Below are 72,089 nucleotides of genomic sequence, written 5' to 3' on the forward strand. Positions count from 1 at the left end.
GGCACTTAACATCTGAGTGGTGCGTACACACACAGCAGCTAGAGAAAATAATTAACTTTAATCAAAATGATCTTCATGTCCAGCAGATCTTCACAGTGCACCTTATCTGGCTACCTTAAGAGGTGCTTCACAATGCATGGCAGGTTAAATTGACCTGAATCATTTCTTTTAACAAGTATCATTGTAATATAATGTCAGATCCTTTCACTGAGAAATACTGTGAAATCTTATAAGTTTTCTCTACACTGCAAATGTTCAACATGAAAAAGTGAGCAAAAATCCAAAGAAAACGAAGCAAGATGTCTCTCCAAGAAACTGAAAAAATGCTTAGTTATTATGTGGCATATAGTGACATTACCTTATTTACAGATAATGATATTCATCCTGATTATATATGGGCTTCAGACATCATAATATTCCATGCTTAGCTGAAATATCAACCAGAAGTATTACTTTCTGTCAATGTCCTTTTTTTGTAACTGGTAACACACAGCAATAAAAAGTTTATTTAGACTAAAGGATCTGGAACATATTTACTAAAATTAGTATGAATATTGCACTTTGATGGCCCAGTAAATCTGAACGGTCCAGTGCCCACACCACTGCAAAGCTAAACTAACATAACAAAAACAGGATCTCTGTCATAAGACAGGATGAGGCAGATGTAGCATAAAACATATGGGACAGCAGGTCCTGCCATAAATTACAGGATAAGAAGACAATCGTGCAGACTCCCTACATGCTGATGAACTGCAACCTGATGATATGTAAATAGTTTAGTTATAATTTGTCAGTGTCACTAATCTGCAGTTGTCCTTACCACTGTTAGTGGAAGAACTAGATTTTTTGTTGTTGCAAGTGTTGTTACCCTTACTGAGTATTTCTATTTCCTCCTGGTTCTGTAACCATGGCATTAGCATAATTCTCAACCGGAATTAATTCCTCTGTATTTACCAGTTCTGTGGGCAAAATAATAAGGTGCCACAAATTCCAGGATGGTCCCTTCAATTCCCAATTGTTTTATTTATTTTTTTAATTTTTATTTACAAGTTTAAATAATGGCTGATGTCATTACGCTGCTGTCAGACTAGGTTGGGGTCAGACTCTGTCAGACTGTAATTTGGATTGCATTTATTATAGCAGTAGCAGCGAGCGGACTCCAGACTGGAGCTGTGTGCACAATTTTATTTAAGTTCTGCAGAAGAGTCCACCCAGCACCACCCATGTCCACACTAGCTATCAGTATGAGAAAATTTACTTTCTCCAGTTCCAGTGGCTCAACCTCCAGGTAAATAAAAAAAAAAAAACAATTGTATCGGAAACGATTCTGCTCTGCACTGTGAAGTCTGTTATCAGTAGTTATCTGCTATGCTACTAGATAGACTTCATTTATCTGAGGCAGTTATCAAATGGGTAATAATCCACTAGCAGTGTTGATCAGATCTTATTGCAGCATGATTATTTATTTTCTGCCAAATGCATGATGCATCACTTTAGTAACTTTTTATTTTTTCACATCAAAAATGGTATGTAACATAACGTATATGAGAATTTGAGTAAACAAGCATGCAGCAAGATTCTGTACTAGAAACAAGTGATTTTGTTTTATAGCAGCACATTCTGCTGTAGCATAGACCTTGTTTAAAGCTACCTATGTTATGCCAGTTTCTTACAGCTACATACCTATCATGTATATACTTTACCTCATAGTCTTTTAATCCAAAACCCACATATAATAAGACTCAAACCAAAAACCGATGCAAAGCCTCACTGCTGAACAAAAAACCAGGACATTGAAGTAATTTGATAAGCATTTTTGTTCCTCTTATTTAACTCAATGGAACTTCATCAGATAATCACACCATACGTACAGTCTTCTTTTATAATGGTTATAATTAGCAACAACCAGTGAATGTCCACCAATGACACAGTTCCACAAATATAAAAAGCAGTACAAAACAAGTAAAATAAAATACACATAAAATTCCTTCCAAACAGTTAATAAACCAGTCATGGAACACATATACACTAAACCCCCATTGTATAACCCCAGAATACTTAAAAGTAATTGGTTATATTTAAATATAAAACTACATTGTTTAATAGTTTAATGTATACCTGTGATTACGAAATAGTTGCCCAATAGTTCACTCTATAATGCAGTAGTATGAAATAACACTTGTAATATGATGTAATACTAATATTTTAGCTAACCATTCTAGATTATGTCCACTTTTAAGGACAACAAACTACTAATAGATACCCTGTCATTTATTCCCGGGAAGTGTCCAGCATTAAGAAATATTTGCCAATATGTTTCTTTATGATTCAGGGTCTATATTATATAGTCGAAGTTTCAAAACTTCGATCCTCACATGAGTGAACTCATATGAGCGAAGTTCGAAACACTGACTATATAACAAAATGAAAAAAAATTTACCTTACCATTCTGAGCAGGGGAGCAAGCCCCCCTGCTCCCCCCACACCCCCCCTACTTAAATATACCAACTCCAAGAACGCACTTCAGTGCAGAAAGGAAAAATTTCCCATTCTCTGCATGAAAAGCCATTGGCTTTCACCTTCGACCTTTCTATGTTTGATCATATGATGTCGACCATCTATAATTCGAACATCGGAACGATCGTTCATCTAATATAGACCCTGTTTCTTTATATTCAAGGAATGGTTAGTTAAAATATTAGTATTACATAATATTACAAGTGGAATGTAACTTTATACCTCTATATCAGTGGCACAAATGACCTTCTGTAATCTGTAATCAGTATAACTGGAACATGCATATGTGCAATATATGCACACAGTGAGGACTGGTGTTCACAATCTGTACTACAGTGTGCCTCTGTTATAAACTGGGCAGTCTTAAATGTGAGGAAGAAACTTGTTAGACGAGTTTGCAGTGATGAAAATAAACGTAACAGAATATAGTAAAATAAGTGTATCAATGCTTTGTATGTCACATATAAAGTTACTAATGTCTTCCCTTTTTTTTCTCTCCCCAACCCTTTTCTCTCTCTTTTGTGTGTTTATTATTTTAATGCTTTTATTATTTTTCCTGGGGGTTTTGTGTTTATTTTATTATGTTTTGTTTTTCTCACAGCATAGTAGGCTAGGACTGTTCCACAGGATCCATCTGCGTCCATTCCACCGTCCTACTTTTGTCACAAAAAGAGGGAAAAGTCTTAAGGATTTTTTAGAAACCAAAAAATGTAATACTCCTATTACTTCTAATGGGATGTCAAGATGTGAAGACTGCAGTTATTGTAAGTTTTTGGTACTGGGGAACAAAATAGTAGTAAAGGCTCGGGACTTTACTATTAATATCAAGATGAATTACAATTCCAAGTCTAAATTCATTGTGTATCTAGTATTATGTAATTCTTGCAATGGATTTTACATAGGCAGAACTATTCGTAGCTTCCATCGCAGAATTTATGAGCACCTGAGGGCAGTTGAAAAATTGGATGTAACTAATGCCCTAGCAAGACACGTTGTTAACTGTCATAACAGAGTTAAAGTGGGTTTTAGTTTTACTGTTATTGATCAAGTTTTAAATGCAGACAAGAGATGGGATGCAGAAGTGGATTTAAACTCGAAAGAATATGCTTGGCAAGTGAGGCTAAACACAGGTGCAGATCCAGGTATGAATGATATGGAAAACTTTAAAGCAGTGTTATGTAAGAAAGGGTTAAAACACTGCTAATGTTTTGGGTCATGTGACTTGAGCAACCTATAAATGTGAATTTTGTATGTGTGGCAACCAGGTCTGAAGAAGTTCTTTGTGAATGAAAGTGCTTATTTATTTTAATAACGTAGGGGGTATATCACTTGCACAGGATGTTGTGTGTTGATCATTACAGACAGGAGTCACAAACTAATGATATAACCCACAGTTTCTCAATTCCCAAGCCTTACAACAGCATTCAGTACAAAGTAGTGATAATTGCATGCTCTCAACTATTTATATATACAATCACAATATATGTCACAGGTAAAATGAACATTTCTACAACAGAAATGCAAATATAGTAAGCAATAACCTAGCTATGCACCCTCAGCATCAGACACTGATTTTATATCCCTGAATCACAAAGATAGAATACAGGGATCTGGCACAGTTATCATCACTTGCAGAGGGTGGTATGGGTGGGGCAGGAAGAATTGGCTGACACAAAAGGTTGGTGAGTGTGTATGTGAGTAAGAAGGCACACATTTGGGCCAAAATAAAAAAAAGAGAAGTCAGAGAAAGTGAATACCTTTTTGTCTGTTTGTGTCTGTGTCTGTGTCTGTGCGTGTGTCTGTGTATGTGTGAGTGTCCTCCATGCGAAATTGGTGCGTGAGTGTGTGCATGGACACAGCCAAGCAGAGTGCTAGCTCTACATCTTGTTCTGTTGGACAGGTGTAAGCTGTGCATGGTAGAGGTTGCAGTTCATCACTGTCATCCCCAACTCTGAGACTTGGCTCTGCCAGGAGTTGCACTGGAAGGTTGCCATCCAGAACCATGCTCAGATGCACTGCTGCTATGTGGTGCTGTCTGTTGGATGAGCTCCCTTCCTGGGACTGCCCAGGGCCATGTCCCCATGGCCTGCCAGACACTATGGGAACATGATCTAGAACTGCCGTTTTGGTTGACAGCAGGTGATGCTGCTGTCCTATGCCCACAGGGACGATGTTCCCCTCCCTGCTGAGGTCCCCCCACAGACACTGCTCATTCCAACATGTCATGTATGCAGTCCATGGCATCAGCAACATGGTATAGGCATTCATGCATGTCAAGCTGTGCCACATCCATCCACTTGAACATTTGTCTGGACAAATGATGGGAATGCACCTGTACCTCCTTGATGGCCCTAAACATTTGCCCATTGGCACAGGAAGTGACACGTGCACCAGGTGGTGGAAGTACAGCAGGCCTTCTCTAAGCACCACTATCACTCCCCCTGTGTAGCACCTTACCCACACTTTGGCTACAGTCAGACTCAACAGGCACTGAAGCCACAGTAGCCACACTCCCCTGATCAATGTCCTCACCCTGAACCTGCCTAAAATCCGTGGGCTCAGTGGATTGGGTAGGCGTAGACCTGCTGGCTGTATCAATGGTCAATGTAGGAGATGGCTTTATGACAATCTCTGTGTCATAGGTTGGTACTAGGCTATCAGCCCTAGGGCCTATACAAGCCTAGCCATAACAGATCCCTGGCTATTTCTTCCCACACTATTTACTTCCCTGGACCCCTGTCTAGCAGGGTGACTGATGTGATCCCCAGGGTGAATTTCCTTTCTTCCATCCAATCGTCAAGGTTTCTTTTGAAGAGGGCCAAAGAGGCGCTCTGCTTGACATGTATGGGCAGTCTATTTCAGAGTCTGGGGAGTCTCTGGGACAGGAACCTATCCCTCCAGCATGTTTTGTTTATTGTAATGACAAGGTTTAGATCCCTGGAGCATGTGGCTCTGAGGGATTGGGATTTCTTTAAGTGTAGCATGTCCAACAGCTCTGGGTTTGACATGGCCTTGTATGTTAAGCAGAGATCGCCTCTGAGTAGACGATATGTGACAGAGTATAGCTAGAGTTTTTTAAGGCGGTCAGCGTAGGGCATTTGCTTTAGGCCTGTGATTCTTTTAGTGAGGTATTTCTGTGACCTTTCCAGTTGTTGCAGATGTCTTGAGAGGTACATACTAAATGGGTCATTGTATTCTATAATGGATCTAATGAGGGATGAGTACAGTGGGGCAATGGCCTCCTTTTTTCTGGATGAAAAGCTTTTAGTGATGAGGAGTGCCACATAGAAGGATTTCCTGACTGTTGTGGCAATGTGGTTATTGAAGGTGAGACCACTGTCCACCTGTGTCCCTAAGTCTCTTATCACACTTTCGGTGTTTAGTGTACTGCCACCTATGTGGTAATTCACAGGTACATGTTTTTTCCCAAAGGGGATAACAATACATTTCTTGGCAGTGAGCTTGAGCCCATGGCTCTGGCATCAAGCATCTGTTTCTGTAAGGCCCTTTTGTAGAGCATCCACATCATTTGGGGATTCAATAATGGCTCCCAGTTTGCAGTCATCTGTGAACTTTGTTACCTGGAGTCCCTTAGTGTTGGCCTGTACTTTAGAGAAGTAGATGCCAAACAAGAGCAGTCCCAGGACTGAACCCTGAGGTACTCCACTTGTCACTTGTCTGGAGATGGATTTGGAGTCAGCTACTTTTACAGTGTGGGTTCTATCAGTAAGCCAGTTGGCAACCCATCAAGTGATGTAGGGATAAATGCCCAGTTTAGTAAGTCTATCTATGATTGCAGAGTGGGGGGGGGGTGTCAAAGGCCTTGGCGAGGTCCAGATAGGCTGTCTGGGCTGCCTTACTCTTGTCCATGGCTCTGGAGACTGATTCAAAGAAGTCAATCAGGTTCAGGAGACAAGATCGGCCCTTCATGAACCCAAACTAGGTGGGGTCCAGTGTTTGAAGGTTACCAATGTCTTTGTTTATAAGTTCCATGATAATACGTTCCATGGCCTTGCAGATCAGGCTCATCAGACTGATGGGGCAGTGGTTCCCGGGATCCAAGGTGGATCCCCCTTGTGGAGTGGGATAACTGTAGCTGTGCGCCACTCAGTGGGTATGAAACCTGAGGTGAGGCTATGATTAAATATGACACTTAGGTGAGGTGCCAGTTTATTTTGTAGTTCATGTAGTACACAGCCCAGGATGTCATCTGGTCCCATGGATGCTGTATTCTTAGCTTTGGAGAGTACGTTTTTTACCTGTGTGGCCATTATTACCGGAATTTGGAAATCTTCCAGTATTGAGATGAGCCATTTAGGGGGTGAGAGGGGGGTGAAGTTGGCACTGAATTGATCTGCCAGAATATTGGCAATATCCTTGGATATCAGTATATTTAATGCCATTCTGTTGTAGCTCAGAGCAGATCTGAGCATTGCCATTTAGATTCTTGACATAGTTATAGAATGCCTTGTGGTTGTCTTTGGAATCTCTGGCAATTTTATTTTCATAACTAGCTTTGGAGGATTTTATGAGAGATCTCATCTTACTGAGGCGGGTAAGGGAGTTTTTTACATCCTGCGATTTTCCTCTTTTCTGCAACAGTTTCTTCCTTTTATTGTAAAGTTTGTTTATGGCAGGGGACCACCAGATTGGCTCCTTTTTTTGGAGGAGAGCATCTTGGTTCTATTTGGGATGACACGATTCATGCATGAGTGCTCGTACACTACCTTAGTGTAGGATTCAGCGGTTGAACTTTCAGTTCCCATCTTCATGGGTGTCATGAAGTTTGTCATTTCTGACTTGAGTAGCATGAAGTGGGCTTTGGAGAAGTTTTTTATGGAGGTTTCCTTACTGGGGGTGGGGGTGGGATGTGAATGTTAAGGGTGATTAGCTTATGGTCAGACCTGACCAATAAGATCATAGGTGTGGAGCATCAATTTCCCATGTTGGTAATGACCAGGTCTAAGATCTTGAACCCCCTGGTGGGACTATGGATTAGTTGATCCAGGGCATTGGAATTTATGAATTCCAAGAACCACTGGACAAAGGTGTTGATACACAAGTAGTTTTCCCAGTTAATGGCAGGGTAGTTGCAATCACCCAATATTAGGGTGTTTTGTTGTATCTTAATATTTTCCAGTATGTTTAGAAAGGTGTAGTAAGAATCTTGGGGCATGTTGTCTTACCTAGTGTTAGTTACACCTGGAGAATTTCAGACGCATTGTGTTGGGCAAATAGCCTGGTGGTGTGAATATCCTTGGTGAATATGGACACTCCTCCACCTTTAGTGTTTCAGTCCTGGTTTGGTGGCCGAAAAGTGTGGTAAGAATTGTACCCTGGTATTGCAGGGTTGCTCTCTGGAGCCTTGAACCAGGTCTCAGTTACTGCACAGATATCGATGTTCTCCATTTTTAGGAGTGCTTCAAGAAAGTGCATTTTGAGGTTTAGACTTCTAGCATTGAGTAGCATTACCTCCAGAATTTATATGCTTGTACCTGTTATGGTGGTGGTTTTGTCCTTTGAACTTTGCCTAAAAAAGGCACTATAGGGGTGGCAAGAGCCTTAGCCAGTAACCTGAATCCCAGGGGCAACAGGTGCAGACCATCTCTGACAAAGCATCATGGTCTGTCGATCATGTCGTCCCAGGCAAACAGATATTGGATCCCTATTGAATGACACCAGAAGCTTAGCCAATTGTTGAAGTCAATCATTTTGTCCTTATATTGTGGTATCATTCTGGGCAAAGGCAGGATGCTACTCAGGGCTAGGGTCATACCTGCCTGGACCACGTGATCCAAGCGCTCTTCCATATCTCTTTTCATGTAGTCCAGGGAGGTACATCTCAAGTCATTCACTCCAACAAGGACAATGACAGAGTCATATTTGTACTTGTTGTGGAGTGACTTGAGTGCATGCGTTATGTGGCGGATCCTGGCACCCGATAGGCAGCTGCCTGTAATTTTATCCTTGTTCAGCCAACCCTGACTGTGCCTCACTTTGGCCACCATCATCATCAAAATCAGATGACATACTGACATCGTGTGGCACAGTGCCCACAGTTCCACTGTCAGAAACAACTCTGAAAAAAATACAGAAACACAAGAATATCTTAATATTGGAAATACTACACTGCAATATATATTAACAAAGTAACAATGCTGCCAGTATTACTGAAAGCTGAGCAATATGGAAAACATGACTTAAATACAAATTACACTTTACAATATTGCTTTATAGTGATCAGCACTACTGAAGAGATAGTAATTCACTTACCAGCTGCAGATGGCAAGCGTGGCTGTAGGTCAGATGGACCTAGAAGAAGTGAAGCAACAGGTAAGACCATCAACACCACAATCAGCAGTAACACAGGATCTACTACATTGTCCCCTAAATAGCAGAAATCAACAAGCAGTTACCCAAGAAATTGGTTTACTATCACAAGCTAAGCTTATACCTGGAGCAATCTTCTTACCACCAAAACAAACACCAGTTGTGCCACAAATAACTACTTAATTTAAATGCCTTGACCTGTACATTACTATTCAACTGTTCAGATAACTAGGCTTACCTGGAAGATCCTCCTGTGATGTGGCTGATGGAGGCAGGTCCTGCTGCATTGATGATGGACCTGGAAGAAGTTAAGAAAGAGGTAAAGCCAATAAAACCACATTCACCACTAACAGAGGTAGTAATGCCTTTGCACATTTAAAGTTGCAAACAACACAGATGTACACAATAACATGGCTGACAACTACAGGCTAAGCTTATAACAGTAGCAATCTGCAATCCTCACAAACAGCTACATGTGACACGCACTTAACTTATTAATTTTTCTTCTAGCAATATACAACACTATTCCACAGTACACATAGCAAGCCCTACCTGTAAGCACCTCCTGGGATGTTGACACACCGGCACCCACATCAAGGATATGCTGCATATCAGTGTCTTGGGAGCTGTGGCTGCTCCTGAGGTCAGGAAAGACCTGCTCACTGGGGGTCAGTGGTTGCTGCATAGCAGGCCTCAACCTGTACCCATGATGTCATGGCCTACTGCAGCAGCTCTTCATCTGGCAACTGTTACCATGTCAGTGTCACTCTGGCAAACCTGGTCATAAGTTCTTCAGTGGCTGCCCACGACATTTACATTGGCAACCACTTCTTGCCATAATATCATCTGACGGGCACTATCCCACCTGCCACTTTGGAGTAGGAAACACACTATAGATGCGTAGGATGTCTATTATGTCCTGGTTGTCCTGGTTTTGGTAAATGGTGAGTGTCAGGGATTCACACCTCTGGGTGCCATAGCTGAACTTGGCCTGGAAGAAGACAACTGTAGAATGTACATAAGTATCACATAACTACAACATAACTTTATATAGATGCAGCATAGAAGGTTGACATTCAGTATTACTCAATGGAGAAACATACAGCAGTCAACATATGGGAACCAGTAACAGGCAGGATGCAAAACAAGGCAACTGACTATTCTATTAAAGCATATTTTTCTTAGTGCCATAACACTTCCTCACCTTAACTATCATCCCCACAAAGGTACAGGCAATTGCCACTGCCATGTAACATTACATCTTAGAACTGATACAAGTGCTGTCAATGTGCTTGTCCATGAAACATGTTTAGATATATCCCACACAGCAATCTAATCCATGTATTTATCTGTCTTGACAATCATTATTAACTGTACAATGGCTTGACAAACTGGGCCCTGCTATTATTAGACTTGTAAGTCATACATAAAGATAACATTGGAGAACACTGCTTCACAGAATTTTGAAATGCAGTCCAGCAAATGCTATATGTAGGTGACAAATATTAAACATACCTTATGAGAATGATGACTCCTCTGTAGAGAAAGCTTGGAAATACTGATGTTCACAGCGTTTGAAACATATAGAACTAACAAGAACTTGGCTACCTACAGGGTTGCCTTTTCATAGCCTGTAAGATTAGTAATAAATTGCAGCTGTGATTGACTACTGTTTTGGAGGGGAAAATCACAACTGCACTGCAGTCTGCCTTACATCCACTAGGTGTATTCTTCAGTCAACACAGTTGTTACATGTAACCTGGTAAAGGTTAAGTCAACAGCAGATTACTTTCAGAAGGATAAGGACACCATTTTAGTTTGTGTATGCCGTAGCATCCTTTTCAGCCTTTCAAAGACATGTCTCTGTAGTTCCCATTATGTGATGTTTTGTATGTCTGAGTGCAGCAGTGTGCAAACAGGAGAACTGCAACTTACCTGTTGTTCCACTTCACATCGTAGGCCCTGTCACTTATAGCAGCTGACATGGAGGACCAGAAATTGATTTTATGTCTGTGTGAGGTTTAATACAGTAATATGTTGGAACTATGTTAGGTATATAGGTATGTATGACACATTTTACACATGGCTAATTGTGTGTTAACCATGTACTATAATCCTATAAGTATTCTACTATCTGGACTGCCATTGTCCCCACATTTTGATAACAGACATACATAATGGCCTACATATAAATTGACCTAGCTATTGGTACTGGAGTTGTGATTTCAAACTGAAATATTAATCATATATGTCCACTTTACATTCTAAAAGCCATGAATAGGTATGTTGCTTGACTATGGTCTCCCTGCACATTCATGGCCTGTTGTAAAACATGACACCCAATAGCAGGTGTCAGAGTGTAACAATCCACATTTGTATGTCCCCATATCGACTGTGAGCACTGCTATGTCTTACAGCACTGTAGTAAAACATGAACAAAACATCAATATAAGTGTAAAACTAGTATTTGCATCAACCTCACCAGACACATGCAATACTTCTAAATAACACAGTCCTTTCGCATCCATATAACTTAGAGATTTGAAACCATACCATGAGGTAACCTAGATCAGTGTAATATGTGTGATACAGGATGAGGTCAAGGATGGATGGATGGTTGGTCTCCAGCAGATTATCTGAACATGCACTTGTGTGATTAATAAATACGCTAAAGTATCATATAGCTGATGACATCAGCAGACTGTATACAGGGCCAAATATGTATCCCACATGCAGTTAAATGCTCTATGTATTGTTACAAAATAGCTCTCTTACACACACAGTTGACTGCAATGGGAATAGAGCTCCTACCTGTCTCAGTGCAGAGACTACAGAACACAGCAAAGTATTTAATAGCTCATGCTCACACATAGCTGACTGTAGTTGGATTAGAACTCCTACCTATCTGAGTGCATGGACTACAGAACACAGTACTTAACATAAGTGCCATAGCAGAAGTTGGGTTTCAACAGGACTGCAGGTGAAGTTATAGTAGGTGACATCATCAGGCCATGTGGAGGACTGTAAGTGTTCTGCTATCTGGATTTGGAGGTCTGCATGAAGTGGATGTGTCAGCTTATGCAAGTATCAATGTTGCGGGAAACCATGGCCTTGTTGAAGTAACTCTAGGATACCAAGTGTACTCTGCTGACTAAACACACACAGAGTTGACTGCAGTGGGAATAGAACCCCTGCCTCTCTAAGTGCATGGACTACAGAACACAGTACTTAATGGGTGAGGCATGGCATGACTTTCATTTCTACAGGACTGCAGGTGAATTTACAGTAGGTGACATCATCATGTCATGTGGGAGACAATAGGTTTGGAGGTCTGCATGAAGTGGATGTGTCAGCTTGTGCAAGTATCAAAATAGTGGTACTCCATGGCATTGGTGAAATAATTATAGGATACCAGGAGCACTACGCTTAGACACACACACACACACATGCACACACATGCGCACACACATGCACACACATGTGCACGCACACACACACACACACACACACACACACACACACACACACAGTTGACCGCAGTGAGAATAGAAGTCCTATCTATGTAAATGCACTGATGGAAGTGCCATGGCACAAGTATGGTTTATATCAGAATGCAGGTGTACTTATAGTAGCTGACATCAGCAGCACATGTAGTGAACAACAGTTTGCAGGTCCTGCCTAGGCACATGGCCTCATAGCATTATATGAGGCTATTAACTTAACAGCAGTATTCTGTTAGTAACCCTATTAGTGTACCAACAGGAGTACCCTTATTGACCATAATTGGATGTTTAATGTTAGCAGAGCATAGTTGTGAGCACAAACAAGTGGACCTGTCCATGTGGGAGCACACTACAGTAAATATTACAGTTGGTAGAGTGACTGATACATGTTTGGAAAAAGGAATTAGTCCCCACTGTTGTACTGATTTGTGTTTGGGGAAGATAGGAGGTGGGAAACATATTGATGTAAATATATGAGACATGCTTACATCTGGACCTTATTGTGCAATGTTTCCAATGTAGTATCCAGTATAGATCAACAATAAAGCATCATATATGCAACCCCATAGTGCAGCATGCAGCAGGTCTGACCGATGGTGAGTAAAGTGTACACACATGAGAATTACGCCTCTTTGCAGATAGGTAAGCAGTGTGCAAATGCGAGACACAGTCCACACGCCTACCAGCTGAGTCTGTACTTGAGGCCTGCTTTTTTTGCAGTGATGAAGGGCAATAATTGAATATATCTGTTTTCTGTTTTTGGCAGTTTGCTTCCTAGGTGGTCTTGTTTGTCGAGTTTTAGCAATCTGGCGCTCCACACAAAACAGATGAGCAGAGCCAAACATGACACCTTTTGTTTTCTGCTAAAGTAAGGCAATGGCCTTCTTCTTATCAGAAAACAATATGTGTCATGTTTGACTATGCTCAGAAAATTTACCCCAGGGCTGACATGTACTAATAATGGACATGGACATCTCCTACATTCCTTATCCCATAAGTAAAGGAAAATGAAACAGAGAAAAAAAGTTGTTGTTGTGTCTTTTGGCTTTTCCCGGTTTGGGGTCGCCACAGCAGAACTCCGGTCCGCTAATGTGATAACCACAGTAGCAAATGAAATTACACATTACAAATGTCTACATAGTATAGGATTTGAACCTACACACCAATGGCTCTTCAGAACACAGGATGGATGCCTTACTTCTCATTGCCACAGGAACAGCTATGCAGCACAGTAGTACAAGCATTACTCACACAATGAAGTGCAACACGATGTACACTGCTAACACAGATGAGTTACTGGCATCGGTCAAACAATGGAACCCCACTGTTTTGTGTAGGGGGGAGGTAAACCTCAGTTACTGTTATGTGTCAAAGAAACTTAGCCTGTCATTAGTTTGGTGATCACAGCTGATGCCCTGGCATGGCACAGTGACATACATGTTATTCTCTCCATGTTACATGTTACTCTCCTTCTTCTGCATCCTGCCTGTAGTTTAATGCTGGGACTGTTTTTGAAGTTAGAGACTGCAATGTGTATCATTGCTTTACATCTGTTGTGTATATTGCTTTACCATTGCTAATATATGGTGCTACACTGGGGCATGCAGTGTTCCTCATTACCTTTGAGAGGCCTCACTGTGCAAATATGTAATGGATGAGGCATACTACTTAGCAATGGGAGCATGTAAGTGAACACATTTGCTCTGCTGTGACATATTGCAGTTATTTCTGTGGGCATTCAGCAATATTTACCTGATTACAGGTAAAGGTAAACAAATCAATAATATGCCATAATATCATTAAACAATCAGCCCAGGTTCAAGAGCATACCTCTCAACCTCTTAGAGCATGAAATGTGGAAAAACAATAAATAAAAGTGGGACAAAAGCACTAAAATAAGGACATTTGTTAAATATTGCTCTTACAAACTAAGAACGTTGATAGAGTAATAAGTGTTTCATTATCATGAAATGTCTGAAGTATACGAAGTCTGAAACTCATGTGTCTGTCATCATTTTCTGACTTCAGTCTGTAATGATTTGCCAGTAAACTTCCATAACACCACACATCTTTTTGAAAAATGGACCATAAATATAAGGGTAGAGTCTGGACATTGTGTGACACTCTGTCCAGTTGAGAGGAATGTTCGTGAGGTACCTTGCAACTTCAGCAGTTGACAACAGTTTTAGTTCAGGGCTGACTCTGTGTGATGCAGGCAGTACACAGGCAATCCATGTGGAGGTAAAGGTTGTGTCAGTTGTCTGACATAAATCTGACTACAAATGTATGTGAGTAGGCGAAAGAGTTTAGGCCCCTGGGTGTCCAGTGACTGTGCTATGTGTTGTCTTTTGGACAAATAAAAGCCATAGTAGGCAAGGCCAGCTCTTTTGCATACAAGTAAAGAAATTGCTTTGCTGTCACATGTTATGATACATTCTGGATAAATACAGCTATATTTACTTGATTACTGTACCAAGTTAAGAAAGTCACATATATGGTATATTATTATTATTACAGAATACAGTGTAGAGTCAGCATTTACCTTGCAATTGCAGCAGTTGACACAGTTTTAGCTCAGGACTGACTGTGTCTGATGCAACACAACCATTACTTAGGGAGGCAAAGGCTGTGTAATTTGTCCGGCATCAGTTTTAATCTATGTATGTGAATCAGAGAATGGGATTAGCCACCTAGGTGGCCAGTGAATGTGCTATACGTTGTCTTTTATCCAAAGCAAGGACATTCTATGCACCCCTAGTTCTGCCTCTGTTCACAGCAGGTGGTGGCTCCCACTCCATGTCCTCCTCTGACTGTGGCTGTGGTGACCTAGGCATTGGTGGTGGTGGGGGTGTCCCTTCCCTTTGCTGATCCTGCTGCAGCTGTTTTCATAGGATCAGATTGTGTAGCATAGAACACACTGTGAAGAGTTTTTGTACATGTATGTGGAGTATAATGCAAGGCTCCACCGGATGTATCTAGGAACCTGAAATGTGACTTCAGCAGCCCAAACACATGCTCTATGATGTTTCTTGTTTCAGTGTGTGCCTCATTATAGTATTCTTCTGTGGGTGGGTGTGGACTTCTGATGGGTGTCATCAGCAACAGCTCCAGTGCATAGCCAGCATCCCCCAGTAAATATCCCTGTGGGATGTCCCCCTAGCAAACATCTGGTACAGCTGTGATATGTGCCAGATATGGGAGTCATGATAATTGCCAGGGCTGCCAGCACACACATTCAAGATAATTCTCTGGTCATTGCACATGACTTGGCAGTTGATGGAGGGGAACTCCTTGCAGTTATAGTAGATTCTACCCCACTCACCAGGTCATGCCTTGATGTGTACATGAGCGCAGTTTATAGTGAACTACCCTGTAGAAGTGGACTATATCACGGGCCCTCTCCTCAGACCTAAGAGGAAAACATATGTGATCACTGGCATGCATGAGCATGGCATCCAGGAATTTGTGTAGGATCCTGGATGCTGAAGTCTGTGACATCCCCATCATGTCCTCAGTTGGTCTTTGAAAGGTACCTGTAGCTAATATCCTAAGGGCTACTCACTTTCCACTGGGATGGGTTCCCCTTGGTTGGCTCTGCCTCTGACCTGAGAGCGGCAGAGCTCACAGAGTTCTCTAATGTGTCCCTGTCCACCCTGTAGTGCTCTACAATCTCAACATAATGTAGCATGTGAAACATCAGCCTGGGCCTGAACACTCTTCTCCTCCTCAGCCTAGGCCTATTGTCATCAGCACCAGCAGCCTCAGCTTCAGCTTCTAGCACATACATATGGATTAAAGCTGTAGGAGCTCCTAGTAGTGTCTTAGCTTAAAAGTTCCTTGACTCTACCATAATGCTATTGCAGTAGGCAGGAAAAACATAGTTGGTTCTACCTGCCTGTTTTATAACCTGTGGAATAGCACTGTGCTGAAACTCACCTACTTCTGCTGTAATTAGTGCCTATGAGACATACCCACTACTTAGTTGCAAGTATTAAGTGTAGTTTCAGTCATTGCTGCCCTACAAATGTTTGTGAGTAGGCGAAAGAGTTTAGGCCCCTAGTTGTCCAGTGACTGTGCTATGTGTTGTCTTTTGGACAAATAAAAGCCATAGTAGGCACGGACAGCTCTTTTGCATACAAGTAAAGTAATTGCTTTGCTGTCACATGTTATGATACATTCTGGATAAATACAGCTATATTTACTTGATTATTGTACCAAGTTAAGAAAGTCACATATATGGTATATTATTATTACAGAATACAGTGTAGAGTCAGCACTTACCTTGCAATTGCAGCAGTTGACACAGTTTTAGCTCAGGACTGACTCTGTCTGATGCAACACAACCATTACTTAGGGAGGCAAAGGCTGTGTAATTTGTCTGGCATCAGTTTTAATCTATGTATGTGAATCAGAGAATGGGATTAGCCACCTAGGTGGCCAGTGAATGTGCTATACGTTGTCTTTTATCCAAAGCAAGGGCATTCTGTGCACCCCTAGTTCTGCCTCTGTTCACAGCAGGTGGTGGCTCCCACTCCATGTCCTCCTCTGACTGTGGCTGTGGTGACCTAGGCATTGGTGGTGGGGGGGGGTGTCCCTTCCCTTTGCTGATCCTGCTGCAGCTGTTTTCATAGGATCAGATTGTGTAGCATAGAACACACTGTGAAGAGTTTTTGTACATGTATGTGGAATATAATGCAAGGCTCCACCGGATGTATCTAGGCACCTGAAATGTGACTTCAGCAGTCCAAACACATGCTCTATGATGTTTCTTGTTTGAGTGTCTGCCTCATTATAGCATTCTTCTGTGGGTGGGTGTGAACTTCTGATGGGTGTCATCAGCCACAGCTCCAGTGCATAGCCAGAATCCCCCAGTAAATATCCCTGTGGGATGTCCCCCTAGCAAACATCTGGTACAGCTGTGATATGTGCCAGATATGGGAGTCATGATAATTGCCGGGGCTGCCAGCACACACATTCAAGATAATTCCCTGGTCATTGCACATGACTTGGCAGTTGATGGAGGGGAACTCCTTGCAGTTATAGTAGATTCTACCCCACTCACCAGGTGGTGCCTTGATGTGTACATGAGCGCAGTTTATAGTGAACTACCCTGTAGAAGTGGACTATATCACTGGCCCTCTCCTCAGACCTAAGAGGAAAACATATGTGTTCACTGGCATGCATGAGCATGGCATCCAGGAATTTGTGTAGGATCCTGGATGCTGAAGTCTGTGACATCCCCATCATGTCCTCAGTTGGTCTTTGAAAGGTACCTGTAGCTAATATCCTAAGGGCTACACACTTTCCACTGGGATGGGTTCCCCTTGGTTGGCTCTGCCTCTGACCTGAGAGCGGCAGAGCTCACAGAGTTCTCTAATGTGTCCCTGTCCACCCTGTAGTGCTCTACAATCTCAACATAATGTAGCATGTGAAACATCAGCCTGGGCCTGAGCACTCTTCTCCTCCTCAGCCTAGGCCTATTGTCATCAGCACCAGCAGCCTCAGCTTCAGCTTCTAGCACATACATATGGATTAAAGCTGTAGGAGCTCCTAGTAGTGTCTTAGCTTAAAAGTTCCTTGACTCTACCATAATGCTATTGCAGTAGGCAGGAAAAACATAGTTGGTTCTACCTGCCTGTTTTATAACCTGTGGAATAGCACTGTGCTGAAACTCACCTACTTCTGCTGTAATTAGTGCCTATGAGACATACCCACTACTTAGTTGCAAGTATTAAGTGTAGTTTCAGTCATTGCTGCCCTACAAATGTTTGTGAGTAGGCGAAAGAGTTTAGGCCCCTAGTTGTCCAGTGACTGTGCTATGTGTTGGCTTTTGGACAAATAAAAGCCATAGTAGGCACGGACAGCTCTTTTGCATACAAGTAAAGTAATTGCTTTGCTGTCACATGTTATGATACATTCTGGATAAATACAGCTATATTTACTTGATTATTGTACCAAGTTAAGAAAGTCACATATACGGTATATTATTATTACAGAATACAGTGTAGAGTCAGCACTTACCTTGCAATTGCAGCAGTTGACACAGTTTTAGCTCAGGACTGACTCTGTCTGATGCAACACAACCATTACTTAGGGAGGCAAAGGCTGTGTAATTTGTCTGGCATCAGTTTTAATCTATGTATGTGAATCAGAGAATGGGATTAGCCACCTAGGTGGCCAGTGAATGTGCTATACGTTGTCTTTTATCCAAAGCAAGGGCATTCTGTGCACCCCTAGTTCTGCCTCTGTTCACAGCAGGTGGTGGCTCCCACTCCATGTCCTCCTCTGACTGTGGCTGTGGTGACCTAGGCATTGGTGGTGGGGGGGTGTCCCTTCCCTTTGCTGATCCTGCTGCAGCTGGTTTCATAGGATCAGATTGTGTAGCACAGAACACACTGTGAAGAGTTTTTGTACATGTATGTGGAATATAATGCAAGGCTCCACCGGATGTATCTAGGCACCTGAAATGTGACTTCAGCAGTCCAAACACATGCTCTATGATGTTTCTTGTTTGAGTGTCTGCCTCATTATAGCATTCTTCTGTGGGTGGGTGTGGACTTCTGATGGGTGTCATCAGCCACAGCTCCAGTGCATAGCCAGCATCCCCCAGTAAATATCCCTGTGGGATGTCCCCCTAGCAAACATCTGGTACAGCTGTGATATGTGCCAGATATGGGAGTCATGATAATTGCCGGGGCTGCCAGCACACACATTCAAGATAATTCCCTGGTCATTGCACATGACTTGGCAGTTGATGGAGGGGAACTCCTTGCAGTTATAGTAGATTCTACCCCACTCACCAGGTGGTGCCTTGATGTGTACATGAGTGCAGTTTATAGTGAACTACCCTGTAGAAGTGGACTATATCACTGGCCCTCTCCTCAGACCTAAGAGGAAAACATATGTGTTCACTGGCATGCATGAGCATGGCATCCAGGAATTTGTGTAGGATCCTGGATGCTGAAGTCTGTGACATCCCCATCATGTCCTCAGTTGGTCTTTGAAAGGTACCTGTAGCTAATATCCTAAGGGCTACACACTTTCCACTGGGATGGGTTGTATTCAAACACTGCACCATTTGTATTCCAATCCAAGCATGTACAAGTGGGGCTATAGATCTAGTAAACTAGTTAGTTACACAGACAGCTGTTATGTATTCATGTGAAGCCACTACCCACCTCTACGTACCACTACTAGCCCCTGCACGCACCAATGGCCAAAAAAATAGGAAATAAGAAGGTTGCAGTGCCTATACTCAAACCCTACACCATCTGTACTCCAGCACAAGCATGTACACATGGGGCTATAGAACTAGTTACATATCAGTTAGACAGACAGCTGCAATGTATTCGTGTCACACCACTACATGCCACTACAAGTCACTACATGCCCCCCCCCCAACACACTCCTCAGTTTCTTGCAATTGAGCTAAGCATCACAGTGTGAAAACATTGTAGGAGTCCATCTACATGAGGTGGTCTGCCCTACATGGTTACAGTTTTTAGTGATTCAGTAAATCAAAGGTATGTGGACCTCATTTTTATAATAACCATGTAGACATGCCCTCTTATACACGGTTAGTAATTGTGTAGGCAGGGGAACTGCATGGGAGAGGTTTGCATAACACAAGGGGACAACCATTTTTCTTTACATTTTAGTGTATTCCACAACCTACATACTCAATATGCCTACATTACAGTATTAGTTTCATGCCATTTTATATTTAGGATGTATATATTATTTACGGGTATTGCAGTATGGGGGGAGTGAAGTTTCCATTTATTTAATAATTATTGTTAACACTGTTATTCACCCTTTTTTAGATCAAGGCTGTCTAAGTATATATTAATGTGTGTATTTTTACTTTTTAAGGTCTGTCGTGTGCTGATGTGATCAGTTTCATTTAGTCTGGTTTCCGTGTAGACTCCTTTCCGTGGCTGTATTCCAAACATTTTCGAATACATGGCCAGGAGCTGCACTGAATCCACATGGTTGCTTTACTGTTTATTGAATCATTGAGGACAGCTTTACAGGGGTGATTTGCATGCCACAGAAGCTACACAGACTCTAGCAGTGTGAGTATAATTGCGCTCCACTTCACAGAGTTTACTGAATCGCGCATTGCTAGTTCCACAATTACCTTTCTCAAAAATAACCACACTTTTCAAATAATTATCCAAAACAGCATGTTTGTCCTCAAAAATAAAATAATATTGTGGACAAGCCCCACACTTCACTGTTCATTTATTGTTTGGTAGGTAACGAATAGTCTGCCCTAACTTCAAAACTTTCTTTCAAGTTTAACATATTTTCTGTAACTTTTGAGACACACAATAGAAATTTTCACTCACATCTGCATATGGTATGCCATTTCTACCCCTCTATCTACAAATCTTTGTTCTATCCCTAATAAATCCAAGATGGCCTGATTAGTTTTTAATACGCTATAGTTCTTTTTTTACTATATCTTTTATTTGTGGGGTATACTCTATTACTAGGGCTCTCTCATAAGTTTTATCTTCTCAGTTGTCTTTATAATTTCCTTTCTCTGTCTCTCTCCCAGTAATGGTTTGGTTTATATCTCTTTCCATATTTATCCAATACATAATTTTTCAAATCATTACTAATCTTGTTGGATAGCCTCTTGTAATGAACATTTCAGACACTTTATCCATTTCCTTGCATAAATCATCCTGGTGGGATGGTTAGGAGGGTTATAATTTTGATTTTGGAATATTTATACATAAAATTTAAAATAGAGCAACTATGGGGGAATTTAATAAAGCCTACATGATATTTTCTACAGTGTAGGCATTGTGCCATACTGCTTACACGAACGTAAGCAGGTTTGCGATCCAGTAAGTACTGCTGGGCAGCGCGCATGCACACGCCAACAAGGGAAGTTTCATGTCATGTAAATAACCTCATAAGCAGATGAATCTCATGCAAATGAGGCAGGTAGAGCAATTCAACAAACAGAAAGGCAGCCCTGCAGATGCTGTCTCAGTGTCCGTAGTGTATATGGAAAAATTCCGTGTACAGGAATGTAGACAGACCAAAGGGGCTGTAAAAATGTAGATAGAGGGGTAGAAATGGCATACCATATGCAGATATGAGTGAAAATTTCTATTGTGTGTCTCAAAAGTTACAGAAAATATGTTAAAATATTTTATTTAATAATCTGGGCATGTTTGCACAGCAAAGTGGAAATAACAAAATTAATATTATGAGACAGAAATGTATTACAGGACACTGCATAGAGTATCTATAATGGTGTACTGGTGCTGTTGCTAATGTGGTAGGGCTTGGAAATGTGTAGTTTCCAGGCTGTGAGCATGGATCCTTAAGCAAATGAGTTGGAGCTACTGAACTGCATAATGGGGTAATCATGTCCACATATCCTCTAAGTGTAGGCAGAGAATCGTGTTGGTGTCCACACAGGAGGTAGCTGACATCAGGTGAGGGTGTGTCCAATAACTACTAAGCTGACTGGAGCTTAGCTGTGTTTGTTTGCGCAGAGTGCCACCATGCTGAGCGTGGAAGTCTGGGTTTGTGTGTACACTAACTTCTAAACTTAGTTTACCTACGGGACACGTGTTTCTACATGTTTGCATGGTGCCCTGCTGTGCTGAGCATAGGGGGGGGGTGTCCACTGACTGCTAAGCTTTGTTTACCTACAGGGCGCGCGTTTGAACTGCGCATCACATTGCTGAGAGTATCTAAAAGGCAATAATGTATTAATTAGTTTTGACCCTTGTTTAACTTAAGGGTAATTAAATGATGTTAATGATATACTAGGCAGATGCAAGGCATGACAGGTAGCCAATCACATAGGCAACACCTACAGTAGTGCACTATAAAGTATGCATACACTCTACAATCTGATTTCCCCCCATATTCTGCAACATTGGAGTACAGGCTTAGAACTTTTAACTGAAAGAATGCTATGGGTTGCTGCAGGTCTGCTACATCTGTATGTGCTAGATGCTGAAGTCAATGCTGTTGCTGCTGCTGACAATAGGCCTAGACAGAGAAGGAGAAGAGTGTTCAGGCCCAGGGTAACATTCCAGGAGCTACATGAGCTGGAGATTGTAGAGCACTACAGGGTGGGTAGGGACATACTACAAGAACTCACTGAGCTCTGCTGCCCTCAACTCAGACCCAGAGCCAACAGAGGGGAACCCAACACAGTGGAAACAAAGGTATATGTAGCCCTTAGGATAATAGCCACAGGTACCTTCCAAAGACCAACTGGGGGACATGATGGGGTTCTCACAGGCATCAGCATCCAGGGTACTCCAACAGTTCCTGGATGCCATGCTACCACATGCCAGTGAGCACATTTATTTTCCCCTAAATCCTGAGGTGGAGGGCCAGCAATATGCTACACTTCAATCATGTAGCACACTACCCTGAGGTACTGGGTGCCACAGATTGTACTCATGTACACATCAAGGCACAATCCAGTGAGGAGCGCAGAATCTACTTCAACCACAAGGGGTACCACTCCATCAACTGCCAGCTCATGTGCGATGCCTAGGGCATTAACATGAATGTGTGTGCTGGCAGCCCTGGCAGTTATCATGTCTCCTATATCTGACACACATCACAGCTGTACCAGATGTTTGCTAGGGGAGACATCCCACATGGACATTTACTGGGGGTTGCTGGCTACGCCCTGGAACCATGGATGATGACAGCCATCAGAAATGCACATACGCCCACGAAAGAATGGCATAATGAGACACACGCACAAACTAGGAACATCATAGAGCATGTGTCTGGGCTTCTGAAGTCATGGTTCCAGTGCCTCAATATATCTGGTGGAGCCCTGCAGTACTCTCCAGCCACATGTGCACATATGTTCACAGTATATGCCATGCTACACATAATGATCCTGCAGAGACAGTTGCAGCAGAATCAGCAAAAGGAAAGGATACACAGCTCCCCACCAATGCCTAGGTAACCACACCCACACTCACAGGAGGACTCGGAAGAGAAGCCCCCTGATGATGTCCCTATAGGCAGATGTAGGCACACCCAGTATGCCCTGACATTGGCTAAGAGACAATGCATAGCACATTCACTGGCAACCTAGGACCCTAGGGACTGACACCTTACTCCTGCTCACATACATATATTAAAATAGCTGATGCTAGGCAAACCACACAACATGTACCTATCTGTGTATTGGATGTGTTCTGCTTGCATCACACAGAGTCAGCCCTTAACAGGTCTGTCAACTGCTGCATTTGTAAGGTAAGTCTCTAACCTACACACTAATTGTAAGAATTAGTATAATATGGTATGATCTCTCCCTTTCTTAATTTCTCTAAATCTTTTGGGTTTCTAATACCATGATGGGAATGATCTCCATTCCTGAGTCAAAGTACAATTAAAGTTCATTAAATTAGTATTGTTTCACTCTTTGATGTCTGGTATGTATGGATCTGCTGCTGTTATGCAAGGAAATATAATGGGCTATTTGGACAGATGTAACATCCACATGGGACTACAGATACCCAGTCCAATAGTATGTGTTCCTGAATAATCACTAGACCTCATATTTGGAATATTCACAACATCAAGCAAGGGAGATTTTAAACAGTGACCATACACGATATGTGGACAACTTTCTACCCAAGCTGGTCATGTGCTGTTGTTCCCCCACCCCCAACACAGCAGTGTACCCATATAACTGCTTTAATAGAAAATCAGCTATGGTATATCAGTGGACCAGGCAATCTCAAGGCTGTAACATAGATATCACTCACACATTGTAAGTCTCTCTTCATGCAGGATAGCAATGTACATATTTATGCTGTTGATTGTGTGATGAATGACTCCTCTATGTCTAGTGACATGTGTGGCTTAGTGGACTAGGTAACCTACCATGGGTGATGGTGTTGATGGTTCTAATATGGAATTACTCACATCTTTTGCATGTGAGGTATATTATGTTGGTGTTTTCACAGACTGCCATACCTCCCAACCATTTAGTGCAAGAAATCTAGACAAAGCCAGAAAGACTGGGGAAACAAAGGCCCAAACATAGGGACAGATTTTAAATATTGTTCCCATAAACCTAGAAAGTTGCTGGAATTAAAGGTGTTGCATTATTACATATTTTCTGAAGGATGTAAAGTCATCATCTTTTGGATGTTCCCGTTAGGGGTCACCACAGTGGATCATCTGTTTCCATTTCTTTCTGTCCTCTGCATCATGCTCTTTCACACCAACCGCCTGCATGTCCTCTCTCACCACATCCATAATCCTTATCTTAGGCCTTCCTCTTTTCCTCTTACCTGGCATCTCCATCCTTAGCATCCTTTTCTCAATATACCCAGCATCCCTCCTCAGTACATGTCCAAACCAATGCAATCTCGCCTCTCTTGCTTTGTCTCCAAACTGTCCAATCTGAGCTGACCCTGTAATATACTGATTCCTAATCCTGTCCATCCTAGTCACACCCAGTGTAAATCTTAACATCTTTAACTCTGCCACATCCAGCTCTGACTCCTGCCTTTTCGTCAATGCCACCATCTCCAACCCATATAACATAGCTGGTCTCACTACCCTCTTGTAGACCTTCCCTTTCACTCTTACTGGTACCCGTCTGTCACAAATCACTCCTGACACTCTTCTCCACCCATTCCACCCTGCCTGTACTCTCTTCTTCACCTCTCTTCCACACTCACCATTACTCTGAACTGTTGATCCCAAGTACTTAAACTCATCCACCTTTACCAACTCTACCCCCTGCATCCTCACGATTCCTCTAACCTCCCTCACATTTACACATGTATATTCTGTTTTAGCCCCACTGACCTTTATTCCTCTCCTCTCTAAAGCATATCTCCACCTCTCCAGGGTCTCCTCAACCTGGTCCCTACTCTCACTACATATCACAATGTCATCTGCAAACATCATAGTCCACGGGGCCTCCTGTCTAATCTCATCTGTCAACCTGTCCATTACCACTGCAAATAAGAAAGGGCTCAGAGCTGATCCTTGATGTAATCCCACCTCCACCTTAAACGTATCTCTCACTCCCACCGCAGTCCTCACCAATGTCACTCTACCCTCGTACATATTCTGTACCACTCTTACATACTTCTCTGCCACTTCTGACTTCCTCATACAATACCACAACTCCTCTCTAGGCACCCTGTCATATGCTTTCTCTAAGTCCACAAAGACACAATGCAACTTCTTCTGACCTTCTCTGTATTTCTCCAACACTCTCAGAGCATATATTGCATCTGTAGTGCTCTTTCCTGGCATGAAACCATACTGCTTATCACTAATCATCACCTCCCTTCTTAACCTAGCTTCCACTACTCTTTCCAATAACGTCAAGCTGTGACTGATCAATTTTATCCCTCTGTAGTTACTGCAGCTCTGCACATCACCCTTATTCTTAAAGATAGGTACCAAAACACTTTTTCTCCACTCCTCAGGCATCCTCTGACTTTCCAAAATTTCATTAAACTGGTTAAATATTCCACTGCCATTTCTCCTAAGCACCTCCATGCTTCCATTGGTATGTCATCTGGGCCAACAGCCTTTCCATTCTTCATCCACTTCATAGCTGTCCTTACTTCCTCCTTGCTAATCTGTTTCACTTCCTGTTTCACTATCCCCACATCATCCAACCTTCTTTCTCTCTCATTCTCCCCATTCATCAGCCCTTCAAAGTGCTCTTTCCATCTACTCAACACACTCTCCTCACTTGTGAGTACGTTTCCCTCATTATCCTTTATCACCCTTACCTGCTGCACATCTTTCCCAGCTCTGACCCTCTGTCTAGCCAATTAGTACAGGTCCTTTTCTCCCTCTTTAGTGTCCAATCTCTCATACAACTCTCCATATGCCTTATCCTTAGCCTTCGCCACCTCTCTCTTTGCCATGCGTCTCATCTCCTTATACTCATGTCTACTTTCTTCATCTCTTTGACAATCCCACCTCTTCCTCTGTATACTCTCCTGTACTTCCTCATTCTAGCACCAGGTCTCTTTGTCCTCCTTCCTCTGTCCAGATGTCACACCAAGCACCTTTCTAGCAGTCTCCCTTACTAGCTCTGCTGTAGTTACCCAGCTATTCGGTAACTCTTCACTGCCTCCCAGTGCCTGTCTTAACTCTTCCCTGAACTCCACCTCACAATCACCCTTTTTTAACTTCCACCATTTAATCCTTGGCACTGCTTTCACACTCCTCCTCCTCTTCTTGATCACCAACGTCATCCTACAGACCACCATTCTATGCTGCTTCACTGCACTTTCCCCTATCACCACTTTATAGTCTCCAATCTCCTTCAGACTGGCCCTCCTACATAGGATATAATCCACCTGTGTGCATCTTCCTCCACTCTTGTACGTCACCCTATGCTCCTCCCTCTTCTTAAAAATATGTATTCACCAGAGCCATGTCCACCCTTTTCGCAAAATCCACAATCATCTGACCTTCTGCATTCCTCTCCTTAACACCATACCTACCCATCAATTCCTCATCACCTCTGTTCACTTCACCAACATGCCCATTGAGGTCCACTCCAATCACTAGTCTCTCACCCTTGGGTACACTCACCACCACTTCATCCAACTCACTCCAAAATTTTTCTTTCTCATCCATCGCACATCCAACTTGTGGAGCATATGCACTAACAACATTAATCATTACACCATCAATTTCAAGCTTCATAAACATCATTCTATCAGACACTCTCTTCACCTCCAAAACACTCTTGGCATACTGTTCCATTAGGATAACCCCTACCCCATTTCTCCTGCCATTAACACCATGATAGAACAATTTGAACCCACCTCCTATACACCTGGTCTTACTTCCCTTCCATCTGGTCTCTTGCACACACAATATATCAACCTTCCTTCTCTCCATCATATCAGCTAACTCTCACCCTATACCAGTCATACTGCCAACATTCAAAGTTCCTACCCTCACTACTACACTCCTAACCTTCCTCCTCTCTTCCTGCCTTCGGGCATGCCTTCCCCCTCCTCTTCTCCTTCGGCCAACAGTAGCCCAATTTCCACCAGCACCCTGTTGGCTAACAGTACTGGTAGCGGTTGTTGTTAACTCGGGCCTCGACCAATCCGGTATGGAAATATGAAATGTTCTCTGCATAAGTAATTTGACTGAAGTTTTACGCCGGATGCCCTTCCTGATGCAACCCTCCCCATTTATCTGGGCTTGGGACTGGCACAAAGAAATGCACTGGCTTGTGCATCCCCAGTGGCTGGGTTTCTGAAGGATATAAAGTCTGAAACACAAAAGTTCACCTGTATTTAGTATAATGTAGTGATGTCAATATTCAATAATTCAACAGAAGACCACAAATATATGAGGAACAGACCAAACATATGAAGCAAAACTCTGGGCAGTCTATGAAAATCAAGACAGTTAAGAGGTATGCAGACTGTCAGTCTATTGGTGGTGTAACATTACCAGCCTCAGTCACATATTAAGTACAGCATACAGCTGGGGAATGCTGTGGACATTTTGAGTGAAGTGGAGTACTGCAGAAACAGGGTTGAATGTTAATATCTGTAACATACAAAATTCCAGACTGGAGGTATGTGTGGCCTGGAGTCACTTTATCAGTACTGACAGTCCCACTGGGCATGTCCAGACACTTAGTTAAAATGACCGCAATTCTGTTGCCCCTTCATCAAAATGACCTGTTATGTATAAATGTCTGTACTTACAGACATATACATATACATATCCGTCTGTCATTATCTCTCTCTCTCTCTCTCATGCATAGTATATCTATCGCTATGTAGTGTCAAATAGGTATATACTGATATATATATATATATATATATATATATATATATATATATATATATATATATATAGATAGATAGATAGCTATATATATTAAAATGATACATACACTCCACCCATATAGCTACATAACACATACACATAGCATACACACACACAGCTACATTTATATATGGGTCTAGGACACATGCTCAACTAGCATGTGTCCGCATCAAAAAACATCGAACACACATACACAAAAGTGCTTAACATCGAAAAGCGCTTCCGTGTAAGTGTAGTTCAAAAAAAAAAGTTTATGTTTCTTCAGGGGGCTTTGCCCACTGCACCCCCCACACACCCCTCCTACTTTAATATTCTCACTTCGAGGTCGCACTACAGTGAGGAAAAGGGAATTTTCCCCTACCCGCACTGTAGTCCAATCTACGAAACAGGCACACATACACGGAAGCGCTTTTCGATGTTAAGAGCTTTCGTGTATGTGTGTTTGATGTTTTGTGATTTGGACATATGCTAGTCGAGCATGTGTCAGGATCCCTTATATATATATATATATATATATATATATATATATATATATATATATATATATACATCCTTGTTATATACAGAAATATGTGTGTGGATGTCTGTATTGTCTGACATACCCTAATAATGGTGAGTAAATCTGCACTATCACAAAGCTAAACTGTTGCTCAAAGGATCCAAACTAAGGGCACAACTGTGCATAATCCACTTACCTATAGACCCCTGTGCATGCTGGATGCCACCACATAGACAGACACAGGTGAGCAGGTGGTGTAATGTATAATGTTGTCAATGCACATATGGACAGGGCACATTGTCCCTGCCCATAAGTTCACCTATTTAACTGCAAGCAGCCACATATGGCCATACTGGTAACTGTACACATATAGCTAGGATAAAAAAGTTATCTCACTGCTAGGATACTAGATGCAGATAACAGTATGAAGCAATATCACTCTGCAGGCCACAGTTTCTGTTCAACACAAGCCTAGTTTATGTAATGCACAAGTACTGTGTCTACAATTACATATACAACAGACATAATTTGTGGAGCATATGATAAGTACTGTGATCTGCAGTGTACAAGACTAGATAGGTAGGGGTTCTAATCTCACTCCAGCCCACTTGTGTGTCTTTTGTGTGTGTGTGTATATTCCCCTACAAAACAACGGACATGCTCTCATGGGCTATTCACCTCCAATGGTTTTGCACTCTTTGGGCCTGTAACTTGCTGCTGGCTTCCAAACTGCCCTCTTCTACAAGGCCTGATGATGTCAGACATACTTAAGACTACCAGCTGACAGTATAGTGTCAGATGTAAGCTGCGGTGCATGCAATAAGTACTGTGATCTACAGTGTTTAAGACTAGATATGTAGGGGGTCTAATCTCACTCAAGCCCACTTGGTGCATGTGTATATGTCCATATGGCGTAACCTTGGGAACCTAGTCATAGGTAGGGTTTTGCAGTGTTTTATTTGTAGTGGGTGATTTGGCCCCAAAAAGGGGTGATGCCAACAAGGCCTGCTTATGTCATCAAGCATAATATGTCTTAAACTGATAGTACTAGCAGACATGAGGTGTGTTGCATGCAACACATACTGTGATCTGTAATATGTACCATTACATAGGTAAGTGTTCACATCTACATACAGCCAACTTGGAATACATGAGTGCCTTGCTGTGTAATGTTCGCAGTGATTGGAAGTGGTTCTAGCCTCAATGTAGCCATGTTTGTGTGTGAGCCTGGTAGAGCATTGTACATCATGTTATGGAACCATAGGATGTTTGAACTCAACTTGAATAATAGCCATACAGTCCTCATAATCATAGACATCGTCATACCCATAGTTACAGGATCAACACATATTGCCCCAGTCCAAGAGAGAGAGAGACACAGGCAGATGCCCTGTGTTGAGATGGCGGTCATCCAGCCAATCAGACAGATGGCATGTGCTGAGGTGTATTGAGGTGCTTTGTGTGCATTAGGTAGGGTTCTGTTCCAAGACTGTGTTTCAGTCTGCTAGACATATCTCTCCCACAAGTATGTAGTACTAACATCACATACTAGGTTAATGTCCTCACAGTGAGTCATCCATCTACTATGCTTCATACAGATAGGCAGCATATGCAATCAGGCAGGGTCACACATTCCTCTGTATGCAAGGCACAGATCATCTCTAAGTAGTCTATATGTCACAGGGGACAATAACACTCATTGCAGATGATCCCCATTGAACACATACTGAAGACATGAATTGTCCTTGTGAGGGACCATACTGTTGTGTGCAATTGCAAGTACTGCTTGGAAAGGTGTGTCAACAGCTGGCCATTGCACTCAGATAATGGCATGCTGAGGGAAGGGTACGTGGAGGTTATGAGTATGTCACTTACTGGTGACTGTGGCTTCAGCTATGTCATATGATTCCTGCCATACCACTGTAAAGACATGGTGATCTAAGGCACATTAGGTGTAAACCTATGTGGCCAGGTCTGTGTGCCCAGTTCTTTCTCCCCTGAGTATGTACAGCACATGTTGTGACTGATGTGCTACTTACCAGGTACATAGGTCTACCTAATGAACATGATATTACATTTATATTCACTTGGGGTTTATTACCATTATTATGTCAACAGACATTTGTTCATCAATACTCTCTTGTAGGCTATTGACATAACTCACAGACTGTATGAGTGCTCACAATGTGCAGGCATCAGCCAACATTGTTAGCCACATTCATTCAGCAGTCGCATGTATTGTGGTTACATGAATTCCAAGAAGTACAGGACCCAGGACTGCACCCTGTTGAGCACTGCTCCTTACATATCATGTATTGGAGGCAGACATTCCTGTGTTGCATATGTGTGCCATCAATGGGCCACTTAGAGACCCCTACAATGACAGCATCATGGATGACTAAGTGGGTGCTTTGTAAATGTTGCTTGAGCGGGGGATATAGTCAGATGGCTTGACTGAGTCTAGGAGGTTGTATGCCCTGATGTACCCTCACCCAGGTCCTTGGTGACTGCCTTGTAAATCTCCACCACATGTAACAGTCATGCTTCCCCTGTCAAGCATACAAACTGTGTACAGTCAACAGTATATACATCACGTGTATGTGTGCTGAGCAGCTCTAAGATGATTGCCCCTATGGGCATACAGATATGGATACGTAGGCAAAGAGGTCTATAGTTATGTTGCTCAGTGGATGCACCACCTCTGTGCAAGGGTGTAACAATTGCCATTGTCCACTCAGCCGGTGTACAACCAGTGGTGTCAGTATGATTGCAAGGGTTTCCCAATGGTGTTAGTAATCCTTGTGAGATCACATGTGGGATGCAGCCTGGAATGTTAGCACGTGCAATAGATGCTGTATATGGTCCATTGAGAGGCCAGTTACAAAATGCTCTGTACATATTGGAGTTATGAAACAGGTTGTAGGGCTGTCATGTGTCACATGTGGTGGGGGCAAGGGAGTGTAGTTGATGCAGACAGTGTGGGAGTACAGGTTAGGTATGAGTACTGACCTATCATATGTGCCATCATGACGTCTGAGGTCAGCAACATTCTGGGCCTGTCCTTTGAGGTTACACATGTAACTACACTGTGCGTTGTGGTTCTGCTTTGCATGGGTGGCTGATGTTGTCACTTACCGTGTCTACACAACATATCAAGAACCCTATGTGCTTCATTTAGCTGAGGAGGTTGTGCCTGCATGTTAGGGGGCACACTCATCCCAACTGTCACACAGCAATGTCCACCTGTTATTGCATAGCCTGCTAATGGCAGTTGTCCTCCGCTCAGGTGTGGTGAACCTATTTCCCACCTGACCCATACAGCCGAGTTCATGCAGTTGTAATGCTGCTGACATAATGCATGGGAGTAGAGTTATGCATACCTGCCTTTTCCATCTGCAGGGGATTTGCAGTCATTGTATGTCAACCATCCTACAGGAGGTCATGTGTGGTTTTGTTCACATATATGTCTGTGTTGTCTGCAAGGGGGATACATGCTGGTAGTTTCAAAGAACATTATTTGTGGCCAGATCCCACTAGGCAGGACCTCACATGGGGGGGGGGGGCTGCAGTGGTCACCCATATTGGTAAACACATGATGCAATACGTTGGTTCCCCATGTGAGAATGTTACAGCACTGCTCCAGGGCATTGTAGGCAAGGACCTGGACTATCCTTTGGGCAAGTGAGCCTCAGCACAACTAAGCAACATAGCGTGTACATATTACACTTCCCTAACATGTTTGTCTGTGCTCTGTATAAACACCTTGCATGACTCTTTTCCTGCAACATGCTGGCAGTAACTGCAATACTTACTTGCACAGAGGACAACTAACACGTAGTGCAAAGCAGTGTCTCCAAATCTCTGAATCCTGTTACCTGAAATCCCATGATAAGGGTTAGCATGGGTATGAGCACTACCATTATCATACACCTACTGACACTGGACCAGACACTGTTACCTTTGCTGAAGGCCAGATCATGCCTACCGACTGTAACCAGCAGAGCCCATTGACTGTTAAACTATGCAATGGATGTCAGACATACATTTCACTCCACCAAACATGGCCTGACAATGTGTATGACAATATTAGGCCAGCAGACTGTGCTGGAAATTATGTACATCATGTACAGAGTGTTATATCAGCTTGTGGATAGGCAAATGTCTGACAGTCATACTCAAGGAACATAGCAGTGGGAGACCTATGCTGCAATGACACCAGTCATCAGTGGAGTTCATTATTGGTGTACCCCTTCTACCTATTCCCTCTCTACAGTCACAGCCACTGTCACTGACCTCTGACAGAGCACATTAGCAGATGAGTGCATATCAGAAGCTGTCACAAAATCCCACACAGAACCAACAGTTATCCAGGATGGCCTAAGACACAGTCAGTTGTTGTCTGAGCCACTGACAATGACTAAATGCCAACGACTGCACAATACTATCCTGTGGGGATTCACCCACCCCTGCAAAATATTGTAGTGTCTGCACACCACACACAGTCAAGCTATTATACATGGAGTTATGAACACAGAAAGTACTGCAGCCTTCGACTGTCACTGGTCAGAAAGATGTGGATGCATTCACTGTTATACAACCAGTACTGACAGGTTTGTTATGTACATCCCAGACTGCCACTGGTATACTGAATATGGCAGTCATCACACCTATCATTGTGTGCAATGGCACCCTCACCATTTCACTACATAGACATATTGTGCAACTGTAGCAGCCACACAGGTTCCATGGTACAACAATACACAGTGTAAATAACATGGCCTATGGAGTCCACGTCACAACTGTACATGTGTAGTCTGTCTCTGAAATGCTTTGGTGGGGATGTGTATGGCTCCATACAGGGAGGTGTCAGTTCCCACTGTGTACCTCCTGCATATCCATGACAGGACTAACACATGACTCACCTGTTCTACACACTGAAAACATCAGTGTGGTATGCATAATGCATGCTGGTGAGTCAGGTACGTAACACAGGCTGTACACCCTACATGAAATAGGTCCCCCATGCATGTAAAGCACACATCAGCTGTGACACACATCATGTGCAGGCTACACATTGGGATGCAGAACATGACAATCATAATGATTGTTGGACAACTGTTGATACTGTACAAAGGCTATATGTAGATGGGTCATCTCCATCGGCACAGTGTTAGTTCCCAAAACCCTGGTGGGACTTATCAAGGGTAACAGACCTGTTCACAGATTAGGGATGCATGAGTATGCTGAATGCTGCCATTGTCCTTATTAGCTTGTTATACATATATCAACCTATGGAACCATGCACCTATAATGCTGCACCTTGCTAAAGACATATTACTGCTGTGCTGACATGCCATCCTATGCTGCTGTACTTCCGCTGTATATCCACAGGTTATCCCAACAGACTCCTGTAACAGAAATATAAACAGGTCAGTGACACACCTGTCATGGCGTAACTATATGGCCAAGAAACATCATGCAACATAAGGTACACAAATGTATGTGGTGTACTCATGACAAATGACAGCAGACAGTATCTGCCGGTAACCACTACAAGTGGTATGGTGAACCAACACTGTATTACACAAGTACATGTTAACTAATATAGTCACCCTGTGCATCAGACCCATAGCTTCATTTCCCTGCATTGATGGTGAGGATGAGAGGGATGTGGCACAGGTATCACCACTTGCACAGTGTGTTGTATAGGGGTGCAGGAGGGATAGGCTGTCTCAAATGGTAGACAGCATGTGTGTGAGGCAGGAGGGGAGCATGTAAGATGAACCATGGAGAGGTGCCATGTATGTCTGCAGGTGACTTGCATTTGACAGTGGTGTGTTAGTGTGTGTGTGTGTGTGTGTGTGTGTGTGTGTACACAGTTGAGCTCAGTGCTAGCCCTACATGTGTGTAATTTGGACAGTTTTGGACAGTACATGGCAGACTTGACAGCTCACCATCTCTGGGCTCAAACACAGGAACTGGCTCTGCCAGGAGTTGCAATGACACCTCCATGCCCAAGGTCAGAAGTGGTGCTAGTACCTGATGGTGACTGCTGTCTGCTGGGACCATGTCCCCCATGGGACTGCCAAGGACCATGAGCCCATGGCCTGTCATGTCATGGTGTGGAAAGCACACTCCCCTCTGTAGTGCTGGATGTGCTGCCACTATGGGAGCATAAGTGTGCATGGCCATGTGGACTCTCAGCAGATGGGATCACTGACCTAAGTCCATGGGTCTGATGCTCAACTCTAACCACACATTCTAGCACAGACAATGTGTGGCCCAAGATAGACACTGTCTCAGCCCACCATCTGTCCACTGCATCAGTGAACTGATCCAAGGTGTCCCCAATGTGGTGGAGGCGGTCATGGATGTCAGACTGTGCTGCATCCATAGCCCTCTGGTGTTCCATTCAGAACATGCCTGTGCCTCCGTGATGGCCCAAAACATGTGCTAAGTGACCCATGATGTGACACCTGCAACAGGTGGTGGACAGACAGCAGGCCTCCTACAAGCACCCCTGCCAATCCTCCTGTGTGGGACCTCACCAGCTGTCTAGCTATGGCCAGTGTCTACACTCACTGGAGCCATAGTTGCCACACTTTCCTGTCTAATGTTCCCACCCTCTGACTGTCCAATATCTGTGGTCTCTGGGGATGGGCTATGTGTGGGTGTACAGACTGTGTGCAGTGACAATGGGAGCAGAAGAGGGATGTCTACCTCTGGGACAGATTCAGCCCCCGACATCCCCGCCTGTGTCTCACTGTGCCTAGCATCATCATCAGAGTCTGAAGAGATACTGACATCAGGTTGTGTAGGGGACAGACACCAATCCCCCCAGTCACCTGCAATAAGAAAGGAAAAAAGCAGTACATTAATACCTGCACAATTGTGTACAAAAAGCCTCCAAGACTCATAACAATGAAGATCCACAACTGGATTAGCTGTCAAACAAATTTCTTCTCTGCATTCATCCACAAAACACTTTATCAGAACAAAATGCAAATTCAACTCAGGGTCTTAAAATAACAATCACTTGAAGTAAATCAAGTAAAACATGACCAGTAATATTTATCTTTTAATTAATCAGTACGATACTATACTTGAAAAAACAACATACAAAATCCCAGTACAAATCTCTTAACAAATATATGGAAATACACATTTTACTGCCTAATGTATTTACCTACAACCTGTTGTATTTTAAAAGGCATTTTAGATTCCTTGCCTCATTTAAACCAGGTGCCTTGTCTGCTCTTAATTGTAACTGCCAAAGTACATTTTTATTAGTTTTACTTTGAAATATCTGTGAAATCCACACTCAATATCTGCCCATGGAGTGGGCTATCTCACCCATATACCTTTATTACCTGAAGTAGGAGGAACAGAGAGCATTATGTGACTGACATTGGCCTAGAGACAGCCTTGGACAGTACTGTGAGTTAAGCAATACAGTTTGTATTCTACAGCTATTACAGTGTTACACTTGACTGCAGCAACCTTACCATAGACAATTAATGCATACAGCTGTACTGCAATGGTTATGACAACACAATCCTGCTGTACACCATTTTGCTTACTGTAATTGGTATTGTTTATTGTGTATTGCACTACAATTATTGTTCATTTATTGCACTACAGCTCTACTTGCCCATTTATTGTACTACAGTTGTATGTGCCCATTTATTGCACTACAGTTTTTCATGTGTATACTTTATTGCAGTAAATGCTTTACTCTTTCTTGTTTATTGCACTACAGTTAGCATAATACATCTGTACTTACCACACTCATGGCACAATCTAGCCAGGTGCCTGGCATGAGACTTGACATTGCAAGCCCTCTCAGCTACAGCTGTTGGGAGAGAAGCACACCGTTATGCATACCAGTTTTGCAGACATTCAGCTTGCATAATGGTAAAACAGGGGAAAATTACTTAGATATTTGTGGGGCATCCCTGCTTGGACCCAGGTGTCCAAGGTTCCCCTCTTTCTCCTCTTCAGGTCATCATAATGGTGATGAAATTGCTCACCTGTGTGGGGGATAACAGTAACACTGGTGAGTCCCCTGGTCAACCTGTCCCAGACCTCTGCCTTATACTCTATGCCCTGGAAACCGTACTGCAGCAGCCTAGGTTCATGTTTATTTACCAAGAGCCCAACCATGACCCTGGACTCCTGAATATCCCACATCTGCACCTGAAAGCATTCACCTTCAGCAGCACTGCCTGCCATATCAACAGTCAATTGAACTCCAATGAATGGTGCAGAATTCCCACCTATTGTGCTTAATATAGGCTGTTTTTCTGCCCTTACCTATCATTGAGCAACATTCAAAAAAGTGCCATGTCACTTAGCATTGTGCAAACCAGCTAAGCCGAGCTGAGCAGCTCAAAAACTTGCACAACCATGGTTTTAGTGAAGCTTAGCACTGCACAAACATTGGTAGCTGCTAGTATGTTTATGCAGTGCTTAGCATGGTTGAGCAAAGCTTAGCAGAGTGCAGCAGTGCTGTATTTCACAATTTTGTTATTAAATTGAACAATAATTGTACATTAAATTACAAACATGTTCTGTCGGCTATGGACTCAAACACAGGACCTACTACACATAAGGCTGTAACTCTACCCATTTAGCTACTTGGATATTATGAAAACTACTATACCTTTGTCTATACTGCTAGGCTACCTATTAGCATTGCTGAGCATCACACGGCACCATGCAAACATGTGTAAACAAACCTATAAATAAATAATTAATTGCATTTGGTTTCTATTGTTAGATGTCTGGCAGGTGTTGACTATGTATGTATAAGCGGTGCTCAGCTCTGCGGCACTCCATTCCACGCCATGCAAATGGCAATTACAAAAAAAAAAATTACAATGGAAAAATAAAATAATTAATTATGATAATTGATTACATCCGGTTTCTATTTTTACATGTTTAGCAGGTGTCAGCTGTCTATATGTAAGTGCAGCTTGGCATTACTGTGCTCTGCACCGTGCCACACAAACATGCAAAAAAATAATAAAATAAATATAAATAAAACCATGTAACTTGTATATTGCACATTTAACACAATTCACAGCATTTCTACAGTGGCAGGATGGAGTACAGGTGGCCGCACCCTATACGTAACATCTGAGCAAGCATCCATAACCATGGGTAGCCTCTACACATCTCCCTACACTGATTCAATATTCCTGTTCCTATGCTCTCCCTTGGCAGTGCACCATCATTAATATGCATGGTGCACTGTCGAGGGGGAACCATGGCTGTGTACATGGATGCATTCTATGTAGGCTCTACACAGTGCCTACATGGAGTTTATTAAATCCTGGGGAATGTTTTTAAAAGTTTATGAACGCCCTATTTTTTTGGGGGAATGAGAGTAAAGGACTAACATGCTCAATTATACTGTAGATGATGTCATCATTTAATTAATATAAATACAAGGGAAAATGTGGTTTTACTGATTCTGATGAAGTCCAAGTAATATGGATGAAAGTGCTTAATCCACTGTATTTTTTTATTCTTCCTTGATTTTTAATGTATAATAAAGTCTCTATAGAATTTTAAAGTTTTTATGGACTGATTTTCTGGGACTACTTATCTCCTCCCCTCTCTTGTTTATGGCACTCCCATTCTTACTAACCTCCAGGCTTCACAAAAATAAAACTTGAGCAATGCTATAACAAAGCTGCTAAATTTGCAGCAAACACCCCTTTCAGAACACACCACTGTATAGCACTTTGTTTTTTTTCGGCTTTTCCCAGTTAGGGGTCACCACAGCGGAACTCCGGTCCGCTAATGATTGGCAGTCAATTTTTTATGGTGCCGAGGTGCCAGCCCGACGCCCAACCTTCAACGAAGGCACGCCCATTCACACATGTCTTTCAAACGCCACTCAGCTGCAGGGAGGACATGCAGAATCCACACAGAAGGCACTCCAACCGAGAATCGAACGGGAGAACCTCTTGCTGTGAGGCGACAACACTACCGCTGCACCACCGCGCCTGGACACCACTGTATAACACTAAAAAGCCTAAATTAGTTAGAATTGCCTCATAAAGTAATATATGCACAGCTTCTTACTACCTATAAATTATCCAGCATCCCTCTGCCTGTCTAGCACTAAAATGCATTCTACACAACTATGTTCCCAGTCAGTCATTGTGATCCAGTGACCAAAAACTCCTATCTGTCTACAAACCTATCAAATCTGTTGGGCATTGTCTGTATTTGTACAAAGCTGCTAAGACCAGGAACTCCTTACATGTATCCTTCAGGTAAATACCCCCCCCTCCCATCTGTCAAAACCACTCTGAAATCCTTCCTAGCTAAAATCTGGCTCTGTTCTTGCTCAAAACCAGGAGAAATTATATCCATAAATGTGAACAAGTACCTTTTCATTCCTTATACTGCCTTACTCTCCCTTCTTCATTTACTTCCTTATTTCTTTCAAATTCTCTTCTCTGACTTTCTCTCTAAATACGCCATAAGCCTGTTTTTCCCATACTTCATATTGCAATTCATGTTTGCATTAGACTAACAACTTTAATTTCTCTACAAACTGCCTAAAATTTCTCTAAACATTAAATGACTGTCATACAACTTGCATTCGTTCTTAACCAATGTTTTTATATTATGCCTAATTTGTTATAACTATTTAAACTGCAGATGTTTTGTTTTATTTTTGAAGATTGTAAAATTATTGTTCTTAAAATGTTTTGTATTATTTTGGAGCTTTTTTTCCCCAGGCATCAGCTGAAAATGGGCTTCTACCAAGTCAGACTTTCAGGTAATCAAATGTCAATAAATACATTATTTTGATGATAATTATATAATTATAAAAAAGTATTTTTTAAAAAAATCAGTTAGTGGGGTTCTTAATAGTGATGCTTTCATGTTGATTTTTTAGTTTGTTATGTGAAGGATTATTACTGGTTCCTAGAAGCCAAGTGATTTTGAAAGAATGGTATTTAGTAAGTTCCTTTGGATTAATTTATGTTCTATTGATGTGCAATTTTATGGACGAAAGCTCTAAACCTAATTGTGCTTGTGAATAAAAGTGCTATTTTTTTGCACAACAGCACCTTTGGGAATTTCTTTTAGTGGTTCTTTCAGTGGTTTTGGATATCTGCCGGTTTACACTGTTGTTTCTTTTGTTTTTTAAACCTAGAAATGTGAGGAAAGTATTCAGTAGTTAATTTAAGGTATGGATTCTAACCAAATTGAGAGTATGGTAGTGTGCTATTAATGAGTTAACTATCTTAAAAGTTTATAATGTATTAGTTATATACATATTTACACACACACATGCACACACACACACACACACTCACACACACACACACACACACACACACACACATATATATATATATATATGTATGTATGTATATATATATATATATATATATATATATATATATGCTTCCCCGTTAATAGCAGAGGTTTAACTCAATGAGGTCTCAAAGAGGGGAGGAATGCCCAAACAGGGGAGGAATGCCTAAAAGTGAAGGAATCACTGTTGGTGCACACTTAAAAACAGCACCACCACTGATTGCCAATGGAAAGTAGTTATCAGTTTTACAGCAGTTAACATTGTAGCCTCTCAGCAAGAGGTTGTCCATTTTGATTCTCGGCTGGGGTGCCTTCTGTGTGGAGTCTGCATGTCCTCCCTTTATTTGCATGGGTTTCCTCTGGGTGCTCTGGTTTCCTTCCACATTCCAAAGACATGCGTCTGGAGAGTTTCTCCCCAGGCCTCCTCTGAAAATAGGCTCTGTCCTAGTCAGACTTCCCTGGTCAACAAATGTTAACTAAATAAATGGACCTAAAGTCAGAGCAAATGTTGCCCTCATGGAGTTTGGGTTCAGGGAAGTGTAGGAAAGCCTTATACATATTCTGTGTTACATGCAGTAAATTTGTACTATCCACCTAAAGCAAGAGACTGTTGCTAAATGTGGTGTCTGCTGTCAAATTTTCCCGGTCAACAAATGTTAAAAAAATAAATAAATGGACCTAAGCTCAGACCAAATATAGCCTTCATAGAGTTTGGGCTCAGGGAAGTGCAGGAAAGCCTTATAAATATTCTGTGTTACTTGCAGTAAATCTGTACTATATACCTAAAGCAAGAGACTGTTGTAAATATGGTGTGCCTTCATAGAAACTAAAACGTCACAAAAGTATGATTGTTGGTGATAATCAGTAAAACCACAACAGTTCAGATGAGCTTCACATAAAGACTAATTTACCTGCACACAATATGTTACAGGTGTGCTACAATCTTGTTTGCTTAATATGAGCAGAAGCTGGATAGCTGCTGACACAGCTTAAATAGAAAAGTGGTTCCCGTATAACCGACACCAACCAGGCACCACAATGTTCCTCTGACAATGCAATAAACAGCATTTGACTGCAGAAGTCTAGCTAAACCTTCATCTCCCATAATGCATGAATAGTGTTAGTTCATTGTATTTCTGCTATCGTTCATATAAGCCCAATGCAAAACCTATACAAAATAAAACAAACAAAAAAGTCGTTGGTATTATTTATTTTATATTTATTATTTATTTTATATTTGTTGACCGGGTTTGTCCGACTGGGCTACAAATGCCCATTTTCAGTGGAGGCCTGAGGAGAAAATCTCCAACATAAAATAGAAATTTTACATATTAAATACATATAGAAATACATTCATCAGTACCATACATTACTGCATTACAGTGCCACACATTACATTCATCAGTACCACACATTACTGCATTACAGTGTCATACATTACACTGTAGCAAGTGAAATACATAGAAATACATTCATCAGAGGGATACATTCATAATTTCATATTATATACATAATAGTGCAATAGTTACATAGCTGAAATATGTTACTAGTTATGTTTGTACAGTGATGTAGCAAGAGGAGAAGATAAAGTAGTAGGTTTGTTTATTGAAGGGGAGGAAAAGAGAAGAGAAGTAGAAGGTTATATGGGGAGTGTTTACGGGGGATAATTACATTGGCAAGTCCATTTTTCAAGGTTTTTTTGTAGCGGTTTTGAATTGACTGGGATGTTCAAGGGATTAGCCTGGCTATTGGTCAGTACAGCTTAAACTCTTCCTCAGTCTCTGTTTAGTACAGATGTCTGTATGCCTATAGGTGTCCTGCACTCATCCATTCCCCGAAATGGAAGGAATGAAAATAAACTTCTAAGCTCTTCCTTCTAAAAAGGCAACTTGCACCATGTCATTCTCCTACTTTTCACTTAATTAACAGACACGTTAGCAATTTACACCAAGATACAGCAAGAACAGAAACTTCTGATATGCCACCATGAAAAGAAAAGCTCACCCCACATTGGTGGCACAAACACAGGAATAAAACGTGAACTCTAGCTGTTATGAAACAATAACAGTGCATGGGAATGATGGATAGTGTTGTTTACACTTCCTGCTCTATGTAGGCAATGTCAAGAAGGAAAAAAAAAAACAAGGGGAAACAAGAAACGTTAAACAAAAGTGGGAGCATTGAGGAATCCTGCTACAACACAAGACAGCATGGCAGGCCAAGAAATGCAAAAGGCAGTTACTTCGAGAGAGATCTTGGTGAAATCAGAAAGATGAATGCTACACTGGAGAAATTTATGGGAGAAGCAATGGAGAGATCCAAAGAAGTTGAGTCAGTCCTAAGTAACCATACAAATGCAATTCAAGAAAACAGAACTGTGATTAATAGATGAGGCATTGGAGGCTAGACTGGATATTGTGGAATTGTTGTTGAGGGATAAACAGGATAAAAACCGCAAAAAAAAAACTGAGATTCAGTGGAATCCCAGAAAGCATGGAAGGGAAAAATTGTGAGAGGTTTATCTCCCATCTGTTGGAGAAATGGATAAACCACCCTTCATCTGGGCACCCATGAAAATCCCAGTCAAGTCCTGGTACAGTTTGAGACCTACAGACAAAGGGAGGGTATACTGTCAGATTTATAGAAAGAAGGATCAAAATGTATGTGTGGGAATGCAAGAGTGTTTGTACACCAGGATTTCTCTGTGGACACAAGAAGGAAATGGCAAGCCTTCCTTCCACTAATAAAAATGGTCGAACACAAAGGTAAAAAAGTTAAAATAATTTACCTAGCAATATGTATGTTACTTCTACCCAGTGGCATTAGAACCACAGATGATCTCAAGGAGGCATTTGACTAGTTAGAAAGTAGAGGGGTGCCAACAACTTTGATGAATGACTTGGCACAGAACTCTCAAATGGGGAAAACAAAATGGACAGTAATTGCACACCAAAAAAAGAATCCAAGGAACTGCAAGGTAAAATGGCCCTATCTGACTCTCACCAAATGAAGGGGCAAAAACACTAACATATGGGGAAGAGGTAGATGCTGTATTGAAGCAAACAAGATGATGGATATCTGAGGTGGACGATGGGACTGATGTGTTAAATATGATGATTTCCTGAATGGAAAGAGTCAGCAGAATAAAATAGCAGGTAACTGTGTTTTTGAAATAATGGTGGAGCAGCAGGAACATGCAAGGAGAAGATTCAGACTATAATTTGGACATGGAGGGAGGAGGGAAATGTGATTCAGTAAATTTACTTGTATATATCTATGTGGTTCAATAATAAACAGATAACTACTGGAGCCACCTGATGGGAGAAGATGTACAAGACACATTCTAATTTGGAATGTATGAGTCGTGTCAGAAGGACAGTCTGGGAATGGACAACTGGGGTGGAATCTGGGCATATTTAGCCCATGTCTTGGAAGCTGTAAAAGACAAACATGTATGAGAGTTTTTTTTTTTTTGTTTGTTTGTTTTTATCGAACCATGCATTACATGCCAAGAGTCCTTATTTGGAGCCATTAGTGGAAAAGGTTAGGGGGGCAGAAATTAGAAGATGCAGTTGTGAGCAGATGGAATTAAAGATCTCCCTTTTTATAAATGCTCTTTTGATTACTATGTCACATCCCAAAGAAGTTATACCTATCGTGTGCTGAGGGAGTTATAAGGTTAACATGCAGAAGCCAGAAGTCTTAGATTTAAATCTACCTGGCTTTACTACAAAAGCTCACCCAGACTCTGCCACACCTTACTGTGAGTGAAAGGTTAGTTTGTTTTTGCTTTCCTGTATTTTTTATTACTTTATTGTCTTCTTCTACTTTGTATATAGTGATTTGTTTTCTTTACACTGCATTTTACTTGTATTCTGCTTTTTATTACACATTTAAACTAGGAAAGAGACCACAGCTGTGTCTCTTGTGTGTCACACAGAAATTAAATTTTCCCCACCCTCCAACCCTGGCACTGTTGTGTTTTTAAACTCATCTGTCTTCCTAGTTGCCTGCCCCTTATGTTAATTTGACCACATATCTCATTCCCTCTCCCCTTTCATTGGCTGTTGTGAGTAAGCACAAAAATTATCATTTTGTGAAATCACTCATCTTCAACTATTTAAATTTATTGGCTATCCCACTGTGTTCCATAGAACCAAAATAAAAAAAGTGCCCACCCCTTCCAATCTATCTTGCTACTTTAAATTTAGTGGCCCTCCACTTAGATAGCTAAAGCTTAGTTACCCATTTTTCATTTCTAACTGCTTAGTGAGCACTGCAGTTCATAGGATAGTAACCCATTTTTTCATCTTACCTTTAAAATCTGCAACATCAGCTCCAAAACCACCAATATTTGGAGGGCCCACATTCTGCCTCTCAGTAGTCATCTTGGGATTAGTGCTTCTCTTTTGCTTTTGGTGAAAGCTGGAACAGAGGGACATTATTTCATGGAGACTGATAATCTCCAGAAAGTCTAATAACTGCTTCATAGGTGCCAGCTAGGAATTCATGTTTATATTTTGCTCCTGGTGAGAGAAGGATCAGAGTGCATTGATTCTTGACTGTTTCTTGTTGGGCAGTGAGTATCTGGGCTTGACATTCCTGATTGGACTGGTTACTATTCAAGGCATCTACCAGGAAAAGGCTACAACAAGTCTACATACCCTTGCATCATCTTGGACAAGACTGCGGATCACAAAACAGGTTGTGACCTGTTTCTCATCTTGGGATTGGTGCTAATGTTTTGCTTCTGGTGAGAGAAGAAACAAAGGAGCATTATATCTCAGCAAAGTGAAACTATGGTGAGACCAACGCTACTAGTAGCCAGGCAGTAGCCATTCACATGACTCCTCTCTTTTCATCATTCTTGACAAGCTAGTTCTTTGTTTTCAGTAAGCACTGCTTGATTTGGTTCTAACTTCCAATTATCTGTCCATATACTTCATCTATAAATCATAAGGGTCTATTTATTAGTTTCCCCTCAAGTGTTTGGCAGTGCCCTGTATGGACACAGCCACCTTGAATGACCATTTTCCCTTAAAAGCAAAACTGAAATTTCACCAATAAATAGTTGTACACACAATAATTAGTTTGCAGTGACAAGAACTGACCCCAGAGTTGCAAACCAGATACCCCTGACATTGTTTATATTGTCACTCTAACTGTCTTATCAATAAAAAGGGGTCTGTTGGCATGGATATGATCTTTCCCACTATCTCTCTTACCAGCTTGGTGGATATGGGCATCCTGAGGCAATGTACAAATTGCCTTATGTTTAACGAGAACAAGTTAATCCTCAAACAAACTGATAAGGTATGTGAGAGACATATTTACAAAATGTCAGTGGAGACAAAGCTCTCACATAAAAATACTCCTAATGTCAATAAGGTTGTCAGTCGTACACACGCTGCACCCACCACACACAAGTCAAAGCAGACATATAGACCCACATATGCTGAAGCACTTAAGTGTAACCTTCCTAAATCCCAAAGACCCCTAGACAAAGTACACTTAACAAATACTCTCAGCATCCCTGAATGCACTCTTTCAAAACAACACCCACATCTACTTCTAAGCAGATAAGGCAAGCCACCACACAGTCAAGCATTCTGGTCATTGGAGACTCCATTGTGAGATACACTAATGTCCCTCTCCCCAACCTGAGTATGGAGAAATTCATGGTCAGTTGCTTATCAGGGGCTAGGATCTGCCACATTATGTGCACAATCAGATCATTGGACCACAAGTACCATTATGACTCAGTCATCGTCCATGTGGGTGTAAATGACCTGAGACATGCCTCCCTAGACTATATGATGAGAGACATCATGGAGCTCTTGGGATATGTATCCCAGGCTGGTATGAGCCTAGCATTGAGCAGCATCTTACCTTCTCCAAGGATGATGCCACAATACAAACAAAAGATGATTGACTTTAATAATTAGCATAGTTTCTAGTGTCATTTTAAGGGGGGTGCAATACTTTTCAGCGTGGAAGGAGATGGTCAAAAGACCATGCTGCTTTGCCAAGGATGGTCTGCACCTCTCCCCTCTAGGCTTTTGAATATTAGCTAAAACATTGTCTTTCCCCATAGTGCCATTTTTAGGCAATGCCAAACTGAAAGTACTTCCAACATAGCAAATCAAAACCAAGAAAATCTAAAGGTATTACTGCTCAATGCTAGGAGTTTAAACAAAAAATTCCACTCTCTAGAAGCTCTCTTCACCCTAGAAAATGCTAACATCTATGCAGTTACTGACACATGATTTAAAGCTGTGGATAGCACATGGATGGTGCAAGGTTATAATCCCTCCAAACATTTAGACTATCTACTACACAGACACGGACTAAAGGTGGAGGTGTCTTGATTTACATCAATAATAAATATATATCTCAAGGCTGGTCAAACAGGACAATGCACTTGAGCTTCTCCATATTCAAATCACCAAAGTCAAAATCTAACATCACTTCATTGCAAGCTATACCATGTATTTAAACTTATTGGAAACACTCACCATCCAACCCAATACCATATCCATTGGTGACTTTAATTATCCTACTATTAAATGGGAATCCTATATGACACCAAACGTACAGACACAGAGACTCCTGGATTTTCTAAACACAAACTCCCTGGACTGGATTGTCAATACACCAACCTGGGGTGCAACCATACTGGATCTGGTCCTCACTAATATGGAAGAGTGCTGTACACACCCTAGTGTAATGTCTTCCCTGGTAAGGTCAGACCATAAAATTGTCTCTTTTGAAGTAAAAATAAAATCTGGACCCCCAGCTAACCCTGGAATATTTAGGAACTACTCTAAGGCTAACATCCTGCTAATTAATGATAACCTGGCAAAGTTTCAAGCCCCCTATAAACCCTGAGAACAATGCTGCCTATGCAGAAACATTTACAGAAACCTTATACAAGCATTTTAATAGCTGCATAGATTCAGCCACCCACGAGGAAGAAGTACAGAAATAACTCCAAAAAACAAGCCACCCTGGTGTAATCACAAAATCTATAGGCTGTATAACAGAAGGAATAAAATCACCACAAAAATTAGGAGGTGCAGCACCCAGCAGGATAAAAGCACTCTTGTCAAACTAAACAAACACCTCAGAGGGCAAATAAAGTCTACCAAAGCCATAAACTGAGGTAAATTTGTCATCCGAGACCAATGACAATCACAAGGCATTCTTTAACTATGTCTGCAACCTCAAAGGCAATACACAATTGTGTTTAGAGTTCATTGTAAATGGAGCCACCTATACTGAGCCAGAAGATATAGTAAACCTACCGGCTGACAAATTTAGCTCCAACTTTACTCCTTTCTCCCGCTCAACCTTCCCTTAGGAAATAGCATCAAATAAAACTTCCCTGCTATTACGAGGGAACAGGTCCTTAATGCTCTCTAAGGCCAAGAACACTGCATCTATGAGCCCAGACAATATCCCAGGATGCCTTCTAAATAACATGAAACATGACCTATGAGGCCTTCTGGAATTGCTAATTAACTGTAGCATCCAAACAGGCTTCATGCCTCATGAATGGAAAGCATCAAAAGTCATCCCTCTGCACAAAGGTGGACCAGTTACAGACCCATAAGTCTCACTAGTCTCAAATACAATGCCATGGAAAGAATTATCATGGAAATGATCAATAATGACAAAGTCAACCTCCAGACACTGGAACCAACCCAACTGGGTTTCATCAAGGGCAGGACATGCCTACTCAACCTGGTGGACTTCTTTGAACAGGTCACCAAAACAATGGATGAGGGCATATTGGTTCACAGTACCTACCTTGACCTGGTCAAGGCATTTGACACAAGGTTTACTATCATGTAGTCAACACTTATATAAAAGAATCACCTGAAATGTTGACTAAAAGGTTGAAAATTTAATGTCAACAAGGACAAAATGTGACAAACATACCTCCATTTGCAAATTCAACCTTACTCAACATTCGTAGAATGCAGTCCTACACTGCACAATATGTAACATAATAATTTTGTAGGGGGCACCCCCACACCCCCTGCAAAATATATATTCCAACTCCAAGATTGCACTACAGTGGGGAAAAGGGTAAATTTCCTGATCCCCACTGTAATGAGATCTCTAGTTAAATGACCAACCTCATCTTTGCGAATGCACTGAGCATTCAACAAAATGGTACTCGCACAAGGGAAGGATCGGCAACACGGGTCAGCCAACTGTCATTCAACAACCCATGGTCACCAGAACTTCTCTCATTTAAAATGTAAACCTTGACACAATGCCCCACTTGGGCATTGTTGATAAATTCAAGATGTTAGGTACAAATCCTTATGTCACCCAGTGGATAGTCAAATGGCTCACAGACAGAACCCAAGATGTTAGAAATGGGGACTCTGCCTCTACAAAAATGCAAGTCACAAGTGGAGTCCCTCAGGGATCAGTCCTTGGACCTCTTCTTTTTGGCATTTACTTCTCTGAAGTCAATGCCAATGTCAATGGCCTCTGGCTGACTAAATTTGCAGATGATTGCAAATTTAGAGCTGTTATTGAATCCCACACTGACACAAATGTTCTCCATGAAGGGCTGGCACAGACAAACAACTAGTGTCAGAGCCATGGACTAAAACTAAATGCCAGGAAATGCATAATAGTACCCTTGAGGAAGTCATCCACCCCTGGTAATTATCATATTGGCAACACACCCTTTAGAGTTGAACCAGGTAGTCAGGAACTCAGGGATGCACATAGACAGTAATCGAGTCTTTGACCATTCCGGGTCTACAGCAGTGAAGAATTCATTCTATGTTATTTAACTTATAAACAGTTATAAAAAGGCATGGTGTCTAGGTCCAATAAAGTCATTGTTCCACTGTATTCGGTGTTCATCAGAAATATCATTGAGTACAGTGCCCCATTTGGTATGTACCTAACCAGGCATATCCAACAATTGGAACATTCACAGAGGTTCCTCACTAAAAGAATACAAGGCATAAGTAATATGTCCTTTGCAGACTGCCTCAAGGTTCTATCCCTGTATCATGTCTCCTACAGGATGTTGAGGGGTGAGCTATGCCTGAGATAGAGGGCATTTTCAAACAGCATCAGAATTTCCCATTCTAAAGACTTAAACCTTGCCTGTGATATAAATTGGACCTGCCGGAGAGATAGGTATGTATCCCAGAGATTACCCCGTCTATGGAACAGGCTCCCCATTCATGTGAACTAGAGTTTCTCCCTAAGCCAATTCAAATGTAACTTGGACAACTGGATGGGGAACAGGAAGTTCATCCCTGGTTTGGGACCTATATCTCTAATGGGCACAGACAGCCTGTAAATGTTTCATCTCCCAAGCCCCTGCTTACCCTTATCAAGTGTACCAGGACTTGTCAAAGATTTGGGATGCATGACTAGGCTTAAAAATGCCCTTGTAGTCATTACCTTAGTAAACACCTCTGAACCTACATAAGACATCTACAGGAAGAGTATCCAGAAATATTGAAATCAACTGAGATTAAATATTTAGGATAAAACTAGCAAGGGAAGAAAATCAGTGAGACAGACACTTGTAAAATAAAAGAGAAAATACATAAAAACCTGCAAATATAGAAAAGGTTACATTTAGACTTGGATCAAAGTATTCAGACTTTTAATTGTAATGTGATCTCCCACATGTTGTACTAACTGCAAGCTTTTTTGGTGGCCAATCAAAGAAAAAGAAATAGGGATAATTATGAAATGGATGAAGGAATCTTTGTGGCAAGATAGAAAATCAAAGTTGACATGAGCCAGGGTGCAACTTCCCAAGAATCTAGCTGGTATACAAACCAAACGAAACCGCAAACTGACAAACTGAAGAAATGTAGCTGTCTGTATCATAGTCCAAGCAAGAAAACCAATGAAAGTGAATACTTTAATAGTGGGAAAAAATATTTCACACATTAAGATCTATGTACAAGCAGTAAATCTATCTTTCTATGGTGGGTGTCAAAATTGGGATTACCAAGCTAGGCCAAAGGAGATCATCTTTGAGAAGAATAAGAGGGCTGAACTTGGAGATTTATTAAAGTGGATGTGGGAAGCAGATAAGGACCAGCTATACATACCCATATTATAGGAGGTGGAAGTAGGAATGAAAAAAACTTTTTAACCACAGATGTTTAAAAATCTAGAAAGAGGATATTCTCCCTATAGGTACTACAAGAAAATATAAGAAGTACTAGACTTTGGGATGGCACTGGGCCAAGAACAATCAAGAGTTACAATCCAGTACCAAATAACAGAATGAGGGGAAATTATAGAATGGGAAAGGTTTAGGGAAGTCTACAGAGTCTCCATGCAGAAAACAAAATTCAATATTAGGACCTACAGAGACAAATAATTTGGACAAATTAGATTGTACAGAAAGAGGAAGAATGCCCCCAGAAATTAAATGGATAACAGAACTTAGATACGGTTGGTGGAGAATAAGAAATTAATGGGAGCAGTTAGGAAAATACACCTCTTAAAAGAAAGTTATATGTTTAAGGAGAAAGAGAAATGGGCTAGTCTGTTATAGAGTGAAACTTCAGATATAACAATAAGAAGAGTAATTTAGCTTTTATTTTACTTTACTCTTTAGTAAAGAGTAAAATAACAGATACACCCGATCTTTTGGTGGAAGTGCCAATACATTTTTTTACAAACCTGACAGGCTGGCTAAAGTATTTCCTTGGCAGATCCAACATGTTGGAGATGCTGAAGGGGTGAGCAGGAAACATGGCAACATACTTTTTTTTTTGGGGGGGGGGGTTGTATAAGGAGTTTAAAGAATTTAAGGAAGACTTGAGGGAATTGCTGACAAGGGTAATAAAGAGATGATTCAGGTTAACTAAATATTTTTCTGGTGATGGTGAATCCCCTACCCTACCCACTAATAATGGAATGTTTGGTATGGACCATAATCCTAAGAGTGAAGACGATAATCACTGGGAAATGGAAGAGCCCAATATAAATTAAGTGATAAGGCTAATGGAGGCAAGACACAAGAGGAGAAGAAAGAGGAAGGGAAGAAAAAGATAGGAAATAAAATATGGATAACGCTGTGCAAGACAAGGACGTTGGAGAGGGAAGATGCAATATAGAGCAAGTAGGGGAGATTTTAAAATGGAAATCAAAATGAGTCTCTCAGGTCATTCACATGGACAGGCCAGGTCTGCCCACTTTCTATTTGATGTGGTAAAGTACACCAGATTGTTAACAATTGTGGAATTGTTGCATTGTTAGATACCTTTAGGATAAGCCAGAGGACTGTGATTGCAGATTACTCTTAGAACAGTTAACTGAATGTGTATGTATTAATACGTGTATACTTCAAAAACTAGAATATGCTCAGACTGAAAAAAAATAAGTTTTTGTAACAGAATATTGTTGTGAAATGTACAAGAATGTGTATGGTAGACAGGTTTGTGTTGGGATGGATAATAAGCCATTATGTTAAAGTATTTCACTATACTATCTACATAAACACTATTACATATTCAAAGAATGTTACTGAATTTGTATGTAAAAAGTGACTTGACAATTGCATATAAACTAGTAAAAGATATTCATATGGCTGATGCTTTAAGCAGTACTTTGAGAGTAAGCAGTAATGATTTGCTAGGTTGTGCACTTGAAATGATGCTAATAATTCCCTACCAATAAATTCTTGAGAAAGGCTACATGAATCTGTAAAATGTGCAAAATATCATTCAGAAGTGCAGTGGTTAAGAAACATGGTGATGACAGGATGATCATATGAAAAGAAGAAAGCTCCAAAGCAAATGAAAGTACACTATACATTTAGCAATAAGATTGGCTAATCAGCAATGCACAAGGTCTGCATTTCAAATCTAACGGAATGACAATAGCTAATCAGCTTAGAGACAAAATGTTTGTGAGAATATAAAGAAAGGATTGTACATACCATTCTAGAAAAGCAATAGAGAAAACGTGCGACTGACTTTTTAATTTCAAAAGCTACCATCATCTGATCAGTGTGGATAACTATTCAAAGTATCCAGAAGTGGCTGAAATATGAGGCTCTTCATCTAATTCAGCCATTATGATACTCAAAAATAATATTCCTTAGACCTGGAATTCAAAAAAATCATTATTTCGAACAGCGCTACTCTGTTTGTGGGGGCTATTGACTGTATAAGTTAGTTGGCCAGCTGAGTTAACGAACTCAGCTAAAAGCTGGTGTTCATCCATTAGTTTCAATGGGTGAAATCATGTTAGAGGTAAGTGCTGGGGACTTTAGCAGACAGGTGGGGTGGAGGTATATGTGCATGTGTGTGTGTGTGTGTGTGTGTGTGTGTGTGTGTGTGTGTGTGTGTGTGTGTGTGTGTGTGTCTGTGTGGCTGCATTTGTGTGTGAATGCAGTGGGATGAGTAGCCTCAGGTGTGCCATTTTGTGTGTGTGTGTGTGTGTGTGTGTGTGTGTGTGTGTATGTGTGTGTGTGTGTGTGTGTGTGTGTGTGTATAAAACTGTGCATGTCTGTCTAGGTGGTCACAGCAGAAAGGCTTAATTAGGGGATAGGTAGGGTAGATTTTGTGTGTGTGTGTGTGTGTGTGTGTGTGTGTGTGTGTGTGTGTGTGTGTGTGTGTGTGTGTGTGTGTGTGTGTGTGTGTGTGTGTGTGTAGGGGGATGTCATACCTCTAAAAACAGCTGTATTATTATATTCACTGAGACTTGGTTAAATTCAAATATCAGCGAGCCAGATTTCTAAACGGACAGGTAGGGACCAAGGGACCAAAAAAAAGGTCCTTCACACTAACTGAAGACAAAAAAAAAAGGTTTTTCATGCGCAACTGCCTGCTGTTCTGCATTAAACAGAAGTAGCTCCACTTTGTGATTTTTGATTGTCTTGTATGCCGGTATATGAGCCAATCAAAAATCGCACAGCTGGGTCTCTTCTGTAAATGCAGAACAGCCCGCTGTTTCACATTGAAAAGAAGTGGCTTCACTTTGCAATTTATGACTGGCCTGTATGCTAGTATATGACCGAATCAAAAATCACGATGTGGATGCTGTTTTGCTGGGATTTTAACAGGCAGTGCGAGACTCGGGATTGGACTGCTGATCTCAAGACAGTCCCAGTCAAATAGGGGCATCTGGCAACCCTGGTTGGGATAGACAAATTCTCCTTATTCAAAGCAGACAGGTTACAGGCTCTCAGTGGCAAAACTAAAGGTGGAGGAGTCTGTTTATATATCAACAACAGCTGGTGAAAACAATGTTGTTGTTACTAGCCATTGCTCAGCTAGCATTGAATACCTTACAATTGAATGTCGTCCATTCTACTCGCCAAGGGAGTTTTCAACTATCTTTATAATTGCAGTTTACATACCTCTGAGTGCAAACACTAATGAAGCACTCACCAGCCTGTACCAGTTCACCTGTGATCTGTAAAACAGTAACCCAGAATGTGTCAACATTTTAGCTGGGGATTTCAATCAGGCCGAAGTGAAAACTGTACTACCAAACTACCAGCAGTATGTAAACTTCTCTACAAGAGGTGAAAACACACTTACTCAAGTGTACTCAGATATCAAACAGGCATTCAAAGCCGTCCAACACCCCCTTCTTGGTAGCTCAGATCACATGTCCATCCTGCTTATCCCCACCTACAAAGCAATGCTAGTAACGGAAAAACTTTTCAAGAAGCGGTTAAGGATGTGGCCTAAGAAAGCTGTCTCAGCTCTGCAAGACTGCTTTGAATACACTGACTGGATCACATTTAAAGAGGCTGCCACCATAAATCAATGTATTAATTTGGATGAGTACATTGAAATAGTTGTGGGATACATCATAAAATGTATTGAAGATGTCATCATCCTGAAGGATATAACCATCAAAGCCAGCTGAAAACTCTGGCTCACCAGTAAGGTATATGAATTACTGAGAGTGCGTAATGCTGCCTTTAAGGCTGGAGACAGAGATGTTTTGAAAAATGCCAGGGCCAACTTGAATAATGGTGTTAGAGTAGCAAAGCAGGCCTACAGTCTAAACATACAGAGACACCTTACTGATCAAAAAGATCCTGGGCAGCTGTGGAGAAGGATCCAAAATAACACACACTATAAGCCGCCACCCCCGCATTGTGATGATAACCCAGACTTTTTAAACAAGCTAAACATCTACTTCAGTAGATTCAAGGAATCAAATAGAACCTCACCAAAGAGACTACCCACCAATGCAGATGCTACATCACCATGCCTCAACTTGGAAGAGGTACGCAAGAACCTATGTAGGGTTCACCTGGGCAAAGCAGCTGGTTCAGATATGATCCCAGGGAGGCCACTTAAAAACTATGATGCTCAGCTGGCAGCAGTCTTCCTAGATATTTTCAATATATCTCTCAGCCAGGAAAAAGTGCCCAAATGCCACTGACATCATCCCTCTGCCCAAGAAACCATCTCCAGCATTATTAAATGATTACCGGCCAATTGCACATACCTCAGTAGTGATGAAGTGTTTCAGAAAAATAGTCAAGGATCCCATGACATCCTGCCTACCTGCTACATTTGATCCTTTACAATTTGCATATAGGCCAAATCATTCTACTGCAAATGCCATAGCCTTAACACTTCATCACACCTTGGACCACCTGGAAAATAAGGACTGTTACGTATGCATGCTGTTCATAAATTTCAGCTCTGCCTTCAATACGGTAATTCCACAACAACTGCTGTCTAAGCTGAGTAATCTAGGCACAGAAAAGAAAATATGCAACTGGATCCTCGACTTTTGTCATACCTCAAACAGTAAGGTAAGGAATAGCTGTATTATTATATTCAATGAGACTGAGAGAAAGGCCACAAATAGTTTGAGCAGGAAAACATCACTCAGACAGCATCACCTTAAATACCAGGGTCCCACAAGGTTGCATACTCAGTCCACTTCTTTTCAGTGTTCTAACACGACTGCACAGCTACACATCAGTCAAGTAGAATCACCAAATTTGCAGATGACACCACAGTAATCGGCCTTATCAAGAAGGAAGATGACGGGCCTACAGGGAGGAGGTGAACCAACTCGTTCATTGGTGCACTAACAACAACTTAATACTAAATTCTGGGAGAACCAAGGAAATCATCACTGATTTTAGGAAGGAGACTAAGCCACACACCCCTATCATCATGAATGGTGCAGCAGTGGAGAGAGTAAACAGCACCAAATTCCTAGGGGTACATATCTCACAAAACCTAAGTTGGGCCACAGACACTTCCTTCCTTCCTTATAAAGAGAGACTAACAATGTCTCCACTTCCTTAGGAGACTTTGTAGAGCTGACCTCCCCCACAGGTCCTACTTACCTTCCACAGAGCCATGATTGAGAGCGTACTGACAAACAACATTGTTGTCTGGTATGGAAATTGTTCTCAAGCTGATTGGAAGGCACTGGATAAGATTGTTAAACAGGCCACAAAAATCATTGACTCCAACCTTCAATCCCTACAGTACATATATTCAAACAGATGCTATAGTAAAGTCCAAAAACTATTGAGGGATATACACGATCTGGCTTATGTACTGTTCAAATTCCTGCCAACAAGGACCTGCTACAGAAGCATTAGATGCAGGACATCTAGATTCCACAACAGCTTCTTCCCACACACTATCAGACTGCTGAACAATAAACCCATAGCCTAACCCGCTAAATGAGTAAAACATTATTTATGTGCAATATGTCATTGTATTTACATAACTCACTACATGGCTCACTTTATACATCTTTATTTGCACTTTGAAAGCTGTAAACTGTAAGTTTATGGCATCTATTAGTGGTGGGTATTTTTTTTTACATGTGTGCCTCTTCATTTATTCATAGTACTGTTTGTTAAATATCCTTATATTTCTAGTGATGTAATTTTGTTTCTGCTGTAAAAAACTTTAATATTTGTTTTACTTTAATTTTAGCATCTTTTTTATTTCTATTTTTATTATTTTATTTAATTTAATCAATCTTCTTTCTGTAAACTGTCATTCTTATGGTATGAGCCTGAGTATCGAAATTTTGTGCAGTAATACGCACTTTTTCTTCTGGGTTGATCTGTATAACAATAAAGTTTACTTTGACTTTGACTAGACCCCAGGGATACAAACTCACTTCAAACCTTCTTCACCTCTCATGCACACTTATAGAACATCAGGTCTGCAGCACAAAAAACATATGAAGGATATAAACACCCTTAAAAAGTTAATAGAACAACAGGTTTGCAGCATGAACGTATGGATTGGGGTACATTAGACACTATGGATTTAAATGATTATACTAAGCTACAAGATGAACGAGGAATAGCTTTGAAACCTGTACCCTTGGCACACAAAATAGCACCTTAACATTGCTTTAGTCCTGGGCACTACCACTAAGGATGCACTTTAAATATTACCTTAAGTCATGTAAAAAAAAAACGTTAAATTAAAAATGGGGGAAATTTCATACCCGGCACAGTTGGCACAGAAAGCAGTTTGTTAACCATCTTGAGCCTTAGTCCTCTTCCGTAAGTGAGGAGGACTTGTACTGTAGTGCATTTTTTAAACTGTAAGTATGAAACTCAATGTTTGGCATTATTAACTGACTGTAACATATTGTGACTTACAAGGTACAGGGCAGGAATAAGAGGCAAAATGATGGGCACTCTGTAAAATCAACGCCAGTAGAGATGGATGGGAGTGTGTCCATGTGGGGGTGGGCGGCCATACCTTTTAATGGTTGTACTGAAGACTATCAGACAAAGCCGGGAGGAACATTAGAGGACACCAATGAGAATTGTCAAGTATTACTCTGAGTCACTTAAAAAGTAACAGACCCAGCATTAAGATGTACTTTCTGAACAGTAAGAAGAATGAACCTCTAATGAGTGGATATGTTGACTGAGTGTAATCATCCGTGATTTACAAGAGACAGAGAAAAAAATAACAGGCTGCTTCAGGAACATTCTGTGAACTCAAGGGCAGGTAAGAGGTATGTCAGTGTGTGTGTGTGTGTGTGTGTGTGTGTGTGTGTGTGTGTGTGTGTGTGTGTGTGTGTGTGTGTGTGTTTGTGAGTGAGAATGACAAAGGGGGGTTCCTATGCTAATATGATGCATGGGCCACCAGAGGTGCTTACCACAGTAAAGTGCTGATTATCACTAGCAGTAACATCAAGTGATTCTGAGACGTTCAAACTACCCGATAAAGAGGTCATTCCTCATTGCACGTGTCTCTGAATTTCATTTTTCTCAGTTGCACAAACAACCCCCTTTGGCTGCAGCTCTTAGCACTCTGAACCCCAGGGTATATTCTCATGCCAGATCCATGTAATTCTCATTTTGTAATGATGATCTGCTGTCATACAATATTTTATATCATAATCAATATCCTTTCAAATGTAATTTTTGGGGAGTTATTTTTCCTTTATATTAAGTATTCATCTGCCAATCACAATAATTTATAAATAGCTATATTGAGACAAGTGAGCTGCTATAGTCAGAAAAAGACACTCCTTTTATTTGAATATTACTATCTAGCTTTCCCTTAGCAAATGCAATAGATAACAAATAAGATGAGATCTACTACTAAGCCTGTAAACTTTAAATATTGGCCCAAATTTTCAGAACTATTAGAGAAACTCATAAATGAATAATACAACATTTCTACTTTTCAGTTTGCAGTTCTTTTTATTTTTAGTCATATTGTCTCTTACAGACATCTTAAGCATCAAATCTTTATTACATAATGCATATATTGAACTCATTACAGCTGAGTGCGCCTCCATGCATTTCTGCAGTTAACTCCTACTGACACCTCTAGGTGTCAAATATTGCTTGTTCATATTTGCAATAATAATTCCAAACCCATGCTACATAAAAAGTATCAGAAGATTTCATCTTAAAGCATACATGATAGCAAACACAAATGTATTGATATTTCACCTCTGTCTAATGCAACTAAATAGATGTTGAATATTATTTGTATACTGTTTATATGCAATAATTTTCATATTTCTCTAAATATCTCAACATTCAGGTAACACAGACAGAACTGCATAGCCTCATATGAAAGCTCACAGCTGTATGCTGAAAATCCTGCTGGCAGTATGTGTCATGCTTAAATGGTTACTGAGATATCATAAGCTGTTTATACATCACAAAATTAATATTCGCTGCCTTTATTTTGGCTTATAAAATCCAGTTTGAAGCATCAAACTGAATGCCACCAATATAAATATTGATTTATCCTGAATAGCTTGCAGTTTACAGTTTTCTAGTGACATTTACAGTTCCAGAGAGATGAATACTTGTTTGAACTGTAAGATGATAACTTTATTTTTTAAAGGTTCAAGGCTCACCAATTGGGAGTTAAAGGTGCGCACTCAAAAGAACTGCACTGGAGGGAATGAGTTAATAAGATGAATAATACAGACACTCAATGTAAATGTATACAGTTAATCTTAAAAGAGAGCACAGTAATGTTATGTGGAAAAACATTAGGTGGAAAATAATCTAGAAGAAAATGTCTCATTGTTAAAGTTTATAGACATGTCACTGCAATGAAATTGTTTAAACTTTAAACCAATAAAGATATCTACAATAGTTAGCAAAATGCTTAGCTTATGCAGCAGGAGTAAATTAAAGCTGTATTTTGAAATTCACATAATTTCTCTGCAGAGTTCTGCTTAATTAAATTATGATAACAATAACTGTTGTTAAATATGCTTGCATCTAATCTGTTATGCTAAATAATCCCATGTTTAATTAAATGAGCATTACATTTTAAAAATTATTACACTCATATTTTGCTTAAATGAAAAAGAAAGACAAACTAGCTGAATTAGTATGAATACAGACCTCACCTTCCAGATGACTCTGGAAATTTCTGTACTGTAACCCTAATAGGGCAAGATTTTGTTATACCACAGTACAAAATGTAGGGAAAATATGCCACTTTGGTTGCATTATTTCCATTTTTTTATTTTAACTTTGCATTTTAATTCCACAGTTTTTCATATATTATCTAATCATTATCCATCTGTAGTCAGTTTAAGGCCACATAGTTATTTGTATCATGCCTGAATCTAGAATCCAAAACATGTCATCCCTGTTCCTAGACTATACTTTCTGCCACTTCATATGTTCTACTGCTTGTTACGCAGGCCCTTGTAGTAATTTAGCCTATCATTTTCCCCTGTATAGGGCATGTCACCTATTGCTGTTGTGAGAAAGATATCTGGTCAAACAAAAACAGCCAGCCAAATATTACTTTCATCCAAAAATAATATAGCCGATGCTGAAAGTAAGAAAGGTCCCTCCCAAAGTACAGTGTAACCTTATAATTGACTATATTAAGTGGTAAAGGGTAGAGATTGTGCCTCCTACAAACAAAGAAGAAACAGCCATGTCACTTATTGCTATTCTGAGATGGACATCTGGTCAAAAAACACATAGCGAAATAACATTATCAGCAGATGAATATAGCCAATGCTGAAAGTAAGAAAGGTCTTTTCTCTTCCCCTCAAGGTGCAGTGTGACCTTGGAGCTGATTATATTAAATAGGGGTAAGTACAGTGCCCCATCACACAACAAAACACAAAAAACAACCATGTTACATATTGTCATTGTGAGATGGACATCTGGTCAAAAAACAGATAGTCAAATATCTCTTTTGGCCAAAATAATACAGCCATTGCTGAAACTAGGAAGGGCCTTCCCTCAACATGATGCAGTGACCTTGGAGTTGATTATATTATATTATTTATTTATTTGGCATTTGTTTACCAGGGTGGTCTGACTGGGTCTACAGAACCGGTTCAGCAGAGGTCTGGGGAGAAAAGCTCCACATACAGTACAATAGAAATACAGTATAATCCAATACAATAAAGATTACATTAGAAATACTGTACAAAAATAAATTGAAAAACATAAACTATGCTACAAGATATTACAATATATGCTACACGTCTAGACAATTCTATAGAGTTAAAACATTATGTACAATAATTGTCACTCTCACCATATACATAGCCTATGAGTAGATGGTGTCCAAAAACAGTATGTATGTAGTGCAATGTATGACATCTTCTGTTATAGTACATGAAAAATAGAATGTTGGTTTCAGTTAGGAAAATAATAGCCAGAAAGTTAGTGATGCAGAAAGATAGTGAGAGAGTTAAGAAGAATAGAGGCATTACACTCTGAGCAGTAGCTTAAGGATATGGTATAGAAACAGAGAAGGAGTTAGAAGAGCCTTAGACTCTTGCAGACTGTGAAGGATTGAAATGTGACAGAAGAGGAGGATGAGGCTAATGTGGAAGAAGAGGAACTGGCATCAGGCAAGCTTTATGCAGGAGCACAGCCATGTATTTCTGAGACGATTTTTTTAAACAGGCTTTGACATGGGTTAGGCCAAACATAGACCTAGTAGCTAGAGGAAGTGAATTCCATAGTATAGAGACAGAGTATGAATACAGAGAGTGACCTGTTTTTCCCTGTAGGTTTTGAGGTAGCTAAGAGATTTTTGTCTTCTGATCATACGGATTAATTTCGTGTGTAAGGTGTGACTAGATTTGCTACTGCAGGGCAGGCAGTAGACTTGAAAATAAGGTTGTGCAAGGCGTGTAGCTGAATAAAGGCAAGATGGTTGGGGAGTTCAAGCCAGTTTAGTTCTAGTAGCGGTTTACCGTGGTGTGCGTGATATTTAGAGTGTGTGGCAAACTTTGCAACTTTGTTGTAGCACTGTTCATCTTGCTTAGGGTAGAAGTTTGTAAGTTAGTTAGAATAGGAGCACCGTAAAGAAGGAAGGGAAGTAACAATGGTTTTGCAAGGGTAGTTTTGGTTGCTGCAGTAAATAAATGTTTGTTTCTATATAACAGTCCCAGTTTTTGATAAGTTTTCCTTACAACTTGCTATATATGGGGGTTGAATGAAAGTTTATTGTCAATGATAACTCCTAGAAGTTTGGTTTCCTGCACTATTTCTATGACAGTGTTGTCAGATGCAAGGATGTTGAAATAATCGGTGACAGTTGAAGGAGTGCTAGTTTAGTCTTCTTTGGGTTAAGAAAGAATTGGGCATTTCTTAGCCAGGATTTGACTGCAGTAAAGGACTGTTGAGTTTTTGAAAGTAGTTCTGGTGGTGATTGAGCAGTACAGATTATGGTGGAATCATCAGCGTATTGAATGAGGGCTCCAGGGTGAGAGGCAGTGTGAAGGTTGTTTTTTTTATAATAAATAGTAAGGGGGACAGACAGTGTCTACTCATGAATACTGGAAAAATTGGGGTCTTTTCAACTTTGGCAATCTTGTTTCAGCTGAAATTGTTATTCATCAGTCTCATTTCTGACTACACAACTTATAGATTCATAGATATTCCAAGGCAATTGAGTATTACCACTGACATTTTGCCAGTTCTTTCCCTCAAGCAGCACCTTTTTTCTCCAGGAAAGACATACTGGTCAACCCTGAAGTAAATTTGAGAACACCCATCCAGTCGCTTAGTTTATACGTAAAGGAAGATAGTGAGTAGCACTGCCTAACATGCAGAGGGATGTTTATTCCAGAGGTTTAGGAGGTGCTAGGTTATAAATTGGTTCCTCTTCTGTGTTGTACTTATTTGTTGGTGAAGATTTAGATCTTTGGTTCTAGTACTGGTGTAGATATTTGACTTGCAGAGATGCAGGAGCTCCAGGGAAATTGAGTCTCTAATGGCATTGTAAGAAAGACAGAGATCTCCTCCCAAACATCTAACAGACACTGAATAACATGACAGAGCTTCCAGACTGTCTTGGTAGCTCAGGGACTTTAGATCTGAGATCTTTTTTCATTAGGAATGTATAGGGTCTTTCTAATTGTTTGATATGTTTAGTGAGATACAGCTCAAAGGCGGTGTTGTACTCAATAATTAACATGCGTATAAGGGAATGACTACCTTATTATAATTTGATGATATTCCTTTGGCAATTAGCTGGCCTAAATAAAAGTATTTCTTGACAACCACTATTATATGATGGTCAATAGAGAAGGACCTATCAACCCAAGTACCCAGGTCTCTAACTACATTTTTGGTTTGTGATGGTGTGTTGTCTAGACAGTACAATGAGGGCAGGAGTTTCTACCAAAAGTGGTGAGACTAGGGCAGGGGTTTCTACCAAAAGTGGTGAGACTAGGGCATGGGTTTCTACCAAAATTGGTGAGACTATACTTTTTAGCATTTAGTTTGAGCCCATTTAAGGACACCACAGCTTTACTAGGGAGAGTTCATTCCGGAAACTTTGGATTTCATAGGGCTACTTAAAAACAAACCCCAGTTTCCAGTCATCTGCAGACTTTGTTAGCCAGAGGTCCTGCCTGTTTGTTTGGAGATCTGAGGAGTAAAGATCAAAAAGGAGAGGTTCCAACACTGATCCCTGTGGGACTCTGTTAGTCACTTTCATACTTTTTGATAAGGCACCTGCAACACACAATGTGGGTTCTGTCTTTCAGCCATTTTGTTTTCCATCTTACCATGTATGGGTTGATTTTTAAGGTATTTAAGTTTTGTATGATGTCAGCATGAAGAATGATGTCAAAAGCTTTAGACAGGTCAAAATACACCATGTGCACTGCATGGCCACCATCTACAGCCTCCTTTAGCTATATTAAAAGACCCTTCTGAAGGAAGATTTCAGCCAAGAGTTATAATATAAAGTGACTCTATCTTTTCTTGTATTGCTTGTAGCTAATTTAAGCTGACACACATTTTTTGGTATATTCTTATATTCTTTGAAAGTAGGAGTTGTCTCGTTCTTCCAGTTTATAGTAATAACCTTTCTTGCTATGGTTAATATACTCCAAAGAAGAGGATATTTTATTCTGGCAACACATATAAATATTGGTACATTAAGCAAGACCAAGGATTTAGTTAAAATAAAATTATCATTAAAAATAGCTTTTAAAAATAATTATTTTCCCAAAATGGTTTGAGCAGTATACAATCCACCAAAAGATTTTTATATCACAGTTTATGAGGTTAGTTATAATACGTTCATTGGCTTGCAGATGAGGTTCATAAGAATAACAGGTCTGCAATTACCCAGGCTGGTTGTAAGGCCACCCTAATGGAAGGGTGTCATCATTGCTTTAGAACATCACAAAGAAAGGCTCATCCAGACTCTGCTACACTTTGCTGTGAAGGAAAGGTTAGTTTGCTTTTATTTTTTGTATTTTGTATTACTTTATTGCCTTTCTGTATTTTGAATACTGTGGTTTGTTTTCTTTACCTTGTGTTTTACTTGCATTCTGCTTTAACAGCATATTAAAACTTCAAAAGAGACCACAGCTGTCTCTGTTCTGAGTAAGGCAGAATTTTTTTCCCGCCCTCCCACCCAGTTACAGTTGTCTTGTTAAATACCACTGTCTTTCTAGTTGCCTGCCTCTTATGTTAATCTGACCATATATCTCATTTCCTCTCTACTTTCTCTGGCTTGTGTGAGTAATCACAAAATCATCATTTTTGAAATACCTCCCCTTCAACTATTTAAATTTATTGGCCATCCTACTGTATTCCATAGTACCAGAATACAAAAGTGACCACCCCTTTCAACCCATCTTGGTGTTTTAAAAATAGTAACTCTCCACTAAACCTTAACTTTTTAAAAAGGTAAAACTTAAGTTACCTACTTTCACATCTAACTTCTGTAGTGCACACTGCAGTGTGTATTTGTTTTTTCATCTTACCTTTAAGCATCCCTGTGACTAGCACTTTCTCTAATACGTGCTGGAAAGCACTAAGAAGCCTTAAACTGATACAAGCACTCAACTCTTCTTGTTAATAAGGAGAAATTAATAGTAGGCACTAAACAGCCTACAATTGCAAAGTACATTGCTAAGGTAAGGGAAAACAGCTCCTGTAATTTACAAAAAAAAAAAAAAAAAGAAATCACCAAACCAGGCATGTCCAAGGGTCAGCTTCCGGTGATTTCTCCTGTCCACCTGGCGAATCTGGGAATACTGGGGCAATGCAGCAATTACCTCATGTACACAGACAACCCTCTCCTCCTACCACCCAACACTACAACCTGTGAGAGATGCACTTACATAGCCAAAATGGAAGCAAAGCTCTCTCTACCCAAGATTGTGCTAGACAGTCAAGAGGAGAAGGTTAACACCCACACTACACCTCAAGCAACACATAGCCCTTCTAAACCCACACCACCAACACCCACATATAGCAACACTAAATCCACATATGCAGAGGCCCTTAACTGTAACCTGCCTAAGCAACAAGGACCTCTGAAGCTGAAACGCAAACAAACACTAATCACAACCAAAGTGTCACATAGTTTACAACACTAGTGTGCCACCCAGCAACAGACCCTAAGGCAAGACAATGTACCTAACACTTTAGTCATAGGTGACTCTATAGTCCGGCACACTGATGTCCCTCTCACCAGGGTGAACAAGGAGAAAATTACAGTCAGCTGCCTGTTGGGTGCCAGGATCCGCCACATAATGCATGCACTCAAGTCACTCCACAACAAGTACATATATGACTCTATCATTGTCCATGCTGGAGTGAATGACTTGAGACATACCTCCTTGGACTACATGAAAAGAGACATGGAAGAGCTCTCAGATCATGTAGCCCAGGCAGGTATGACCCTAGCCCTGAGTAGCATCCTGCCTTTGCCCAGAATGATACCACAATATAAGGACAAAATGATTGACTTCAACAATTGGCTAAGCTTCTGGTGTCATTCAAAGGGGATCCAGTATCTGTCTGCCTGGGACGACATGATTGACAGACCACGATGCTTTGCCAGAGATGGTCTGCACCTGTCACCCCTGGGAGTCAGGTTACTGGCTAAGGCTCTTGCCACCCTTATAGTGCCTTTTTAGGCAAAGTTCAAAGGACAAAACCACCAACGTAACAGGTACAAGCATGCAAAATCTGAAGGTAATGCTACTCAATGCTAGAAGTCTAAACCTCAAAATGCACTCTCTGAAGGCACTCCTAAAAATGGAGAACATTGATATCTGTGCAGTAACTGAGACCTGGTTCAAGGCTCCAGACAGCACCCCTGCAATATCAGGCTACAACTCTTTCCACACTTTTCGGCCACCAAACCAGGACCGAAACACTAAAGGTGGAGGAGTGTCAATATTCACACCACCAGGCTAGTTGCACAACACAATGCGTCTGAAATTCTCCAGGTGCAACTAACACTAGGTAAGACTGCATTCCAAATTGTAGCTTGCTACAGATCCCCCACCATACCCCAAGATTCTCACTACACCTTTCTAAACATACTAGAAAATATTAAGATAGAACCAAACACCCTAATACTGGGTGATTTAACTATCCTGCCATTAACAGGGAAAACTACTCATGTACCAGCACCTTTGCCCAACGGTTCTTGGAATTCATAAATTCCAATGCCCTGGATCAACTAATCCATAGTCCCACCAGGGGCTCCAATATCCTAGACCTGGTCATTACCAACATGGGAAATCGATGCTCCACACCTATGGTCACCCCCTCGTTAGTCAGGTCTGACCATAAGCTAATCACCCTTAACATCCACATCCCACCCCCACCCCCCAGTAAGGAAACCTCCATAAAAAACTTCTCCAAAGCCAACTTCATGCTACTCAAGTCAGAAGTGACAAACTTCATGACACCCATGCAGACGGGAACTGAAAGTTCAACTGCTGAATCCTACACTAAGGCACTGTACGAGCACATCCACTCATGTATGAATCGTGCCATCCCAAATAGAACCAAGATGCTCTCATCCAAAAAAAGGAAGCCAATCTGGTAGTCCTCTGCCATAAACAAACTTTACAACAAAAGAAAGAAACTGTTCCAGAAAAGAGGAAAATCCCAGGATGCAAAAAACTCCCTTACCAGCCTCAGTAAGAAACTGAGACCCCTCATAAAATCCTCCAAAGCTAGTTATGAAAATAAAATTGCCAAAGATTCCAAAGACAACCACAAGGCATTCTATAACTATGTCAAGAATCTAAATGGCAATGCTCAGATCTGCTCTGAGCTAAAACATAATGGCATTAAATATACTAATTCCAAGGATATTGCCAATATCCTGGCAGATCGATTCAGTGCCAACTTCACCCCCCTCTCACCCCCTAAATGGTCCATCTCAATACCAGAAGATTGCCAAATTCCCGTAATAACGGCCACACAGGTAAAAAACGCACTCTTCAAAGCTAAGAATATAGCATCCATGGGACCAGATGACATCCCGGGCTGTGCACTACACGAACTTCAAAATGAAATGGCACCTCACCTAAGTGTCATGTTTAATCATAGCCTCACCTCAGGTTTCGTGCCCACTGAGTGGTGCAGAGCTACAGTTATCCCACTCCACAAGGGGGGATCCACCTTGGATCCCAGAAACTACCATCCCATCAGTCTGACAAGCCTTATCTGCAAGGCCATGGAGCGTATTATCATGGAACTTATCAACAAAGACATTGGCAACCTTCAGACATTGGACCCCAACCAGTTTATTTTTTTTTATTTTTATTTATTTTATTTTACATTTGTTGACCGGGCTAGTCCAGCTGGATATATGTCCATTTTCAGTGGAGGCCCGGGGAGAAAAGCTCCAATGGTTATAACAAGTATAGGGAATACAAAAAAAATACACATAGCAAAACAAAACAAATCTTAAGCATAAAAGATAATCAGACTTTAGTATAGGTAATTTACATGTCAGAGGAAATATACATAACAAGAGAGTATTCCTAAAAAAAAGTTATGAAATAATTGCAATACGCAATTTGATAATATCAAAACGTAGTGTAAATAATATATAGTCATAAATTTCTTTTTTTTTTTTTTTTTTTTATAGTATATATGAGATAAGTTATATCCACAAGGATGTTATGTCCGTGGGAATCAGTCAGGATGTAGTATAGTGAGAAGGAAATATTGAGGTAGAGGAAAGGAGGAAGAAAGGTTAATCAGGATTGGTACAGGAGCAAAGCCAGTGTTTATTAAGATGGATTCTCAGTTGTTTTTTAAAGAGTGGAAGAGTGGACAAAGATGAGATATTGAGTGGAAGTTTGTTCCACATTTTGCCAACTGAGTTGGAAAAAAGACAATCTCCTGCAGCATTATTGGGTTTGGTACTATTAACTAGTAGTTTATCTGAAGAACGTAGTTGTTTCAGATTGTTGTAGGAGTAAGGAGGTTAGAGAGTATTGGTGTTTTGGATGGTTGATATAGAATGTTGTGAGCTATTAAGAGCTGTTGATAAATAAGCTTGTTAGGAAGTTCAAGCCAGTTTAGTTGTTTTAAGTTCAGGCAGTGGTGAGTTCTAAACTGGGATCCTGTGGCAAATCGAGCAATATTATGGTAAGATGAAGCAAGTTTCTTAAGGTTACTTTTAGAGAGATTTGTGTAAATAGGGGAAGCATATAGAAGGGTAGAGAGGAGGTGAGATTGGGCTAAGGTGGTCCGGGCTTCAGGTGTAAGGAAGGATTTGATTCTGTAAAGGGATCCAATCTTTTTGTTAACTACTTTTATTGTGTTATTGATGTGACAGTCAAAGTTAAGATTATTGTCAATTGTAATACCTAGTAGTTTTGTAGAAGAATCAGGAGTAATATGAGTGTTATCAGTGGAAGTAATAGAAGTTTAGGGAAGTAGCTTTGCGGGTAGGTGCAAATAGTAGTAATTTGGTTTTCTTGGGGTTAAGGAGTAGACAACGGTCAGAGATCCACTGTTCAACAGTGTTAAAGGTTTCTTGGGTAAGAGGTTGAAGTTCTGCTTGAGAAGAAGCAGTGCAGATTATAGTGGAATCGTCTGCATATTGTATGCAAGTGGTGTTAGGTATAGCTGATTGGAGGTCATTAATAAAGATAGAAAATAGAAGTGGGCCTAAGATAGACCCTTGAGGTACTCCTATAGAAATAGGAAGGAGGGTAGATAGTGAACTTTTCCATAGTACTGCCTGCTGACAATTTTCAAGATAAGAAGTAAACCAAGTTAAGGAGGAGGGATCTAGTGCATGAGATTCTAGTATGTACAGAAGAAGTTTATGATTAACCATATCAAAGGCTTTTGATAGGTCAATGAAGAGAGAAGATGAGAGTTTATTGATGTTACGGTTATAGTTGATGAAGTTGGTAAAGGAGAGTAATGCAGTAGTGGTGCTGTGGGAAGGTCTGAATCCATGTTGACTATTGGCAAGTAGGTTATTATGGAGAAGGTGGTTTAGTAGTTGTTTATGGATACATTTTTCCATGATTTTAGCTATAGGTGATAATAGTGCTATGGGACGAAAGTTAGAGAAGTCATTAGACTTGCCCCCTTTGTGAAGGGGAATGATATGGGATATTTTCCAGATAGAAGGGACAATACCCTCCTTTATAGATCTATTTATTAGGATGGCAATTGGATAGACAGTGGCTTTAGCTCCTATTTGCAGGTACTCTGCAGGAAGCTTGTCTGCAGATGGGGTGGTAGGTTTTAGTTTTTGGAGTAGAGATTGGATATAGGAGGTAGATACAGGTTGTAGGTGAAGGGGAGGAAGAGTAGTTTTTGAACTAGGTGAGAGTAGTTTAGAAGTGTCAGGAGAAAGGTGGTTTGCAAGAGTTTGGATGGCATTGGTGAAGAAAGAGTTGAAGTCATTGGCTATTTGTGTGGGATTATCTGGGTCAGAATCCTGAGGGTTTGGTGTGATTGCTTGGCCAGGGGATAGAAGATTATTAATATTAGTCCAGAATTTTTTGGGTTCTTTTATGGTGTTTTTCTGTAGTTGAAAGTAATAATTCTTTTTATCTGTCAGAATAGCTTTTTTGGTGCTATTTCTCAGCTCCCTAAAGTTTTGGTGGTCAGTTTGGTTTTTGGTAGATCGCCATTTATCCCAGGATTTATTTCTGAGAATAATTTTTTGCTTCGTATTCTTGGTTAGCCAGGGTGCTGTTTTTGTTTTGGTTCTATTGGTACGGCTTGGGGCATGGTGATCCCCAGTTTGGGTTCGTGAAGGGCCAATCTTGTCTCCTGAACCTGATTGACTTCTTTGAATCGGTGTCCAGAGCCATGGACAAGGGTAAGGTGGTCCACACAGCCTATCTAGACCTTGCCAAGGTCTTTGACACCATCCCCCACTCTGGAATCATAGATAAACTTACTAAGCTGGGCATTAATCCCTACATCACCCAATGGGTTGCTAACTGGCTTACTGATAGAACCTACACTGTAAAAGGAGCCAACTCCAAATCCAGCTCCAGACAAGTGACAAGTGGAGTACCTCAAGGTTCAGTCCTGGGACCACTCTTGTTTGACATCTACTTCTCTGAAGTACAGGCCAACACTAAGGGGCTCTGGCTAACAAAGTTCACAGATGACTGCAAACTGGGAGCCATTATTGAATCCCCAAATGATGTGGATACTCTACAAAAGGGCCTTACAGAAACAGATGCTTGGTGCCAGAGCCATGGGCTCAAGCTCAATGCCAAGAAATGTATGGTTATCCCCTTTTGGGAAAAAACATGTATCCGTGAATTACCATATAGGTGGCAGTACACTAAACACCAAAAGTGTGATAAGAGACTTAGGGACACAGGTGGACAGTGGTCTCACCTTCGATAACCACATCGCCACAACAGTCAGGAAATCCTTCTATGTGGCACACCTCATCACAAAGGGCTTTTCATCCAGAAAAAAGGAGGTCATTGTCCCACTGTACTCATCCATCATTAGACCCATTATAGAATACAATGCCCCGTTTGGTATGTACCTCTCAAGACATCTGCAACAACTGGAAAGGCCACAGAAATACCTCACTAAAAGAATCACAGGCCTAAAGCAGATGCCCTACGCTGACCGCCTCCAGCTATACTCTGTCACATATCGTCTACTCAGAGGTGATTTCTGCTTAACATACAATGCCATGTCAAACCCAGAGCTGTTGGACATGCTACACTTAAAGAAATTCCAATCCCTCAGGACCACAAGCTCCAGGGATCTAAACCTTGTCATCACAATAAACAAAATATGCTGGAGGGATAGGTTCCTGACCCAGAGACTCCCCAGACTCTGGAATAGATTGCCCATACATGTCAAGCAGAGTGCCTCTTTGGCCCTCTTCAAAAGGAACCTTGACGATTGGATGGGAGAAAGGAAATTCACCCCGGGGATCTCGTCAATCGCCCTGCTAGACAGGGGTCCAGGGAAGTAAATAGTGTGGGAAGAAATAGTCAGGGAATTTTTATGGCTCGGCTTGTATAGGCCCAAGGGCTGATAGCCTAGTACCAACCTATGAACCTATGAACCTAATCCAGTAGCTAAACTTAACAGTTTGATGAATATGTCTGCAAGGGCATGTTTAACACCTTTAAATCAGCAACCAGGCAGACCTCTCAACTGTCCTTATTTTGGAAGAATGTTCCTATTTTCAAGTCTGATTTACCCCGGGACAGGATGTCCCTATTTATGGAGATATATCCCTATATTTAAGCTTGATTTACAGTTTCACACTCTTTTTGAATCCCTCTTATCACATGTGATTTTTTTTTTAAGATGACTAATACACAGAAAGCCACATTACACAACCAGCATACTAGTGACAGCAATAATTTAAAGAAAGAGCACATACCCCTTAGATCTCCCTTTTCAAAGTAAAAATAAATCAACTTGTGTGGTAGAATTTTCCAATATGCTTCATTGATAATGCACTTGTATTTTTCCATCATTCTTGTCACTCTGCTTTTTCAAATGTGTTTATGAGTAATATTCCACATACCTACTGGAAGCAGGAAAAGTTGTGTGCTAGTTTGTATTCACATTTTTTGCTAATTAGAAGGCCAGATTGTTAGCTGGATGTTCTTACTTTTGAAGGATCTTGATTCCTATCTTTAGCGCCTGCAAGTTGACAGGTGTGGCGCCAGGTCCCATAGAGGAAGCATTTTTGGTATATAAAGCACTTACAGTAAAAAATCTTGAGCGATAATGGGGGGAGTTAAGGTATTCAGAGTATACAGAGAAAGAGGTCGGCGAAGAAGGAGTAGTGGGATTGTCAGAGAGATGAAGAAAGTAGACAGGAATATAAGGAGATGAGGTGCATGGCAAAGAAAGAGGTGGCGAAGGCTAAGGATAAGGCATATGAAGAGTTGTATGAAAGGTTGGACACTAAGGAGGGAGAAAAGGTCCTGTACCGATTGGCTAGACAGAGGGACCGAGCTAGTAAAGATGTGCAGCAGGTAAGGGTGATAAAGGATAATGAGGGAAACGTACTCATAAATGAGGAGAATGTGTTGAGCAGATGGAAAGAGTACTTTGAGGGGCTGATGAATTAAGAGAATGGGATGGAGAGAGAAGGCTGGATGATGTGGGGATAGTGAATCATGAAGTGCAACGGATTAGCAAGGAGGAAGTAAGGATAGCTACGAAGAGGATGAAGAATGGAAAGGCTATTGGTCCGGATGACATACCTGTGGAAGCATGGAGGTGTTTAGGTGAAATGGCAGTGGAGTTTTTAACTAGATTGCTTAATGAAATCTTGGAAAGTGAGAGGATGTCTGAGGAAAGGAGAAAAAGTATTTTGGTACTGATTTTTAAGAATAAGGGTGATGTGCAGAGCTGTAGTAACTACAGAGGGATTAAATTGATCAGTCACAGCATGGAGTTATGGGAAAGAGTAGTGGAAGCTAGGTTAAGAAGGGAGTTGATGATTAGTGATCAGCAGTATGATTTCATGCCAGGAAAGAGCACTACAGATGCAATGTTTGCTCTGAGAGTGTTGATGGAGAAGGTCAGAAGGAGTTGCATTGTGTCTTTGTGAACTTCGAGAATGCATATGACAGGGTGCCTAGAGAGGAGTTGTGGTATTGTATGAGGAAGTCGGGAGTGTCAGAGAAGTATGTAAGAGTGGTACAGGATATGTACGAGGGTAGTGTGACAGCGGTAAGGTCTGCAGTGGGAGTGTCGGATGCGTTTAAGGTGGAGGTGGGATTACATCAAGGATCAGCTCTGAGCCCTTTCTTATTTGCAATGGTGATGGACAAGTTGACAGACGAGATCAGACAGGAGTCCCTGT

Source organism: Protopterus annectens, chromosome 5.part1 (genome assembly GCF_019279795.1).
Source record: "Protopterus annectens isolate FY-2018-M chromosome 5.part1, PAN1.0, whole genome shotgun sequence".
In the NCBI taxonomy this organism is placed as follows: domain Eukaryota; kingdom Metazoa; phylum Chordata; order Ceratodontiformes; family Protopteridae; genus Protopterus; species Protopterus annectens.